The following is a 72,089-nucleotide window of genomic DNA, read 5'->3' on the forward strand; positions in this document are numbered from 1 at the left end:
AAACGATTAAACTCTCAGTCCATTCGGAACTGTCCATCATCATCATAATGGGTATGAGGCATGATACCATGGGCACGAATATATTTTTGTACTCGGCATGGCATGGAAGCAAACAGCCTCCGAATGTCATCTTGTTCTAAAACACATGTTGTTTCAGTTCGTGAAGATTGCTGGCTGGAGACTGATATGACCGTATATGCCTTGCCATCACATGTCAGACATGCTCTAAGGGTGACAAATCAGGGGACCGGGCAGGCCAGTCAAGGATCCGTACATTTATCAAGTCGTTTCTGGTGTGGATTGCGGAGTGGACTCTTTTATTATCTGCAGGAATATGCCAGTTTGTATCCTCGTCGTGAAGGGTATGGCAAGAAGGTTTACCATTCTTGTCACATACCGGCGAGCATTTTGTCTCCCTTCAATAGGTACCAAATCCGTCCTGCTGTCATATCCAATAGCTCCCCGCATCATGAATCCAGGAGTTGGAGAGGTATGCTCCTCGATAATCGCTGCTTCCTGTGTCCTTTCGCCAGGTCATCCACGGACTTGTTGACGTAGATCTGACCGCCACGAACAGAAGGGAGGATCATCGCTGAACACCACAGAATGCCACTCTGCCCCGGTTGACCGGACTCTACACCATGCAAGTCTCTGTTGTCTGTGGTTTAGTGTCAGCGGTAAACAACGCATGGAAACTCGAGATCTCAACCCAGCTTCCAATAATCTGTTCCCGATGGTTCGTGATGACACTCTGCCTGTAACCTCTGCACAGATTTCACCTGTTGTCATCTTTCTATTTCGTCAGAGCCAGCCGACGAATCCGACGATCTTCTCGTGCTGTAGTCCTTCTGGAAGGACCCATGCCTACTCTTGCTGCTGCACTGTTGTCCTGAGTCCGTCTCGTAACTACTCGTTCAGCAGTCATCGCACTACAGCCAACCGTCTGCGCAATCTGCCGGAATGATCCTCCCATATGCCTTATGTCAATTATTCGACCTTTTACGAAGTCCGAAAGATGGCGATAAGCTGCCCATACATGTCGTCTAGGCATGCTGTATTGCGATCTCTGTCTGAAAAGAGACAGTAACGTTAGACACATTCAGCAGCCATTACGTACAACCTCAAAGCCGCCATCTTTTGAAATGGCGGTTTCCTGTACAAATACAGATCGCTTGAGGATGAAATTTTAATCAACATATCTCAAAGGCATGGAAATACTGGGGTATCAGTTTGGTGGCATTCGGTTAAGGTGTGCATGGTGTAACACTTTCCATTTCCGCTAGTGTAGCTTTTATGAGTGCTCATGTTCTTATTTTTAGCCCGCCTGGTGGCCATGATCGTTAAGGCGCTGAAGTCTAAAAACGGTCTAACACCGAGGTTAGCCGGTTCGAGTCCCGTTGGTCGAAAAAATTTTCACCATCAGAATGTTGGCCGGCAGGGTAGGGGAGGTGGTGGTATACAATTTCTAATCACTAGATTGCGTGCCAAAAGCCTGGATTAAATTCCAAACCTCTCCGCAGTGCTCATATGGAGTGAGGGCATATGACGCTGTTGATGGTGATTCGTCCGTCGGATGGGGACGTTAAGCCTTGAGCAGACCCCTTGGTGCTATTCGACAGGAGTAGGCTATGTGCCGGCACCGGGTTTCACCCTCTCCCTACTATCATATATCACGTCATTCATTTCATCTCTCATTTACTCCTCTGATGAGGTTGACGTCAGGAAGGGCATCCGGTCGTAAAAAAACGCCACGACAAATTCATCTCACCTCATACCCGACCCCGTAGGGAAACGGGACAAGGGTTGGACAAACATGTTCTTATTCTTATCTTCTTTTGCTTCACTCACGAGGTCACAGGTGCACACTAAGACGAATATGTGAATCTGGCCCAGTTTTGTGACCGAGTACTTTTCCTGACGCCTACTCCTTGTCGAGGAATATATTCACTATTGCGTGAGACTGTGGTGTTCCGTGTTTCGTAGTGAGGAGTGTTGTGTGTATTCGAAAAGGAGTGTATTGAGACAAATAGCCAACCTACAGTTTACAGAAATTAACCAGACGCGGCTGAAATACACGACCCGGCCTGCAGTCGAACCAGGATCCTTTTATGTGACTGTTGATATCATGATCAAAGGCATGGGACCTCCAATGGTACGCGGAATCCGAGCCGTGTTGACAGGACTTTTGACCAATAATACCTGCTGTTAAAATATTACTCCTATATAAATGCCCAGTGTCACTGGTTGAATGTGGGCGAAATTATTTTCTCGGTAAATGAGTAAAACTTGGCATATTAAACGTGACAGGCTGAAGAAAAGAATCTGATAAAAGTCCGGTCACGACCTTTATGGTCGCCCTTCCAGACTTCGAGATAATGTTTCACTGACCAGTCTCAAGGTTGATGAATTGCCGACAGTTTAACGGCGTCACGCTAAGCGACCGCGAGGCTTGTGGCCCAGCTAAAGACTTCCCACCTGACTAGACCGACTGAATAACATGCTAATCTCCTGGCTAATATTCAAATCATCCAGTTCACATGTTCATTTCCTCGGGCTGTCAGTTCCATTCGTGTTTCTTCAAATGATATTCGATCCTTTCCTTTTTTTCTCGGGCATTAGATTTCAAGCGCTCACCTTACAGGCCATTTGACTTTTTTTGTGTGTCGTGGTTTGCGGAGTAGCATAGGTCTCACTATCAGTGTTGCCAACTTAGCGGATTACCCGCTAAATATGGCGGATTCTAAACCCTTCTAGTAATCCATTTAGCGGTAGCGCTATTTTTGTTGGAATTTTGATTTGTTACAGGATTTTCTAGTGGCTTTGTAAAATGTAAATGTATTGTCACACATTTGTCATAAATATCACCAAATCGAATTAGGGGGACAAATTAGAATGTACCCTGTACCTGGTGGAAGTACTACTACTCTTCTTTCTCAGTTGCGTTTGGTCGAGTTTGTAAATCCCCTCATGTAATTAGGAAGTATATCTGTTTTCCTTTGTGAGTGTGTACAGTATATTAGTTCAGTTATTCACTGGTGCCTGCGGGACTGTCTTTCTACTGCAGCGTCACAGGGGTCATTATTTAAATATTTAGTATTTTAGTGACATTCATTAGTGTGTTGTGTATGCATTCTGTGTTTTTAAGTTTTAAAAATGCACGGTATTTATTTATAATTATATTAAAACAAATGCGAAAATTATAGCTAATTTCTAGCGGAAATGGCACAGGATTAGCGGATTTCACACTTACAGTGTTGGCAACATTGCTCACTGTAGACCTTAGAGACTTTTTATTTTTCTTCTTCTTCTTCTTCTCCTCCTCCTTCTTCTTCTTCTTCTTCTGGGTGCCATGCCCTATATCCTGGACGTGGCGCTCATTACAGCTTCTCGGTCCTCTAAAACACGGTACTGTTGTTCAGCGGTCTCTGTACTATCGCCACACTCAAAACGTTATCATGCTGCAAGCTTTCGATATTCCATCATTTTGTTGGCGACGAGCCGTTTCGTTCATCAGCACCAGTTACGCGTCATAAAGCTTGAGGCGGCGCGTGCCGGAGACGTTACAGTGGCGATTACGTCCAGGGATGCGCCCGTTATGGAGACAGATGTTGTCAGCGGGTCGAGTGAGGCCGTGGGGATACACAGATAAACCTAATTTTCATACTTATTTGAAATATCCCTGAATTTAATAAAGTATTGATGTTTTGAGAGAGCCTCCGTGGCTCAGACGGCAGCGCGTCGGCCTCTCACCGCTGGATACCGTGGTTCAAATCCCGGTCACTCCATGTGAGATTTGTGCTGGACAAAGCGGAGGCGGGACAGGTTTTTCTCCGGGTACTCCGGTTTTCCCTGTCATCTTTCATTCCAGCAACACTCTCCATTCTCATTTCATAGCACCTATCATTCATTAATAAAATCACTTCGGGAGTGGCGACCCCATCGTAATAATAGCCTATATCTGCTTCATTCATTACATCTCTGACCCGGTCAACGACTGGAAAACAGGTTGTAGGTTTTCATTTTCATTTTCATTGATGTTTTGAAATGGAAACAAAATACATTTCATTTCTTTCACGTAACTAACACTGCGTCTTTTCAACGGGAACGCTCTGCGGCAGTGCTGCAAGATGGCTGTCCCCGTTTTGTTGTTGAAAATTTTAACCCCCAAGAGGAGTAGAAACTTGTAAAGTGGGCAGTGTTACGGAATGATAGCTCACTCTCTGGTATAACAGTTAATTCTTTTGCATTTTGGTAGCATTCATATCTCTTGGCGTGGATTTCTCTGTTTTGTGGCAGTCAGACAGTATTTTTTAGATGGAGCAGTTTGAAGGATTCGTCGTCTTAAGACCTATCTGTGTCGGCGCGACGTAAAGCCCCTAGCAAAAAAAAAAAGTTTAAAGGATAATGTTTTTCATGTGATGGCTGTAAATGGATACAATAATTGTCTTACCTGCTAGCTTTCTTATTTACTCCATGGCACAGTAGTTGCGAGGTTAGAATGAGTGTAGCAGACCACCTTCCTTCGACAGGTGTATTCAATAACAGTGACTAGTGATTTGTTCACCCGTAGCGGAGACTCATTTTCAGCAGTCCACTAGGCCCCTCCGATGGTACCCCAAAAGAAATTGTGTTAAACATTGTAGACCCTCTGAAGCAACTGAGAAGGAAAAAAGTGGCATGTCAAGTTTAGCGACGTCAATCGTAAGAAAAACCTAAAGCTGATGCTGATCGATAAGCGAAAAGAAATCCTGAAGTCAGTTTGGCTGCCTGTCTCATTTGATCCGGCCAGTATCCAGTATTCGGGAGATAGTAGGTTCGAACCCCACTGTCGGCAGCCCTGAAAATGGTTTTCCGTGGTTTCCCATTTTCACACCAGGCAAATGCTGGGGCTGTACCTTAATTAATGCCACGGCCGCTTCCTACCCATTCCTAGCCCTTCCCTGTCCCATCGTCGCCATAAGACCTATCTGTGTCGGTGCGACGTAAAGCAAAAAAAAAGTCTCATTTGATCGAAGTTGAGGGAGGGAAAACTAACAAATTCGATAGTATTTGAAGGCTACTTCAGGAGAAAGGTAGCGGATTTATTGTTGCTCCTATGTATGTATGTATGTATGTTTGTTTGTTTCCACTGTCCCATCAGGGAAACGATGTCCTGTGTTATAAAGACAATTATTATTGTGCTGACGTAAAGATTGCAACATTCGTCTCGAAAGCACTGCTGGGATCCGTTTTGTTGATTGTGGAACAAACTAACCAGACATACCTGAATGATGGTACCCTTACCAACAGTCCATGAATGCTATTTGGTTGGTTGTCACCCAGATTTAGCACTCAATCATTTGCCGAGTTGATTATCGATATGCTCCTGCTTTTCAAACCAAACAAGACGTTATTACTGCACATACTGGCGTACAGCAGCTCTTTGAAATTTACTCGCGGCGGTATGACACTTACTGTTCCAACAATATTACTTTGTCTGCGTTTGTTTCATCTCTATAAAGGGGGAAGAAATTGTTTGGAACAAACACTTGCAAAGAGTTTTGAGCAGTCAGCAGTTCGGAAAAAATAAATAAGGGAGAAGGGGAGTGTATTTAAAAACAAAACTCGCCGGTATTCTTTATCCACAAACTGTTTGAGAGAGTTAATTGTGAATCGCCTCGAGGTTTAATCAACGCTACTCTTAATTAACAGCGAAGGAGAGGATAGACGTTGCCCCCGGCACTTTGCAACCCACTTCATGTATGACAATTACTAAGCTACCGTGCCTTTTGCATGCTGCGATGCTAGAATTTCAAAATTAGAGTTCTTACATACTGTATACATATAATCACATATAGCTTGTGTTTGGAAGATCAGATACACTCCGTGTAGAAATTATTAAACTCGTCTACTAAGTCCTCGACTCCATTTAACTCTTCTGCCGCTGTAACACAATCAGCATTTCTGGAGGGTTTGTAAACATTCTTTGGTTTCACTTTGCTATGCTTCCGAGTATAGTAATGCCTACTTTTCGGGTTACATTTATATCCCTTAATCTCTTTCTTGCCGGGCTCAGTAACTTTGACGGTAGAGCGCTGGCCTTCTGATCCAAACATGACAGGTTTCATCCTTGCTCAGTCCGACGGTATTTAAAGGTGCTCAGATACGTCAGCCTCGTGTCAGTAGATTTACTGGCACGTAAAAGAACTCCTGCGGGACAAAATTCCAGCACTTCGACGTCTCCGAAAACCATGAAAATAGTTAGTGGGACGTCTTAACAAATTATTATTATTATTATTATTATTATTATTATTAGTAGTAGTAGTAGTAGTAGTAGTAGTAGTATATAATATAATAGGAGCCTCCGTGGCTCAGACGGCAGCGCGTCGGCCTCTCACCGTTGGACACCGTGGTTCAAATCCCGGTCACTCCAAGTGAGATTTGTGCTGGACAAAGCGGAGGCGGGACAGGTTTTTCTCCGGGTACTCCGGTTTTCCCTGTCATCTTTCATTCCAGCAACACTCTCCATTATCATTTCATACCATTTATCACTCTTTAATAAATCACCTTGGGAGCGGCGACCCCATTGTAATAACAGCCTATATATGTTTCATTCATTACATCCCTGACCCGGTCAATGACTGGAAAAACAGGTTGTAGGTTTCCATTTCTAATATAATATAATATAATATAATATAATATAATATAATATAATATAATATAATATAATATAATATAATATAATATAATATAATATAATATAATAATGAGCAGTTAGCAGTTCGGAAAAAAAGGCTTCCACTATTCGAAACGTCGTCGCGAATGAAGAGACCTTGATCCATTCTCATATATGTAGTGAACCTTGTGAGAACTTAGTCCGGTTCCAGTTGCAGGACACAACTGCCAACCAGTTAGGAAGAAAGGAAATTTGAATATTTCGAGAGTGCTTCACACATTTCCCCAAACGCACAGCGCAATAAGCAAGCTCTCCGCTTCACAAGCTCGTGATCCACGGATCGAATCTCGCTTCTGTAGTGTTTTATGGGTTTCTTTTAACATGCAGTTTCTATGTTATTTGCATTACAAACACATTAACGATACTATCAGTAATACGTATTTAACAATATTGGTTTACTAATGCATGAATGGTTTACTAATGCGTGAATTGACATCCTCTCTGTGACAAATTGGATGAGCGAGCAATTGCCCTTCGCGGTTTGGTTCACGTAGCTATCAGCTTGAACTCGGGAGATAGTGGGTTCGAACCCCCACTGTCGGTAGCCCGGTAGATAGTTTTCTGTGGTTCCCATTTTCCCACCAGCCAAGTGCTGGGACTGTAACTTAAGGCCAAAGTCGCTTCCTTTCCAATTCTAGCCTTTCCTATCTCGACACAGATAAATCTAATGGCGACTGTGGGTTAGGAAAGGGCTAGGAGTGTGACGTCAGCGATCGTGGCCTTAATTAAGGTACAGCCCCAGCATTTGGCTGGTGTGTAAATGGGAAACCACGGAAAACCATCTTCAAGGCTGCCGACAGTGGCGTTCGACCCCACTATCTCCCAAATACATGCTGATAGTTATGTGACTGAAACCGTGCGGCCACTTTCTCTGTTAGGTACCGATCGAAGACTGCTTGATTACGTTGACTACAGTCTTCAGTTGCTGGCCTGAATAATGTAAACCCAGAATTGAAACAGAATCACTCTTTTACGATAATCTTCTGCGAAATTACCTGTATCTCATTAAACGACTCCAACACAACAACAAGAACGAAGAAAGATGCAAGTGTAAAAGTACGAAACTAAGCAAGACATGCTTTAAGAAATAGCAAGCAAGCTTACAGGTTTGTTACGTCATGGGACCTACATTTCGGCTTCGTATGCAAATCATAGGCAAGTGCCTCTTCATTGAAAAAATCCTATCTTAAGAAGTTCTCAACAATATTATTGAAATTTTGTCACATATATACAAAATTTGCAAATATACTAAATACGATTATCCTCAGTTATTGTTGTTATAGGTACAAAAGGTAGCACTGAATATAAGAATTAAGAAAATGTTAGATATCCATAGGAAATTATTTTTACCGCATCCCCCTACGTTTGAAAACAATCTATCTCTATGCTGCATTCAAAACAAGGTGGTGTTCAGTTATGGAAATGCGTGAACGGTTGAGAAGATAGAAGTGTGTCAAAATCAGGTTTTGAAGACGAGAATTATAATAAGTCATGTATGAGAGCTATTGGCACCACCAGCAATATTTTCATTCAGGAACACTGTGAACCTGCCCAATGTTGATCATGAAGTAGCAGATAACGGCTAAATTAGGTGCGACCAGTGTCAGTGCTATACAAGGTGCCGCAGTTTTGTAAAGTTCATGGTCTGCATTACAAGTTTCCACGGCTACCACATATGGCAGTAGGAACTCGATGTTGGTCGTGGACTCTGGAATAGATTTCTCCGTACTAAAAGGGCGGTGAGAATCCGCAAGCATCTGCACGCTTGAAGGTGAAACAATACTGGGTAAAATAATAATTGTTTTCTTCTATACCAGTGTTTACCAGCCAGAGTCCTGCATGACACAGTATGAAGACCATAGATAAATGACTATATCGGCAGACCGGCAAATGTTTGTGTGAAGCAATATCCTATACTGCAGTCATGTATGAAAGATCCAGCCGAGTCTGTTTAAGTTCGGTCAGTCTTTCGGTGTCAGGTCTGTCCCTTCTGGAAATTACTTTGTTTGCCGTAGAATCGCACCACGACAACCAACAGCAACAACGTAGTCTTACGGTAAGGTAAGGGTGTATTCTGCCCTAAGGCAAGTCCGAACCTCCGCAGAGGTGTGCCTGAGCCGGAGTTTACGTACGGTAGGGTGGCCAGTTCCTTTTCGCTCCTCCATTCCCTTACCCTCCACTAACAGCGCGTGGCAACCCATCCAAATCTTGACCACGGCCAATGTTGCTTAACTTCGGATATCTCACGGGATCCAGTGTTTCAACACGGCTACGGCCGTTGGCAGTCTTACGGTAAGATGGTTTTTCTATTTTAATTCCTATTGTGGGTGATGATGTAATTTGGTTTCAATTAGCGGATTAGTTCAGCAGCGAGATATCGAATTAATTTTTTCAAATTATTTACCAGTATGACCACACATCTAATACCCGGTTCATGTTGTTTCCGACCGCCTTTTTAAGTAAGGTGAACGTCCCTTTAGTACATCCAGTATCAAGAGAGTATTCGTCCTTGATGAAACTTTGAAAATGCAGTTTTTCTAAAATGCAAGCTTTGTTCATTCTCTTGAAAACAAGAATGTGGTGGTCTTTATCGCTGTTGTTGAGACACCCTCAAGTCAAGTATGCCAATGTAATATTCATGGCCAACATACCCATGACTTGGTAAGCAGCCAACCATCAACAATAAATTACGTTGTGCCTGAGGTCACCTCTCCTGAGGGTCATGGGTTCTGACCTGGAACAGGGTCATGTTACTCCGTTCATCACTATAAAGTAACGAAATACGCTACACTAGAGAATTATGTATTTCACTTGATATTTACGTTTTCGGCTGTCTTTCATCGAAGAATATTTAGTACCTAAGTTGCAGTCTGTTCATCCTTCAAAGCATTATTTTACATTTTTGATTGCCTTAAACGTTTATGGAAAAGGAGAACAATTTGAAAGTATCCCCGTTAGTCAGTTATAACACATACTACGGGTACATAGTGGAAAACCACACTCAAAAATATTTCTGAATATCTGATAAGTATCTTCTACAATACCATTTGCCGGGCGGAATGACTCAGACGGTTGAGGCGCTGGCCTTCTGGCCTAACTTGGCAGGTTCGATCCTGGCTCAGTCCGGTGGTATTTGAAGGTGCTCAAATACGTCAGCCTGTTGGTAGATTTAATGACACGTAAAAAACTCTTGCGGGACTAAATTCCGGTACTTCGGCGTCTCTAAAAACCGTAAAAGTAGTTAAGTAAAACAAATAAAAGTTTAACAATACTTTTTATTATTATTATTATTATTATTATTATTATTATTATTATTATTATTATTATTATTACTTCGTTATGCCCATTCCGAGTGTGTATTTGAAATTGTTCATTGCCTGATGCTTTTCGCCTTCTTATCCTCCGAAAATCTCTTTATGAATGCATTGTGGTGCATGTTGCGTTCTGTGTACCACTTCCTACCAGTTTTCTTTTTTTAGGTTTCTCGACGAATTCCTACTATTGTACCAAAGGTTCCATGATCTTCTATGAAGTCGTGCACAGTTTGAAGTAATATATCCCACAGATTCGGAAGATTGTTTTCAGTTGTCTTCGGAAACTGAAATTGTCTATACTTGGATTAAAGAAACTGAACAGAATATGGAAGTAATCCAAGTTTCTCCGGAAGAATGTTCACCTCTCGGGAATAAATTATAGAACTCTATAGAGCTTTGTAGGAAGGAAAGTTGTACCGTTTGAACCAAGAAAGGAGAAAAATGGAGAGCATTGAAGAAGTATTTTTTTTTTGCTAGGGGCTTTACGTCGCACCGACACAGATAGGTCTTATGGCGACGATGGGATAGGAAAGGCCTAGGAGTTGGAAGGAAGCGGCCGTGGCCTTAATTATGGTACAGCCCCAGCATTTGCCTGGTGTGAAAATGGGAAACCACGGAAAACCATTTTCAGGGCTGCCGATAGCGGGATTCGAACCTACTATCTCCCGGATGCACGCTCACAGCCGCGCGCCTCTTCGCGCACGGCCAACTCGCCCGGTCATTGAAGAAGTAAGGAAGTGAAAAAACTGTTAAAATGAACTAAATCTACAGTGACTCGTACGAATAAAAAATTCAATTTACTTTCTTCTAATTCTCATTTCTCCGTGCGTCGCTACTTCAAGCGGTATCTCGTAGCCTCGATGGTGGAGGAAGAAGAAGAAGAAGAAAAAGAAGAATAAGAAGAGGGGCCCGTGCACTTCGCGGCACGTACAAATCAAATTGATTTTAAGAAATTAGTACAAAGATAAAAGCATATTTTTAGTGTCATGGGGTGTGTCACATAAAGATAGGTAACAATAAACAGGTAAAATGAAATGGCGTATGGCTTTTAGTGCTGGGAGTGTCCGAGGACAAGTTCGGCTCGCCAGATGCAGGTCTTTTGAATTGACACCGGCAGGCGACCTGCGCGTCGTGATGAGGATGAAATGATGATGATGACGGCACATACACCTAGCCCCCGTGCCAGCGAAATTAACCAATTAAGGTTAAAATTCTCGACCCTGCCGGGAATCGAACCCGGGACCCCTGTGAAGAAAGGCCAACACGATAACCATTTAGCCATGGAGCCGGGGAATAAACAGGTGAACCAGGTCCAGTGCGTTATGCAGACTCAAGGGCCAAATACATTCAGTAGGGCCGATGACCTTCGATGTTCGGTCCCTTAAAACAACAAGCATCATCATCATCATCATCATCATACATTAAGATATGTTTATACATTTCTTTCTTTACCATTTGTCAGTACATAGGGTTTTGTTTCTAAGCTCGTGCTTTTAATCTCCTTAAACGTTTGTCTTTGCTGGCAGGACCTAGTGTTTACTGTGCACTACGTCTTCTGGTATGGGCTAGAGCAATTTTGTTACTTTCATTGATCTGTCTCTGTCTTATCCTTGGCTTTGACAATATGAAAGTGACTGAGTATGAGCGATGCTAGTAATGCTATTCGTTCTGCAGCCAGTCCCTGCTACGAATGGTGTGAAAATGTTGCTCATAGGGTCGGTTGGTGCATGCATTTCAGTGGGCTTGGCAGATCGATATGCAATAGCAACTTCTGGCTCGGTGAGGAAAGCAACGGGAAACTACTTCACTCCTCATTTCCCTAGTACGCCTCTTCAGTGATGCCTAGGCCATCTATGACAGCTGATGGCAGAGCTGTTGAGGATCCAACCAGCCTTAGGGCTGAAGACTGAACATACATACATACATACACAAACGTTTGTAAAGGAAAATTCCCGGTGATTGAGTAGAAACTGTTTGCGATCCCGCCTCAGTCAGGTAAAATTCAAAAATACGCCATCTTCGTTTTGGTATATTTACTGGCACATACAAGAACTCCTTCGGGAAAATTCTGACACCTAGGCATCTCCGAAAACCTTAAAGGAGTTAGTGAGATTTTAAAAAACAGTTACATTATTGGTTCTTAGCCCCAATTTCGAACCCCTAGCACGGCCACTTCCGAAAATCAAGGGAATTCGACATTTTTCTTGCGATCTCAAGGGTATCAGTTTATCTGGTACGAAGTTTTACGTTTCTAGGGTGCCTCTTTAATTCCCTTTTCATTTTCGCTACCCTTCGTCTTCCATTTATTAGCATTCATAAAATTATTGAATACTTTCATCCTATAGTTCAAGTGTTTTAACGAGCTGTAACGCAAGATTGTATTAGGGAATTCACTTTTGATGGTCACATTCTCGGACTTTACCTTGCCTGGCTCGGAGAAGATACGATAATCCTCGTCTGTTTGTTGTTGAAACCCCACGTCCTTTGTTTCTGTGCCTCACCTTTGTGTAGTCTGTTTGTACACAGGAGATGGAAGGAAATTGACATCAGCCTTGCAACTGGAGAAATCCTGCACTTCTCTCCTTTCTCTGTACTATGCCCTTTATATGTGCTTGTCTTTGCCTCTAGGAAACTCTACTGCTGACAACTCTAGAGAAGAAAAAGGTGAGAGAGGCTTTAAATATATTTGTAGCACCGCTGTGTTGTAGGCAGGGATACTAATAGTTCACATCTATCACGGAATTATTTTACGTGAAGTGCCATATTGATACAAGTATTCCTCCACCTCACGTTCTTACAGTCCTTGAACTTTCGATTTCATCATAGGAATCTCCTGCTTTTTCACAAGTTCCGGAAACTCACTCGTGCGGAAAATGTCCAGTTTCAGGAATAATTGATCCACAAAACGACTAATTCAAGAAATATCAAACTCGTCGACAGGAATGACCTGTTCTTGGAATTTCTCAGTTAAATATATTTTGCATATATTTCAACGCGATTCATCTTCTTCTCTAAAGATCTCCGTCTCTCATTGCTCAGTATAACCATCCCTTCTTGATTTCCAGGCGGTAAAGAGAATAATCTGCCAGCCCCGTTATGTAGGGGTAGCGTGCCTGCCTCTCACCCGGAGGCCCCGGGTTTCATTCCCGGCCAGGTCAAGGATTTTTACCTGGACCTGGGGGCTGGTTCGAGGTCCACTCAGCCTACGTGATTAGAATTGAGGAGCTATCTGACGGTGAGATAGAGGCCCCGGTCTCGAAAGCCAAGAATAATGGCCGAGAGGATTCGTCGTGCTGACCACACCACACCTCGTAATCTGCAGGTCTTCGGGCTGAGCAGCAGTCGCTGCCAAGGCCCTTCAAGGGCTGTAGTGCCATGGTGTTTGGTAACATGAATAATCTAAGGAAACGGTGAAATACGCTTGTAAATGTTGAATATGGAAGTTTTGGAAATCAGGTAGAAGGAATTTTTTGTATTTGGTTGGGGTAATAATAATAATAATAATAATAATAATAATAATAATAATAATAATAATAATAATAATAATAATACAGAAAGATTCACGAAAGTAAAAAACAATGTAAGCTTAAAACAAGGATCGTGGACCTCCAAAAGGAGTATAGGAAACGATTTAACACTCCTCTTGAGACCAAGTCAAAGAGTTGTGCGAAAAGTTGGAGAAGACAGAAAGATTACTTGTACTACCGCATGCCAGCCAATTCTAATTACTGACAGAACCGAGGATCGAACCCGAGCGTCCGAGGATGACAGCTAATAGCGCTGCACGTTACACTGCAATTGTGGACACCACCTTTTACCAGAGAGAACTACCTCCAGTCTCTTCTTCAGGAGATTAGGTGTCAACGTAACTGCCTTGGCACCATGCTGCATGTTCCAGCCATTATTTCCTGTAATGCTCTTCCAGGACAATTCATGCACTCAAACATGTCCGCATTTATATTTGGTCCATATAGAAACAACCAAATCCCAATGTTCCTCTACCAAGCAACGCAGTTCAGCCAAAAACCTGCAGGTTGCGGGGTGTCGTGTGGTCAGTATGACAAATTTTCTCGGCAGTTATTCTTGGCTTTCTAGACCGGGTTCGCTATCTCACCGTCAGATAGCTCCTGGGTTCTGATTACGTAGGCTAAATGGACCTGGAACCACCCCACAGATACAGGTAAAAATCACTAACCTGGCTGGGAATCGAATCCGGGGCCTGCGAGTAAGAGGCGGGCACACTACCCTTACACCGCGGGGCCGGCTCCATCTAAAATGGTCCACGATATTTCATCCATAGTAATTTGTGTCGTAAAGAATGTTCCATGCCGATTCCCGGCCAGGTCGGGTATTTTAATCTCGTGTGATTAATTCTTCTGGCTCGGGGACTGGATGTTTCGTCTCAACACTTTCCTTTTCATATTCAGACAACACACCACATTACCAACCACCACAGAAATACGCAATAGTGATTACATACTCCACATAGTGTTGGGTCAGGAAGGCCATCCTGCCGTAAAACAGGGCCAAATCCACATATGCGATACAGGTCGCAACCGCGACCCCACAGGTGTGGGTAAATCAGTAGAGAAATAAGAATGTTCCATGCGATATGGTCCATAGTTTGTAACTGTCCTTGTACATTCGGCCCGTGAATAGAAATAATCATTTTTAAAAAAAGTATTTGGTGCATAATTTACTGTATTTTAAAATTAAGTTTAATAAGGACATGAGTATGTGATGCTTAAAAGAAACCTACAACCTGTTTTCCAGTCATTGACCGTGTCAGGGATGGAATGAATGAAGCCCCCATCTTGCGGCCGTGCCGTCTCAAAACTCACGAGTCTCAAAACTCACGAGTCCCAAAACTCACGAATTCCAGGCAGAGGATTAGTAAGAACAGGTTTCTCTACCTGGGCCAGTCTCAAAACTCACGAGCAGGTCCAGTTCTTTGAATGAATGAATGTCCACCCTATTACTGTTGGGATAATGGAATACTTTTAATAATCGAATAACTTCCATCCGATTATATAAATAATCGAATGAGTTTCAAATATCATTCAGTTATATCGCACAGAATAATCGGATGCATCATGAGTATTTTTTTTTCGGTTTAAGTATGTCGGATAGACAATCAATTGAAATAAGCAAATAGATGAACTTTTGCGAGAAATAGAAATACGCCTTTTTTTCAAATGAATCTCCAAGTGTAGAAACTAAATGAGTGAATTAACTGCCATGATCTTTAATATCTCTAAATACAATTCCTTATTCAAGTAAATGCCGCCTTCTGGCTACATAATGGAACTAAGCCCCAGTACTACCAATTGCCAGTTTCTTTTAACTAGCAGCGGGCGATATACCTACTTTAATTTTATGCCGTCCGGCTGCATTCATAAATTCTTGGCATGCTGACCATTGGTCCGAGGGATCTAGGGGGTCCCGGGTTCGATTTCCGGTCAGATCGGAGATTTCAACGTTCATTAGTCAATTCCTATGGCTCGGGGACTGGGTGTTCATGCCGTCTTCAGCATTATACTTCATCTTAGGTAGGGCTTCATCCTCACAGACGTGCAGGTCACCTATACGGCGTCAATTCCAATGACCTGCACCAGACTTCCCAGCAGGCCACGCGTCATTATTATAAATTTATGTGAAAGGTAAAAAATGCATATTAGCTATAAGACAGCAGCAAAATATTTTAATAATAATAATAATAATAATAATAATAATAATAATAATAATAATAATAATAATAATATAATACACCTCGGTCACTTTCATTCACCAGCCATTATTTTTACGCTGTGGGTTGAAGTGGCTGAATAACCTCCACAGTATCCCCTGCCTGTCGTAATAAGGGAAGCGTGAGTCATCGGGCACCTCATCCCTCCTGAGGTCATCGCAAGCACCTGCTGTCCGGAGTCGTGAATTTTGAGACTCATTAGAATGTTTACTTTAGCTACCAGTTTGTAGTCGTGAGTTTTGATACTATTTGTAACTAATTTTAGCCCGTGAGTTTTGAAACTCGTGAGTTTTGAGACGTAACCCTTGCGGCGAGGACAGGAATTGTGCCGGCTGCCGAGGCCTGTCGCACTCCTCTGGGGCAATGATTAATGACTGACAGATGAGATGATAATGGAGAGTGTTGATGGAATGAAAGATGACAGGGAAAACCGGAGTACCCGGAGAAAAACCTGTCCCGCTTCCGCTTTGTCCAACACAAATCTCACATGGAGTGACCGGGATATGAGCCACGGACCCAGCGGTGAGAGGCCGACGCGCTGCCACCTGAGCCACAGAGGCTTCGGTATGTGATCCATAATTTACTTTTAAAAATGTTAACGTCGACGTTATTAAAAGGACTAAATAGCATGGACATTATTAAAATGTATTAATAATAATAATAATAATAATAATAATAATAATAATAATAATAATAATAATAATATGGCGCTAATAATAATAATAATAATAATAATATGGCGCTAATAATAATAATAATATGGCGCCAGCTACCGTTTGCAGGAATTTTAATCCTATGCCATTTAGGCTGCCTGCGTGATAATTTTGTCGTTCCATTGAAATTCACAGGGAATTGGAACTTTTGGTTGGTCTTTTACAGTGTTCTTCGATTAATTTTGTCTCCTGAACACCAAATACAAAGTCGGATCAAAGAGTTTTCGAACTATCTCCCTTGTCGGAAAAAATAAATTACCTAAGTTACAATATCATCTCCTGGTCTCACTGTTTCTGCCACTGCTGGAATGCAGCCTAGAATAATTTTGCGTCAGCAAGTGCAGAACCTTTGAGTACTGGCGCTGGATCTCGACAATGATGTGTAAATGGCGACCTTTCAGCTGCATCATCATCTTCGGGAAAAGGAAGAAGTCAACAGTAGCCATGTTGATTTTGACAGGGGTGGCAACTGTTGAAACCAAAATTAAGTTGAAATGTTTTTTCCCATTAACAGGGGAAGTCATGGAATACCTATATATGGATACAAGGGGAGAATTCAAGTAGCAGTAAGGGTGTTATATGTTTTTAAAAACTGTCCAGCCGACTGGACACCGCGACTGAGGAGGTTAAGTCAAGTACACCATAGTGTATAATATACTCTTAGTGTATTTGTCTGATTTGCTGCTGTTATCTGGTAACTGAAGTGTAAACTGTTATGACATATTCAACTGCTCAACGGTCATTGACTTAGACATCGCGCAGGGCTACCTACATTATAATATTATTATACGTTTCACCCGTATGATTTTTCTTGTAGTCTACCATAAATAAATTAATATGCTAACTTTCCATATTGATATTACAGATAACATAACATTACTTCATTTTACTTAATCGATCCTCTTGTAGCGGTTTGTGTTCAGGTTTGGCAGACAGATCATCATGTTTTCTTGTTTCTATCCTTGATTGGGGCATTGTCAAACTCACTCCTCTAGATTTCAGAAAAGACCCTATGTTGTCTTCTCATTTCGTCCGTTGTCTGCCTGTCGTTAACTTTATAACAAACCGGAATGCGTGTTTTGCTGCACCAACTTTCAACACGAGACGTTGACGGGGTGGAGGTCGATACTACACGCTCAGCGAATCACAATTGTTTCTTTGACGGAGGCGTGGACATACCTTGTTTACATCAGGATTGAACTCTCGTGAAAACCATATAGTGATGCGTGCGCGCATGTGCGATAGAATGAATGGAACTTTGCAACACAGCTGTGAGGAGGCAGGCTTGAAGCCGTGACCAATAAAAGGTGAATAGCGTTTAACTGTTACTTTTCACAGTTACATTATTGTAGCAGTGACAGATGTAGCAGTTACTCAAAAGTAACCGTTTGTCACACCTCTAATTCTCAGGACAGCCGACTGTGGGGACCAGCCCCTCTCCGTCTCTTGAATACAGAGGCGTAGAGCCATGGTAGAGCCGTGCCAACCTTCCTCTGGTTGGTCGGAGTGCAGAGCTGTCGGACCACGGACCAGCCGTCGCCACTTGTGGGCCGAAACCTACTCTGCATTCGGAAGCATGTTCAATATCTTTGGCCAATTTATCCAGTTAAAAGCAAAATTTCATGTTCGTTGTTCCAGATTGGTGTTCATGATGTAATCGCAGGCAATCCCCCAACCCCGCCACACACACACACACACACACACACACACATACACAGTGTTCATAAAAACACCACTATAATAACTCCCGCCGTGTATTATCAAGGTTGATGATTACTGTAGCTGCTGGTGCAAACCTCTGCTGCCATCTGTGGGTGCATTGCAGAGCTAGTCCGGTACCTTTTTGACTCGACCTTGTATGTTTTCAGGTACCTTTCTATATACCGTCTGCGTCATCGTACGACATGGAGAGGCGGAATCAAGTTCCTTCCACTTTTGAAATATCTCATTCCGATCCTCTTGTCATTCATTAACGAGGGTCGGGAGGGACGGGGACTGATAATGATGATGGCTTGGGTGAGCATATTTTTTAAATGTTCGGCGAGTCCTCCCTAAGCTAGAACAGGGAAAGCAATCGATTTGGCTCCAATCAGTCTATTTACCATAGAAACAGCGAAGACTGCAGTTGAATGGGCGTAACCCTATCGTTGTCAACATTCACTTTATGAACCGTGAATAATGGCCAGGAACAAGAGCCTAGCCTCCGGTCATTACCGTGGGAAGCGGAACACTACTGATCTAGCTATTTAGGTCGCTGTAGTCCTCATGCATTCTTTAATAAGATGAATGACTCATGTTATCCGCACTTGCGGTAATATTTCAGGAATTACATTCGGTATGAGTGCTGCATTACCCACCCGTCTGGATTCTTTTTCTTCTCATCATTATTATCATCTGATAATAGAACCTCCGTCGCTCAAGCAGCAGCGCGCCGCCCTCTCACCGCTGGGTTCCGTGGTTCAAATCCCGGTCACACCATGTGAGATTTGTCCTGGACAGGTTTTTCTCCGGGTACTCAGATTTCCCCTGCTATATTTCATTGCAGCAACACTCCCCGATATCATTTCATTTCATCTGTCAGTCATTAATCATTTGCCCCAGAGGAATGCGACAGGCTTAGGCAGCCGGCACAATTCCCATCCCCGCCGCTAGATGGGCATTCATTCCATCCCTGACCAGGTCGAATAACTGGAAACAGGCTGAGGATTTTCATTTTCATTAGCTGATACTCTTACTATTTTTCTTCTCAGCAAACACCTTTACTACCCACTCTCTCTACAAGCAATACTAAAATTAAACTTTAGCTCATGGTGGTGTTGAAGTTGTTATTAAGGAGCAACACAAGTTACCCCTCTAATTCTGTAGTGACGTGAGCATTTTTAAATTTTGAATGTTTTTTGCATTTCTTTCCTACTTCCATACATAAAAATCCGAACTGAGCAATTCGAATCCAGATGGTGCTATCCATGGACAGCCAAACCTGAATACGAATGTTGTCTCAAAAACATTCTTCAAATATTAGGATAGGATACCGGGCGAGTTGGCCGTGCGGTTAGGGTCGCGCAGCTGTGAGCTCGCATCCGAGAGATAATGGGTTCGAACCCCACTATCGGCAGCCCTGAGGATGGTTTTCCGTGGTTTCCCATTTTCACACCAGTCAAGTGCTGGGGCTGTACCTTAATTAAGGCCACGGCCGCTTCCTTCCCACTCCTTGGCCTTTCCTATCCCATCGTCGCCATAAAATCTATCTGTGTCGGTGCGATGTAAAGCGAGTAGCAAAATATTAGGATAACGCTTGCAAGAAGATGCCTTCTTTTTGAAAGGATCTATAAATCACCGAGCTCGATAGCTGCAGTCGCTTAAGTGCGGCCATTATCCAGTAATCGGGTTATAGTGGGTTCGAGCCCCACTGTCAGCAGCCCTGAAGATGGTTTTCCGTGGTTTTCCATTTTCACGCCAGGCAAATGCCGGGGCTGAACCTTAAGGCCACGGCCGCTTCCTTCCAATTCCTAGGCCTTTCCTGTCCCATTGTCACCATAAGACCTATCTGTGTCGGTGTGACGTAAAGCAAATAGAAAAAAATCTATAAATCAGCAGCTAGTATTCTATCTGCTGGTTTACCTGTCTGTGTGAACCCTGTTCCTGTAATATTTATTCCCTCGGTAAGGAGAGCTCTCCTCCCCAATCCCCAGTTAGGGACCGCTCTCTTTGTTTCCTGCCATATTACCCTATATTCTGCTCCCTCTAGCATTACGAACTTAAAAGAAAAAAAAAAGTTAACAACACGGGGCTCCCTTTGTCCCGCACAAATTGGTAACGCCGAGATAAGCCCGAGCACGGTAATTATCATTTTAACTTAAAGTAACTCTGCCCGACACACGTGTAATTCTTTCTGTTCCTTTAATTTGTGATTAATAGTGGTTTAGCACATGGCAATTGGCCTATACGAATACTACGTCCTCCCAGGTCCTTTCTAATGCTGTACTTTTTCAATGTTGCACCATTCGGTGGCATTGGGGTAGCCGAGAACGAAGACTAGAAAAATGTTGGCTTTCGCCTTACTTAAGGTATCGCCCTGGCATTTGCCTGGAGTGAAAATAGGAAACCATGGAAAATGTCCTCATTGCTGCCGACAGTGGAGAATATACTGAATGCAAGCTTAAAGCCATACGACTCATACCGCGCAAACAACATGCTCGGTAATGTGGTTCCTAAAATCAATTTCGTGTCCAGTGTCAATGGAATTCTCTTGTTTAGACGCTGTCCTCAATATTGCCACACAGAATTATGACGTAGTAGCTGGCATTAAAATGTGCTTAAATGCGAGAGATCTATATTTACAATAGAGATGATCTTAGCTGAAATATTAATTCATAAAATTGCTGGACTGAGTGGCTCAGACGGTTAAGGCGCTGGCTTTCTGACTCCAACTTGGCAGGTTCGATCCTGGCTCATTCCGGTGGTATTTTAAGGTGTTCAAATACGTCGGCCTCATGTCAGTAGATTAAAGAACACCAAGCTCGACAGCTGCAGTCGCTTAAGTGTGACCAGTATCCAGTATTCGACAGATAGTAGGTTCGAACCCCACTGTCGGCAGCCCTGAAGATGGTTTTCCGTGGTTTCCCACTTTCACACCAGGCAAATTCTGGGGCTGTGCCTTAATTAAGGCCACAGCCGCTTTTCTTCCAACTCCCACCCCTTTCCTGTCCCATCGTCGCCATAAGACCTATCTGTGTCGGTGCGACGTAAAGCAACTTTCAAAAATGAAAGATTAAAGAACTCCTGCGGGACTAAATTCGGCGTTTCCAAAAACCGTAAAAGTACTTCGTGGAACGTAAAGCCATTAACACTATTATTAATTCATAAAATTATTTATCAGAAGTTTGGTTTGCTAAAATACGATTAAACATAACTAAAGTAATTACGTATGCGACCGGGAACATAATTTAGACTAGCTGAATTCATCTGCTGTGGTGCATTATTTTATAGAGTTATGTGGTCGAATGAAGTACTCATAAAAGTTTGGATATTTCTTAACCAAGACCACTTGGCGACAGAATGTAAAAAAACAAGTCACCGATCTGGTTCGCTCTGTAGCTTGATATCGAAAGGTTCCGTATTTTGCCATCAGGTATTATTGGACATTTCAGAAAAGTGTTTAACTGATTCATATTCTAAGGCCAATGCCGCTTCATTTCATCTCCTGAATAAGTTACAGATCGGCAGAATAGAAACCACCGTAGAGATACTAAAGTTAATTAGCCAAGAAAATTCACATGTTGAGTTAATACACGGAAATGTCATTAAATAGGTGCTACACCGCTAAAGTAAGACGAACAACAACTGTTAGAAAGTTGGTAAATTCTAGTGATTCGCGGAGAATAACGTATTGGCAACGTTGTCTGAGACATCCATGACGTATTTAGGAGCACATAATGCTTAGGAAAGTGCGAGATAAGAGGCAACACGTGAACCGGTAAAGAACATGATAAGATCGCTGACAATGAGATGTTAACCTCAAGGTTAAACACATTCAAACAAATTATTATTATTATTATTATTATTATTATTATTATTATTATTATTATTATTATTATTATTATTATTATTATTAGAAAGTGATCTACGTTTAACGAAAAATGAGAGGTCAATCCAACTCGTGCACATACACAAACAAGTCATGAATCACCCCTGTGCGTCATTTAACTGTCTTGACCACCGTTGAGGAGTAGGACAGTTCGAACCAACATGTCGTTGATGAACTATTGGACAGAATTTAAAGATAAAAACTTCATTGTTCCGTATTGAAAATATTGATGTTAAAAATTAAATAATTGAAAAGGAGGTTCAACCTCAATTCAACCTCCTTTTCAATTATTTAATTTTTAACATTGGACAGAATGTCAAGAAGAATTCAGGCATGAACCAATGCAAGGAAGCGTGTTGCCCGATATTAAATGTATTGTGTTATATTCATTAATTAACTTCTGGACGTTGTTGCTGATATTTTCTTTCTTGTAAACCACGAACCTACTACGCTGGCGTAGCAGGGGGAGAGGTGATACTCCCACGTGGCGCATCCCAGGTGGCGGATAGGGGGATCCTACCCGGGTTGCCTCTTGCGGACCAAACACACTACCCCCTTCGGATCGGGGACGCACATGTAGAATACATCCGTTGTATCCCCTGCCTGTCTTAAGAGGCGACTAAAAGGGGCGACCAAGGGATGATTGGATTAGAACCATGAAACTACTTGTGATTAGTACCACCACGCAGGGAACACCATGGGTCGCTATTACTTGCGCGTAGTACCACTATGTTAGGTTTGTGATTAGTAGCAATCAGGAGTACCGTGCGGTCAGGCTTTTACGGTACCTGTGATTAGTAGCACTATATGAGCGACACCAGGGTTCTAGCTTGCCTGTGATTAGTACCCACTATATAAGGAACACCACGGGATAGTACGACTCCCTGTGGTTAGTACACTTACGTGATGAAAACCATAGGTTTGCGTTGCCTGTAAATGGCGCCGCTATGTGTGAAACACCATAGGTCTGTATTACTTGTGCGAATTTCGTTACCTGTGAGTAGTACCATAATGTGTGGAATACCGCAAGTCTACGATACTTTTGATTAGTACCGCAACATGCCAAATCATGGTTCTACTTTCGAAACGATAAGTACCATAATGAGAGTCCGATGACCTATATCTTGGACCCCTTTAGCTTGCAAGCATCGTCGATTCAGTATTGAGCTCTAGAAGCAGTCCCTTGGTCAGTATTACTATTGTTTTCCGTCAGTTTATGAGACTGAGGCATTGCGGGTCGGCTCCACTGATTGTTGTAACTTCATATCCATCCGTTCATTTTTCGTCCTCACGCTTTGAATTCTGGTCAGTGGAGGATTTTTTATTTTTATTTTGTCATTGCATTTCTTCTGATTTCGTACCATCAGGGGCCGATGACCTAGATGTTAGGCCCCTTAACACAACAAGCATCATCGTCATCTTTCTTGTAAGCAGTCCGGATCTCTTTGGTCCGAGGTGATGCAAAACGTTTTTGACGGGTGTATTTTAAACTTCGACTAGTGATAAGTAACTGACCATTCTTCATATTGTCTCCAAATATGTACTGTGATCTATAAACAAGTTTACCAGTTTGGACAATTGTAACATATGTTTGAAAGTTAGGGCTGACTTAAAATTCGAATTTATTATCTCTGGTTGTGGAAGAATCGATACAGGTGGTCATGAAACAAATTAATAAAGGAAATCAGTACGTTGTTGTTCATGGCTGAGAATAAACATGCAGTAATATATCTGTTAGAATGTCTTCTTGTTGAAACTTACTGTATAACAAATTCCTTTTGTGATACGCTAAGGCTTGGCGAAATGTTCCAAGAGAGACTATATTTTTTATTTAGTGAGATTGCTGGAAGCTGCTCGCTTTCCCTCCGGCGAGAGTGGCAAACATAACCAGCAAACCCTGGAAATCGTGTAGGTGATTCTCGACGACGTTTACTCTTCTCAACAAAGAAATCAGTGCGTCGATTTAAGCCAGAAGAGAGGTTACACATACGGCACGTGCCAGAGGGCGACAAAGAAGGGGAGGATAAATACGTATCGGGTATGTGCAGCGAAAGTGTTGAAGGTACCAGATAAGGTCGAACGAGTAGGATATTGTTGATGGTTCCCCAGACTCGTCTCACATCCAATCCAGAGATTCCGTTGATAAATGGTTTACAGTTCAGGACTGATTTCATCTCTCAGGCTATATCAACTTTGAGATCAAAATCGCCGTGTTATTCGTTTTAAAGATGTTGAAATGATGAATTTTATGACTTCAAGTTGACGGAAGGCTACTTCCAGAAAGGCGATGCTACAAGGCACACATCCGATGAATTCGTGGATCTCGCAACCAGTTTCTTCGAAGATCGCATAACTTCGAAGAACTTATTGTCTCCCTGATCACGGCGCTTGACCTTTCCATATTTATTCCTTTGAAGTTACATAAAGAATATAGTTTACATGAATCTTCCAAGAACACTTGCTCAGCTCCTAGAAACATCAGGAATGAAGTAAAGAACATGCACATGTAACAATTTGGCGAGCAACACGTAGTAAGATGCGACAAGTACAGTTATGTTTGGATGCAGATAAATACTTTCTAGATCTTCTGTAACATGATGCCTAAAGCTCTCATAATTTCTCTATAATTCAGAAGTTACAGCACAAGTTTACTGTTTTCGATTCGGAAGTTATTCTTGTTAAAAATGGAAAGATTCATATGGATCACCACTTTTCATAAGACGTGAAGGGGATTTAGAACCTCTATTGATACGAAATGGAGCCCATCAGAGAAAAAGCATCCTCAGGATAACATTAGCACTGTTCTATTTCAGCTAGAAACATTATAGAAGTTAGGGAAGAAGATTAAGTTACGAATATTAAGACCGTGTGTCATTCGTAGGCTTAAGCGGCGAGTGTCGTTATCTAATGCTTCTTGTGGTTTACCGGGCTGAGTGGCTAACAGTTGAGGTGCTGCCTCAGTGTGGTGGTATTTGAAGGGGCTCAGATACTTCAGCCTGTTGTCGGCATATTTACTAGCACGTAAAAGAATTCCTGTAGGACTAAACTCCGGCATCTCGGCGTCTCTAGAAACCGTAAAAAATAGAGGGACGTAAAACCATTATTATTATTATTATTATTATTATTAGTATTATTATTAGTATTATTATTATTTGCTGTTTGTGGTGTAGACCGCATGAGTATATTTGCACTGTCAGACATGTAACCATGTCATAAATGTCAACCATGCAAAAATGTTATTTTGGACATTATCTTAATCAACGAAATATGTAAGGAAATAGTTTTGATTTTAAGAGGACATTTTAGTTACACTGCAAGTAATTGGTTCTAAATTTCAGTTCTTCTTTAGTAATCTTTCTTCAGGGATCAGAAGGAGTGCCTTTGTTAAAAACTTCTCTACTCCCAGGCAACTGCCCTGTGTTTGTTGTAGAGACAATAACTTACAGTGATTCCGAATTTCAATACGCGTCGTGGACAGTCATTTTTTTCTGCTGTGCATACGTCTCTGGGGGAATCTGTTCTTGTCGTTCCGTTCCAAACTCTGTACCAACAAAGGAAATAAAACAATATTTATGTTAGCACACGCAGAAAGAGCAGCCGGCTATGGGAGAAGAGATAGGCTTTGGTTCTCTCAAGTGAGGGGCCCTGGAGCAAGTCGCATTATCTGTACGTACTGTGTATTTCAGCTGAGGGAACTGGTTTCTGTGGCATGATCGAATTCTAGTCATTATTTTCTTTTTTCTTTGCTAGGGGCTTTACGTCGCACCGACACAGATAGGTCTTATGGCGACGATGGGATAGGAAAGGCCTAGGAGTTGGAAGGAAGCGGCCGTGGCCTTAATTAAGGTACAGCCCCAGCATTTGCCTGGTGTGAAAATGGGAAACCACGGAAAACCATTTTCAGGGCTGCCGATAGTGGGATTCGAACCTACTATCTCCGGGATGCAAGCTCACAGCCGCACGCCTCTACGCCCACGGCCAACTCGCCCGGTGTAGTCATTATTGGTACGTCAGTAGACGTAATGGCAGGGGCGGAGCGTCAGAGGAAACAGGGTATACAGCGTGTACCCTTAACATTTTGAGAACGAAACATTGACTAGTTAATTCGTTTATTTTTAAAACAATAATTATGGACATGATATAGGCTCGACAGTCGAGATTTCCTTCTGATGACGCAAAGCACAGTTCTTTGCGAAACGTAAAGAAATTAACTTTATTTTCTTGACACGGCATAAACCATAAGCATCAATGGCAACATTAATTATTTCCACATTCATGACGTTATTGTAGTCCTTGCTTTACTTATGTTCGTCTCAATTCGGCAATGCCAGGGCTCCCGTCAGTTACACGAAGCACGTAGACGCTGTCCATTCTGTGTATGTTCCCTTTGATTTTCAAAGTTTTCAGATAGAACCATACTAACGCTATCTGTAGGTGCTGACTATGGAACTATGACTTTCCTATAACGAGATTTCTCCGCCCAGTAGACAGACTTCGTCTCTTCTTGCTCTCATTGGCTAGTACACTTAAGAAAATGGAAATTGCAACACCATGAAGGCATTGGTCGTTTGTGTTGATTTTCAAGATATGGAACGATGCCATGTAGCTATGTAAACGATCAAAGTTTCAGAACCATTAGCTTGTTGCTACAGGTCTCCCCACGTGATTGGTCGCGGAGGAATCAACTCCAGTATACGGACTCTGGTGGAGCGTAGTTGACTTGCAGTCTGTGCAGTGAAGTGTTGCCCGACAAACATACCTCGACGACAGAGAAGAGCACGCTATCAACAACTGTCGCCGTTTGAGAGGGCTCGGATAATTGGGCTGTGTGAGGCTGGATTATCGCTAAGGACTGTCGCTGCACGTGTTGGCCGACAGGCATCTACGGTACAACTTGTATGGCAGCAGTGGTCAAATGATGGTACCCACACTCGTAGACCTGGCACAGGCCCAGCGCGACAGACAACTGTGAGAGAGGATCGCCGTATCATTCGGATGGCCCGGATGGAACCCCATGCAACAGCAGCGCAAATTCGAGCAGCTGTGGCACCCCACGTTACACGCAAACAGTTGGTAATCGCCAGCGTGCAGCTGGCTTACGAGCCCGTGTCCCTGCAGAAGGTGTTCCATTGACCCCACAACAGCGACGTGTAAGGCTGGCTTTGTGTCGAGAAAGATCGACGTTGGTCGACGAATGGCATAGGGTCGTCTTTAGTGATGAATCGCGCTTCTGTCTTGCCCGCAGTGATCGCCGGAATCGTGTGCGCCGATGTACCGGGGAGAGGGGCCAACCAGATCTTATTGTCGAGAGGCACACTGGGCCAACACCAAGCATTATGGTCTGGGGAGCTATTGGCTTTAATGTGACATCACAATTAGTGCTTTTTGAGGGCACTATGATTGCTCGACAGTACGTTGATAGGGTACTCAATCCAGTGGTTGTCCCTATGATGGCGAACATTGCTAATGGGATGTTTCAGCTGGACAATACCGGGGTTCACACTGCACGCATCTCCAGTGAAGCTCTCCACGACATCACAACCTTAGAATGGCCCGCCAGATCCCCGGACCTCAGTCCTATTGAGCATGTGTGGCACATGATGGGTCGACAACTGGCCAACCGTCCTCAGCCGCCCACAACTCTGGAACAACTGACCCGTGCAGTGTAACAAGCATGGGCCACAATTCCTCTGGGAGCGATCCAGGGCCTAATTGACTCCATGCCTCGACGAATTCATCAATGTATTGCAGCTCGTGGTGGGCACATCCTGTATTGATTGTTGTCCAAACTTGCGGTCAGAGGGACCTGAAAGTGTAATAATCGAATCACAACCAAACACTCGTCCTGCATGTTCAATTGCAACAATGTAGCACCACTCCTTCTGGGTGTTGCAATTTCCAATTACTTCGGTGTATTTGGATTTATGAAGGTGCTCTTATTGGCTACCATCTCAGACATGCTTTTAATGTAATTAATTTGAATTTACTTTATTATAAGACACGTCTAAAAATAAAATAATATTCAAATAAGAAGTATAGCAAACTTACACTTAATAACTGAATGACATCATCAAAACCCATCAAGTACATTCATTTTCTTGCCCGCCAATATTAGTTACGGTATTATAACCCCAACAACTATTGGCTTACGTTCTTAATAATGAACTGCAGAGTGGGCATACGGAAACAACAAAATTGCTTAACTAGATGCTGAATATTCCGTTAACGTCAGTTTCTAGTGAACGCACTATGAGTGCTTTCAAACGAATTAAAACCTATTTAAGGAATTCGATGACCATCCAGAGACTGTCTAACTTGGGAGCTCTAGCTACAGAAAAGGAACTGCTGCGGCATCTTAGCAAGACGCCTGACTTCAATACGAGAGTAATAGATATTTGCTGAAATGAATGACAACCGGAGTTTATTCATTTACAAGAATTTTGTTTAATTTGACTTGTAAGAAAATCTTTTTCTTATTTCTCTTATTAAATCTACATAACAATGAAAAATATTGCTATTTTTTATTCTGAAAGTATGTTGTTATTTCACAACTCTCGCTGTCTAGTTAGTCTATATTCAAAGTTAGAACGAGTGCACGTAGCACGTAGGGTTATAGGTTGTTACCAGGGTTTGCCTTAGTTTCAGAATCATTAATACAATTTTGAATACAGATCTGTATGCGTCGAAAACAAAATTCCATATATAATACGATTAAAATAGTTTCAGTAAAAAATATCTGTCTACCCCTATATTTACTTCATGCTTCGCCACTGCGTACTGGCAAGCAAAACGGTCACCTCAGAGCAATATTTTTGTAATCTATCATTTCTCACGACTCTTAGCAGCACTAATAGAAGAGAGATACATTTATTACCAAACGGGCCGTGCGCGTAGAGGCGTGCGGCTGTGAGCTTGCATCCGGGAGATAGTAGGTTCGAATCCCACTATCGGCAGCCCTGAAAATGGTTTTCCGTGGTTTCCCATTTTCACACCAGGGAAATGCTGGGGCTGTACCTTAATTAAGGCCACGGCCGCATCCTTCCCACTCCTAGCCCTTTCCCATCCCATCGTCGCCATATATTTGTCGGTGCCACGTAAAGCAGGGTGTAAAAAAATCCTTTATACTCACGGTTTACGAGAATAACTATTGAATAATGTTATTTCTTTGGGTTTGAGAACAGAAAACGTAATTATCGAGCGAGTTGGCCGTGCTGTTAGGGTCGCGTAGCTATGAGCTTGCATCCGGGAGATAGTGGATTCGAACCCCACTGTCGGCAGCCCTGAAGATGGTTGTGCGTGGTTTCCTATTTTCACACCAGGCCCTTCACACTGTAGGCCTACCATAATTAAGGCCACGGCCGCGTCCTTCCCAATTCTGTCTTTTTCCAATCCTTGCTTCGCCGAAAAACCGTCAGTGTTATTAGTGCGATGTTACACAACTAGCAACAATGTTTTTGAAGAAAAAACGAAACTTAATTACGCCGTCAGCTAACTGGAGCTTGGTGGATTTTGCTTTAATATTTTATTAACTATAGAGTTTTGGTTCACAGCCCTAACTTGCATACTCGCTCGTCACGAAGTTCACGCGTAGGCTTATAATTCCTTATTCAGTAAGTTCGTTTCCTGTTTATCAATTGGTGGTTGGGCGGGTCGCGTACACGGTAGTCCAGATTGAATTGTGCCGTGCGGCTCTGTGGGCAGTGGTACACCTCCCGCATAGCAAGTAGCTCCAGGTGTTCAGTATGCAAAGTGCTGGACGACACCCACGTGGATCATCACCAACGTGCAAGAGCAGAATGAAATGATTACTTCCTACCTTCTCATACTCCTACACTGGGATGAGTTTGACTGTATATAATATTGAAGAAATTCTCAGTTTCGAAGCAGGAAATATAATCTGAAAATTCTGATTCAGTGTGAATTCCATATTGGCGGAAAAATACTTATCAATCAATCAATCAATCAATACTGATCTGCATTTAGGGCAGTCGCCCAGGTGGCAGATTCCCTATCTGTTGCTTTCCTAGCCTTTCCCTAAATGATTTCAAAGAAATTGGAAATTTATTGAACGTCTCCCTTGGTAAGTTATTCCAATCCCTAACTCCCCTTCCTATAAATGAATATTTGAATTCCAACTTCATCTTCATATTGCGATCTTTCTTACTTTTATAAACGCCATTCAAACTTATTCGTCTACTAATGTCATTCCACGCCATCTCTCCACTGACAGCTCGGAACATACCACTTAGTCGAGCAGCTCTTCTTCTTTCTCTCAATTCTTCCCAACCCAAACTTTGCAACATTTTTGTAACGCTACTCTTTTGTCGGAAATCACCCAGAACAAATCGAGCTGCTTTTCTTTGGATTTTTTCCAGTTCTTGAATCAGGTAATCCTGGTGAGGGTCCCATACACTGGAACCATACTCTAGTTGGGGTCTTACCAGAGACTTATATGCCCTCTCCTTTACATCCTTACTACAACCCCTAAACACCCTCATAACCATGTGCAGAGATCTGTACCCTTTATTTACAATTCCATTTATGTGATTACACCAATTAAGGTCTTTCCTTATATTAACACCTAGATACTTAAAATGATCCCCAAAAGGAACTTTCACCCCATCAACGCAGTAATTAAAACTGAGGGGACTTTTCCTATTTGTGAAACTCACAACCTGACTTTTAGCACCGTTTATCAACATACCATTGCCTGCTGCCATCTCACAACATTATCGAGGTCACGTTGCAGTTGCTCACAATCTTGTAACTTAAAATAGATAAGAACATTTAATAGGGAGACCGTACTGAAATCTACCTTCTTGGACATGTTTTACGCCTGGATGCCCTTTCTGACGCAAGCCGTATTTGAAAGGATATATTCACTATTGCGTATTTTTGTGGTGGTTGGTAGTGTGGTGTATCAGTCGGAACCGACATGAACATCATCAAGTCCCCAAATCAGACGCGGTTAAAATCCTTTACCTGATGGGGGTGCACGGCGCTGGCCATTTAACCAAGGATTTGGACCCTACAGAAATCTATATTTTGTCTAAATGGAGTAAATCTTTTCGGAATTATAATTTCGTTAGAACAATTGATGCATTTTCAAAATTTCTCAGATGCATCAGTTTTTAAAACATTTATATTAGCCATAGAGTTCACGGAATAAGTTTAATATTTTTCTAGCTTTAGTGCAATACTTCTATTGTTCACAACAGTTTATTAATATATGGTATAGCATCATAAGAATTTCTGGAAGACCGAGCTCGATAACTGCAGTCGCTTAAGTGCGGCCAGTATCCAGTATTCGGGAGATATTAGGTTCGAATCCCACTATCGGTAGCCCTGAAGATGGTTTTCCTGGTTTACCATTTTCACACAAGGCAAATGCTGGGGCTGTACCTTAATTAAGGCCACGGCCGCTTCCTTCCCACTCCCAGCCCTTCCCTGTCCCATCGTCGCCATAAGACCTATCTGTGTTGGTGCGACCTAAAGCAACTAGCAAAAAAAATCTGGAAGTTCCCCACCACTATTAAAATGGTTATGATAAATTACGAATTATGTGTGGTGTGTAGAAGTGTACAGAATTGGAAGGCAATCAAGTTCAAACTGTTGCAATGGGAGCATTTGGAATTCTAGAATTATTTTCATTAATATTAACATTTATTGCTTATTTTGCCGTATATTTATTAGTTCCTTGACCAAAGTGTCAAAGTGTAATGCAAGCTTGTGCTAAGTTACCTCGAAATATTTTCCTGAAGTGTCAAAGTAGAAATATCAACAGAAGCACGAGGAATCCAACATCTGCGGCAGCATGTATTCACTTTTTCATGGTTGATACTGTTTGGATCCCCGGCTCTTTGGACGATTTTAATCTTGGTCTAAGGCATCCCCATTGCTCCAGGCCTTTTTGATATGTGATCAACTGTGTGTTTGCGGTCATCTCTATCTGAACCAAAGCACAAAATTAATCATCAATCAAGTAGAAGAAAGGGACAGGATTAGAAAAAGACATAGGCAAGGTTGTCTCCTATCACCGTATTTATTTAATATATTCATTGAGGAAGCTATTCAGATCATGAAGGAGAAGACATAGGGAATAAAAGTCAATGGTGAAAGAATACATTGTATCAGATTTGCAGATGACATCGTATTAATTGCAGACTCAGAAAAAGAAATCAATTGAATGCTGCAAGTCCTCTCAGACACTCTTAAACTATGGAAATTAAAAGTAATCAAACGGAAAACGAAAGTAATGGTAGTACGGAAAAATATGGAAAAATTAAAACCGATATAAAAATTGATGACGTCAGAATTGATCAGGTGAAACAATTCTGTTATCTTGGTAGTATAAGAGAATAGATGCTTTCTATAAGTAGAGAGAATAGTATTGGCAAAACAGGCAGTTATGACTAAGAAGAACATTTTAACCAGCACACACATGAATATAGATGTTAGAAAATCCTTTGCAAAATCATTTGTATGGAGTACATTGCAGTATGGAAGTGAGAGTTGGACTCTGGGTAAATTAGATAGGAGTCGACTTGAAGCTGCTGAAATGTGGATATGGCGGAAAATGACGAGAACGAGCTGGACGGAAAGAAAAACCAACCTGGAAGTCTTACGGGAAGTTAAACAAGAGAAAATATATTTTTTTTGCTAGTGGCCTTACGTCGCACCGACACAAATACGTCTTATGGCGACGATGGGATAGGAAAGGCTTAGGAGTTGGAAGGAAGCGGCCGTGGCCTTAAGGTACAGCCCTAGCATTTGCCTGGTGTGAAAATGGGAAACCGTGGAAAACCATCTTGAGGGCTGCGACAGTGGGATTCGAACCCACTATCTCCCGGATACAAGCTCACAGCCTCGCGCCTCTAACCGCACGGCCAACTCGCCCGGTGAAAAAAGAAGATTATTAAAGGAAATGGAAAACAGTACACTCAAATTTATTGGACATGCCGTCAGACACAACACTTTCATCACTAACACTGTTGAAGGGAAAGTGCTGGGAAAGAAAGGAAGAGGAAGATCTAGGATGAAGTATTTGGACAGCAAGAAGAGGTTAGTTTGTGACAATTGCATGGAACTGAAACGAATAGCCAATGAAAGAAGAGGGTAAGTTGTATCGACAAGGCATTAGCCTTTATTTGATTGATTGATTGATTGATTGATTGATTGATTGATTGATTGATTGATTGATTGATTGATTGATTGATTGATTGATTGATTGATTGATTGATTGATTGATTGATTGATTGATTTTCATGAACCTGCCCTTTATTTTGATCTCTTCAGGATAGACGTATTCGACCAATGCTTTAAAGGAGAGCTCGAACTAGGTGGATTGACCAAATGAAAGATTCCATTGGGGGATCTCCACAGCAAGCGACGCAATTAGTGCAGGCTATCAGCCACATGTGACATGCCACCACAACCTGTCAAGGGTAGCCTATATGAAGAGAATAGCACTGGACTCTGTCATTATTAAGTTGGGAAATTTGCGCGTAAAAGATTCTGTTCTAAACAGGCTTAATAGGCACTAAAATGTGAAAATAGGTATTACAATACAGGCACTATCAGAACGTGTGTATACTTGTGTTAAAGGCTTAACTACAGGGTGGGCGAAACAGAACTGGCCAGGAAATATTTATAAGACCGACGCGGAATTGACACTTGTTAATGAACTGCCCATCACAGGAAATGCTGGAAACCGTGATTTCGATGCACCAATCGGTTGCTGTCTGTGCGTGCTCATCTCCCGCATACGTCGCTGTGTCATTACGCGTGAGCAGCAGACGTATACAGTGACCAGTTGAATGCAACACAAAATGCTGCTCACGATAACACAGCGCGTGTTCATTGTCGAGTGTTATGCTAACCACGATTCGTGGAAAACCTGTGCCGAACTGTTTGCGCAACATTTTAAGACTGGAAGTTATTTTTGCCAAATCTTCCAGCAAAGTCTGCAATGCAAAACTTTGTGGGGAAACGGGCTCGGTAGCGAATAAAAACTATAACTATCCGAAAAGAGTTCGAATACGAGAAAACATTGCTCCAGTGAAGGAAAACCTGGAAAACGAAGTCCGACGAAATCTCAACGCAGTTTATCTGCGCGAGTGGTAATTAAGAGATCGTCGTGTCGAAACATTATAAAAAAGGACCTGCATCTGTATCCTTACAAATTTACTGATGTTCATACGTTAAAGCAGGGCCTCTCAGGGTGCATGCGCGTGGTGCATGCACTGTGCACGGTGCAAGAGACGACTTGGCTTGGTTGACCAGAGTGCAGACCCCCCACTCCTCGATTTGGAGCAATAGCGCTTACTCTCTCTTTCCTCACGCCTGTCTCGCTCGCTCCGCCTGTCTCCCTCTGCCCCACTTGCGCCGTAGCCCTCCAAATCCAGGCTGACTTGAACCGAGCATAGGCGAGTTGAGCCGAGCTTAGCCGAGTAGCCCAGAGACGAAGCGTTGATCCGAGCTGTTGTAAACAAGGTTGGGTTTACAAAAACACAACTTCTTTATTTGCTTCACATGTAAAATTACAATATTTACACTAACAAAACTGAAAGTTATCTCGAAGCAAAATGAACTATGAATTTGGAGAAAGAGTCTGTCTTTGTACACTATATACACGTTGGAGTATTCACGTTCACTACTATCTCGGAAAGATAGTCCTTGTGACATGAAAAGTTCATGATAGTCGAAAACTATCAGAAGCACTGACGTAAATATCTCAGAGAGTCCTTCCTTGTTGAAGTGTCTGAGTTCTTTTTTTTTTTTTTTTGCTAGGGGCTTTACGTCGCACCGACACAGATAGGTCTTATGGCGACGATGGGATAGGAAAGGCCTAGGAGTTGGAAGGAAGCGGCCGTGGCCTTAATTAATGTACAGCCCCAGCATTTGCCTGGTGTGAAAATGGGAAACCACGGAAAACCATCTTCAGGGCTGCCGATAGTGGGATTCGAACCTACTATCTCCCGGATGCGAGCTCACAGCCGCGCGCCTCTACGCGCACGGCCAACCCGCCCGGTGTGTCTGAGTTCATTAACGTAAGTTCAATGACTGAAGAGTTCCTACTTAGCGAAACTAAGTCGATAATGGAAGCTTGCATTAGCTAGGGAATGATAGTGGCATATAATGGTAAGACTGGGCATGGACAGCGGAATAGGCAAGAGGAGCGGTGACCCGAGGTGAGACCTCTTACTGCCAGAAATTCAGTACACCTGGCCGAAGCACATTTTCAAGAGGAGTAGCCTCCGTGTTCGACGTAGGGTGTATTCTGGAGCTGGACACCGGGGTCAGTGGGCTTCTGGACAGGCTAGGAGCTACTTTTTATAGCACACACGACGTTCCAGGCACGCGCACTGAGGGCTGCGCGTCGAGGCTCGAAGAATGACACACTGGCACGCGTGTAGCTGGCTGGCGGATCGAGAAGGGAGCGACGGACATACAACACGAGCCATGCCGAGCGGCAGCGATGCACAGTGCACGGAGCTCTTGCGCCTCTATCTGCACGCGTGAGATTTTGGGCGTTTGAGAGGCCCTGCGTTAAAGCGTCCAGAAGAATCTCCGCTTATTGAGTTCTGCCGGTGGAGTAAGAACTTGAGGATCCCTGGTTTTTCTTTTCTTCGGATGAGGCAATTTCCAGCATCTGTGATGTTCATTAACAAGGGTTAATACCGCGTCAGTCCTATTGTAAACATTTTCAGCGCCAGTTTTATTTTGCTCACCCGGTATTTAAAATTTATCTCCTCAACAATTTTAAATAGGGGCTGTAGTGTATTTGTAAGTTTCAGTTTGTTACTGAAGAGAGTTCTGAACTGTACTCAAACTACAAGAACGACTTCCTGTATTCTCCATCTACATAACAGTTGACTACTGTGCATTTCTTGAGGTTTTCTGATGTAAATGCATGCCTCGTTTCCGTCAAGAGAATGAGAGAATGTCATCCGAGCCTCACAGCATGGGAACGGGCAGTATTTAAATGAGACCATTTCCACTGGTGACAGCTCTAATGTCGTAACTGAAGACGCTTCGCAGAAGACATCCATTATTTATTTTTCATTTCCTCAACGAAAATTTCTTTACAGAATCTTCCTGAATCTGGAGGAGTTATCTGACGGCGAGATGGCGGCCCCGGTCTAGAAAGCCAAGAATAATGGCCGAGAGGATTCGTCGTGCTGACCACACGACACCTCGTAATCTGCAGGCCTTTGGGATGAGCAGCGGTCGCCTGGTAGGCCAAGGCCCTTCAAGGGCTGTAGTGCCATGGGGTTTGGGGGAGGTCATTGTGTATACTAGACACCATCTCTATACTAGGAGCAGCTCTCAGGCTTGCTGCGAAGAAGAAAAGAACACTGAGCGCAGGGTCACGCCTTCTCTATTCATCGCAGAAATCTCCCATATGCTTGGCTATATGACCGTGGGTCCGCACAATAATTGGCTGTAGGAAAACACAGGGAGTATCGCATAGTCTGCTGTCTGTTCCGGTGATCATAAGCGGCCTGTTATTCCCTACTGACCAGAGAGGTACATCGAAACAAAAAGTCAAATATAAAATATATAAAAGTAAAAAAATGAAATGAAATGGCGTATGGCTTTTAGTGCCGGGAGTGTCCCAGGAAAAGTTCGGCTCGCTAGGTGCAGGTCGTTTGATTTGACTTCCGTAGGCGACCTGCGCATCGTGATGAGAATGAAATGATGATGAAGACGACACATACACCCAGCCCCTGTGTCAGCGAAATTAACCAATGATTGTTAAAATTCCCGACCTTGCCGGGAATCGAACCCGGGACCCCTGTGACCAAAGGCCAGCACGCTAACCATTTAGCCATGGAGCCGGATATTAAAAAAAAAAGTTTCAGGTGCTCAGATAGACATCATCGTAAAATAGGTGCTAACGGTAAAAATAGGCATTGATAAGTTCTAACAAATGCCATTTCTTCTTCTTTCACTTTTTACATACTGATGGGGTCACAGAAACGAACTACGAAGAACGTACCGACTGGAACCAGTTTTACGGCCGAACGCCCTTCCTGACATTTACCCTAGGTGAACGGATATATTCACTACCGGTATTGCGTATTTGTGTGGTGGTTGATAATGCGGTGTGTTGTGTGAATATGGGGAGCAATTTGTTGGGATAAACACGAGTGCCTAGATCTCGAGCCGTACGAATTAGCCATACAGAGTTAAAATCTCCCACCCACCCAATCATGAATCGAACCAGAGACCCTCTGAATTATAGGCCAATGCAATTCAGCCAAAGAACAGAAATAACAAATGCTCTGTATTCGTCATAATTTGACCCGAAACGCAGGTTTTAAACGTCACTCTGCATGATGTTTTTATTGCTAGTAGTTTCACTAACACATCAAAAGTTTTCGGCGATGGAAGGGTGAAAAGGGTCTAGAAGTGGGAATGTAGCAGCGATGGACTTGCTTAGCGTGAAAATGGGGAACTACGGAAAACCATCTTCGGGTCTTCCGGTGATGGGATTCGAACCCACCGTCCCCCGAATGCAAGCTCACAGTTACACGACCCTAACCGCACAACCAACTCGCTCGGCCTGTGCATGTTAAACAGTTTCGGGAATAAATTAACATTTTATGAAATACCGTCTGCTTAATCGTGATCGTTAAGTATAATTGCTGAGATGTCACCACGATGACCAAAATCTGCATGCCATCCAGTTAGGCAACACTTGTCTCTCGAAGGGCTACATGTGTCAAAGTGTTGTTGTACCTTAACTCTTCTGCTGTCCTTTATATCAAATACCAGTGTTGCCAACTCAGCGGATTTTCCGCCAAAATTTGGCGGATTTTTAAATGGAACAGCGGATAAATTTTCTATTTAGCGGACAGCGGATTTTTGACGGATTTTCAAACTTTTTTAAGCGATTTTCAGCGGTAACAATATCACATTTCATCACCAGGAGAGGAAAAAATGTAGAACTTAGTACGGCATAATAGTCTACTTATTCCTGTTGTATTGAAGTTAAGCTGCATACTACGACTCGTTTTCTAGACCAGCTCCGTCCAACAGCCTGAGTCAGTATTTGTTACAATCGTTACTGTACTCTTGATGAACCGGGTAGTGTCGTGCTTGATAACGTGTTACTTTTGACATCAGGTTCTTTTTGGTACGTCGAAAGAAAAGGTTAAAAGCTAGTCAGATATTTCGTAAAGGGTAGTTAAATAATTAAACTTTAAAAGGCTAGTTGGTTGAGCTTCCCAGTGATTTATTTTATCTAGCGTTTGGCTGTACATATCAATATTAGTCAGAGAAAAAAATACGTATTTACATTATTTACAGTTTGACTTTCAAGTTGTTAATAAAGTCTATTACAGCTGGACCTGCTTCCACAAAGTCACTGAAGTTGCCACTATAGGAATACGTCGGGCAGTCATTCACTATGTGCCGTATGGTCTGTCTGGGAGCACCACAACTGCATTCTGGCGAAGGTATATTTCCCCACTTGTAGAGAAGATCTGCACATCTGCCATGGTTTGTTCTTCTCCTGTTCAGTGTTGACCATGTTTTCCGTGGTAGGTGAAAGCCACTTGGTGGTGTTGTGATGTCTTGCAGCTGACATGAAATGTTTTTTACTAATTCATCCTTCCAGGTTTGCAAGAGGTTGAAATTATTGTTCACCAGATGTCTCGCTGTCCGGATGGAGGGGTTCCACGAACGTAAACGCCTGGCTTCATCAGCAATAATGTCCTGGTGTATTGGTAGCTGGTCATTTGCATTTATCTTCTAATACTCCCGGAGTAAGGCGTGTTTTCGTTTAAGTTCCGCTGGTGGAATGTGACTCAGTGCTGGTAACCAGAATGTAGGTGTTGATTTTACTGTGCCAGATACAATTCTCATTGCCTGATTCAATTGGGCATCGACAAGTTTGGTATAGCTGCTATTGAGCCGCACTGGAGAACAGTATTCAGGTGTTGAGTAGACCAGACTGAGGGCGGTGGTGAGTGAAGTGTCAGGTGACGAACCCCATGTAGTGCCACACAGTTTCTGAAGTATGTTGTTTCTAGACTTCAGTTTTTCAGCCGTTTTCTTCAGGTGTTTCTTGAAGGAGAGGGTTCTATCTAATGTGATTCCCAGATAGTTTGCTTCATTAGTGTGGGTCAAGCGATTTTTACACAGGTACACTTCTAGTTCACGATTAGCTAGCTTATTGCATAAGTGGAAACATGTCACTGTAGTTTTGTTTGGATTTGGCTTCAGCCTCCATTTTCGGAAGTATTCTTCATGAGTGCATAAGTCAGTAGTTAGGGTATTTTCTGTGTTTTCGATCTGTCTATCCTGAATAGCAATTGCCCAGTCATCTGCATAACCAAACTTTCTTGATATGGTCGCAGGCATGTCAGAGATGTAGAGGCTGAAGAGAAGTGGGGCCAAGACAGAGCCTTGAGGCAGCCCATTTTCAAGTTTCTTCTTATTACTGATGGTGTTTCCCAAGATTACTTGGAATCTGTGATTAGTTAACATGTTATCCACAAGTCTGGCTATTCTTCTACAAGGTATTGTGCGTAGGAGTTTATAGATCATGCCATGCCTCCAGACAGTGTCGTAAGCAGATGTCAGGTCAATTAATGCAACTGATGTCTTAAGTCTTTTCTGGAATCCGGCTTCAATGTGGGTGGTCAGTGATAGTACTTGATCGACGCAGCTGCGATTTGGTCGAAATCCAGCTTGTTCCATAGGTACTTGTTCAAGAATTATAGAGCTTATCCTGTTGTACAGAAGTCTTTCCAGAAGCTTATACTCTGTGCTGAGTAGTGCAATAGGTCTGTAACTTTGAGGTAAGTCATTTAGTTTGCCTGGTTTCAACATGGCGATAACCTTTGTTCTTTTAAGTGCAGGAGGTATGTTCCCTGTTTGCAGGATATCAGAGAGAAAGCGTGCAAGCCATACTTTTGCATACTTTCCACAATGAAGCAGGAATTCTGGGTGGATACCATCAAAGCCTGGAGCTTTACCCTTCGTAACATCTTTTAGTGCTTTTGAGATGTCCTCTGATGTGAATGGACAAGATACTTCATTATCCTCCGGACACTTTGCTTTTAAGACTTTAAGCTCTCGTTTAATCTTGATGGTGTAATCTCTTTGCTTGGTTGCTTTTGATGTTGACACCATGTGTGAGGCTATAGTATCTGGACTGGTGGTGCTGTTATCACGTAATATTTTGTTTCCACCTCCCAGTTTTCGAAGAAGGGACCATGCTTTCCTGCCTGAGTGTTTGAAGTTGATATTCTCGACGGTTTCTATCCATTTCTGTCTTCTTTAGGCATCAAGGCTGTGCAGTAGTTCATTTGATATTTCATGTTCACCAGTTGTGAGGAACTCTTCATATAATTTTTCGCTGACTTCACTCCATCCAGGAATATACTCTTTCCTAAAACCTCTAGGAATAAACGTTTTTGCTATACTGGTCACTGCGCCCACAAATCTCTCATAATTTTTACTAACAGGTGGAATCCAACCCAGACATTTGTCAAGGTTCTCAGAAAATTCAGGCCAGTTTGCCTTTTGGAAATTCCGTCGCGCGGTCGTGGAGTAGAAGTGATAATGGGCACTTTCACACTTGTTTCAATAATGACTGGTCTGTGTTGACTGTGAGGAAAGGCACGTAGGACTTTGCGTGATGTTGGTAGGGGCAGACAGTTATCATCCGTTGATACAAAGCATAAATCAGGGTTGTAGTCCCGTTTCCATAAAGGTGATCTAAAAGCAGACAAGTCTTTCGCATCAAAAATAAGGTGCATGTGATGTGCGTCGGCCCAGGTGACCAGAGCTTCGCCATTGTCGTCATTAACACTATATTTCCAGTCGGTGTGATGACTATTGAAATCACCAAGATAAACAGATGGATGTGGGTAAATTGGGACTACAGGAGGAGGCCACTGAACGGCAGGTGGTTTGTAAACATTTATGACTTTTGTCCCACTTACATCTATGACAACGGTGTGGATGTCGTCGTTGGTGTTAGTAGAAATCAGATAGGCATTCTTTATAGTATTGTGAACATATGTAGCTATACCATACACCTTGTGATATGTTGCCCCTATGAGATTATATCGTGGAATATTTGCTCTTGAGTTTAGTTGGCCTATATCTTCTGTATGCGTTTTTTGAATGGCAATTACGTCAATGTTGTTTTCTAGACCAATTTTAGATAAGTATTCTCCCTTTACTGTGCTTATGCCTTCCACATTGATCTGTAACATATGGATACCAGGTCCAATTCTTCTGAAGTGTGAGTCCTTAGAAGGACGGTTTGTGTTAGATTACCTCATGGTATTGATATGTAAATTGGCCAGGTGATCGCTAAGATTGTTTGGCCGCCAAAAGGCGGTTGCTCGCTTAGCATCACCCAGGGGACACGGGTAGGGTATCTTCGGGTTAAACCTACGGACGTGAGCAACACTGCTCCCCCTTCCCAGTGATGTGAAACGCGGACGGTGCGTCCATTGGCAGTGCAATATAAATGCGAAATTGTTTGACATTAATTCTTTCCGCACTAATCAAAAACAATGAAAACAGTGATCAAAGTGAAAATACTTTCGAAATAGATTTGAAAATTTCCGTATGGTCTTTGCTGCTGTGAACTGCCAGCATATTATTTGAAAAGGAATAGTACCATGTGGCTTCGTGTGAAACCACAGGACCTCAACTCAGCACATCTGCTTCATAGCATATAGTGCGCGGAGGAGAGGATGATTAACTCCTGTTCTGAAACTGGTGAGTGTTGAGTTAAATCTATTTTATTAAAACAGCTGGTATATGCTATTTTGCTTCAGTTCGACATTTAGCGGAATTTAGCGGATTTTCAACTAAAATTTAGCGGAGAAAAGCTTTATGGGTTGGCAACACTGTCAGATACTCTGGACGAATTGTTGCTTGATCCAGACTGTCTGCCATCAGTTTTGTTGCGTAGCCTTGTTGCCACTGCGAAGCAGTCCCATCTTCCATCTGGCCGACGACTGGTAGATGTTGACCTTCATTTGTGTCTGGATCCATTCATTTTATGCATGTGCTGAACCTTGGGTGCCTTGGATGTTCTATGAATGAGTGCACATTCCATTCCCAGGCTGAATGCAAGAAAACCTGTTTCTTCGCAGTGACCACTTTTGGAAAGAACACCCTGCCTTCTTGTATTAATTTAAACACTCGTGCTCTATGCTGTAAACTTCTTTCCAGAAAGGAAATGCTTAACTACATAGCTGTGCACCTCACTTAAGACAATAATCACTCCCAACACCGCCACTATCATTCCATTTACTGGAAAACTAGGGAAACTCACCTTTATTATTATTATTATTATTATTATTATTATTATTATTATTTCCGACTCGTTAGCTGAATGGTCTGCGGACTGGCTTTCGGTTCAGAGGGTCCCGGGTTCGATTCCCGGCCAGGTCGGGGATTTTAATCTTAATTGGTTAATTTCAGTGACTCGGGGGCTGGGACTTTGTGCTGTCCCCAACATCCCTGCAACTCACACACCACACATAACACTATCCTCCACCACAATAACATGCAGCTACCTCAACATAGCAGATGCCGCCCACCCTCATTGGAGGGTCTGCCATACAAGGGCTGCACTCGGCTAGAAATAGCCACACGAAATTAAAAAAATATTATTATTATTATTATTATTATTATTATTATTATTATTATTATTATTATTATTACTGTCGGCTGGGAAACTGTATAAATTCACCTTTTTAATGTAAAGTTAACTTTAAAGTTGTAGGGGCTGTACCTTACTTAAGGCCACGGATGCTTCAGTTTTTCTCACGTAGGCAGAGTAGATCTCGAACCAGCCCTCAAAACCAGATGTAGATCTCTGACCTGTCCGAGAATCGAACCCGGAACCTCCCAGTAAAAGGTAGGCTCACTACCCCTAGACGGCGGGGCCGGCATGAACTTAAATTGAAAGCCAGCAAAATGAAAATAGACCTTTCTTTTCTATTCGAGTCTGGGATACCAGAACAAGAGGAAATCGTCATTGACTTCCCACCAAGGCGGCCACGATTCGAATCGCGACCAATATATGTGGGATTTCCGAAATAAAATGTATTGTCCCTGTGGTTCGGATTACTCGTAAAATCAAGGTCAAGATACCTGACCCACCGTTGCCATCCTCCGAAAATTTAAAACTTTAGAGAGACTCAAAATAAACCGTATTCTTTATCGTAAAACCGTACAGTACTAATATTCGCCCAAATACACTAAAACTCAATTGAATGCGTGCAATAATAGTAAGTAGGAAGAATATCAAATAGGAATACTTAACTAAAACGTATTACTAGAAGTAAGAAAATGCCATTTCTTCACATGTTGCATCAGGACGCAGCCACTTCCTATACTGTGTATACTCCACCACGACTGCCTGTAGTTTCGTTTCCTTCTGGGTGTTTTGAAAGAAAGTTTTAATTTTTTTGTGTGTCGAAAGACCTGCCTTATGTTTATTTATTTAATATTCAAAACAAACTGTTAAAAAAATAAAAGAATATACCGGTACTTAATCCAACCAACAAAAACTTGAAGCACTGCACTGTCACGCAAATGAATTTGTAAGTACATCACAATATTTTACATAAGTTTGTCGAAATCACGTTATCGATAAATTTACAACTGGACGCTGCACAGTTACGTCTTTGATGATACTCCACACTTCACACTGGTGAAGAAACGATTGACTGAGTTCAGTGTGGGTTCATTCAACAGTGTGACTGGGAACAAATCTACGAGTACGAGATCTACAGCTGATAAAGTTTGAAGTAAGGTAATCCCGGCCGTAGAGTGAGACAGAAAAATCCCATGACCGGGCGACTTAGCCGTGCGGTTAGGGGCGCGCAGCTGTGAGCTTACATCCGGGAGATAATGCGTTCGACCAACACTATCGGCAGCTCAAAGATGGTTTTTCCGTGGTTCCCCATTTTCACACCAGGAAAATGCGCCGATTCCTTCTGACTCCCTAGCCCTTCCCTGTCCCATCGTCGCCGTAAGAGCTACGTGTGTCGGTACGACGTGAATAAAGTTGTAAAAAAATCCCACGTGTCAGACTATTTTGGCGTTTCATTGGTTGATCTGAAACCAGCTCAAAGGTGAATCACAACATTCAAAAGTTGGGAGTCCCCTGGAAAAGTGCAGCCCACATCATATATGTCCAGGAAATGAGATATATTCAGGTAAGGTAAGGGTTGTTCTGCCCGAAGGCAGGTCCGAACCTCCGCAGAGGTGTTCCCGAGCCGGAGTTTACGTGCGGTGGGGTGACCAGTTCCTTTCCGCTCCTCCATTCCCTTGCCCCCCCCCAACAGCGCGTGGCAACCCATCCAACTCCTGACCACGCCCAAAGTTGCTTAACTTCGGAGATCTCACAGGATCCGGTGTTTCAACACGGCTACGGCCGTTGGCAGATATATTCAAACGGGAGAAAAAATAATTTTGCATACAAAATCGGAACATTTCCAGTACTAAAAAAAATGTTCATTAAAAAATTTCGCAGAACCGTATATACCGCGTACGTTTTGACATTTGAACCATACACCGTACATAGAGAGTAGAAAACCGTAATTGTTCGGTTCAAACCGTACGGTTGGCCACGCTGCTCTGACCTGTCTGCAAGTCGAACCCGAGCCTTCCGGTAATAGGCATACTCGCAGGTATAAACTTGCATTCTAATGTAAGGCTTTAGGCTATGATGATGGTATCATTGCAAGCTTTCCCCTCTCCCCCTTCTAAATAATGTCCCGAATATTTAGCATTATGACTGAGATGAGATTTCCAGCGAATAGATTCTGAGTTATGCCTTTTGTTACAATGGTATGGTTTGAGCGATGTCCTCTCAAAAAAGAGGAAATTCTTTCTGTGAAAATATTCCATTTCCTCGTGTTCTCTGTCAGGAACGTTCCTTTGCCCTCCGCGGTGATCGTGGCAGTGCAGACTTTATGAGGTGACGTGAAACGAGATGAGAATGTGAGGAACAAAGTGGAGGAAGGGGAACAATGTGTTCTGATGAGGAGGGATAGTGTGTGTGTGGCGTGACTTTCAGCGAGGAAGGAAGGAAAATAAGAGTTGAAGCATAAAGGAAATGACGAGGGAGAAAGTAATGAACGGTATAGTATGGCTTTCGGCAACATCGTGTTACAGATCCCCAGCACTGCGTTTCACGTCTGACGTTCTGTGTTCGATTACATTCAACCAGTTTGTATCAATGCCAAGTGATATCATTTTCTACTCATTCTTTTAGACAAATTCATTTTTCGTAATAATAATAATAATAATAATAATAATAATAATAATCTGTCGTCGCCAGAAATGCCTGTTTCTACCCCACCTACAAAAGAGATGAATATGGCCATGTGGAAGCAAAAACCTCTTCACGGGAAATACCCCCATGAACTGCCGCCGCTGTTCCAGAACTACAGAGAGCATACAGCACGTCATCTCTGGTTGCCCACACTTGGTCAACACCGATTATAAGCACCGACATGATCAGGTAGCAAAAATCATTCACCTGAAACTTTCTGTAAAATGTGGATTTCTTCAGTCATCAACTGCATATTGGAAATATACGCCTCCACCCATTCTCGAAAACTCTTCATATAAACTACTATGGGACCGAGAAGTCATAACCGATGTCACGCTCAGCAACAATAGGCCAGATATTATTCTAATCGATAAATCAAAAAGATCCGCATCCCTTATAGAAATTCCTTGTCCAAACACCTCCAATCTGCAAACAACAATAGCCACAAAGATATCAAAATGCACAGAACTGGCAATAGAAATACAACGCCTGTGGAAACTAGAATCAGTCACCCCAGTTCCAATAGTAATATCATGTACCGGTGTTATTCCAAAATGCTTGCACAGCTCTCTGGCCGCATTAAACCTGCATCATCACACATACGTAGAATTACAGAAAGCCACCCTCCTGAGCACTTGCATGGTGAGAAAGTTCCTAGGAACGACTTTTCCTCTGACTCACGCCAAACAGCATGAAGTTCCAGGCCGCAGTTCCAGTAATACTGAAGAACAGATTCCCAAAATGGGGACATAAGAAGTCTGAAGTTGTTTGTATTTATTGTATAAATGTATATGTTGTAATTATTTCTGTTGTAAATATTTGTACATATATGTACCTGTAGTTTCATAATCAAGAGGGTGACTCCTTGCTTAGACCGAGTCAGCCCATTATGTTACCGGCACAAGCCGAGCCTTCCTAAATTGATACAAATAATAATAGTCTAATAATACCGGGCGAGTTGGCCGTGCGCGTAGAGGCGCGCGGCTGTGAGCTTGCATCCGGGAGATAGTGGGTTCGAATCCCACTATCGGCAGCCCTGAAGATGGCTTTCCGTGGTTTCCCATTTTCACACCAGGCAAATGCTGGGGCTGTACCTTAATTAAGGCCACGGCCGCTTCCTTCCAATTCCTAGGCCTTTCCTATCCCATCGCCGCCATAAGACCTATCTGTGTCGGTGCGACGTAAAGCTCCTAGCAAAAAGAAATAATAATTTGTTACGGAAATTTCGTGGAACAGAGAGGTGTAAGAAGGTGTCATGGTGAATGGGCGGACGAGGAAATGACCAGAACATAAGTTAAAGCACTAAATTATGAAATTTTATTTCTTTCCTTTTTATTTTAAAATTTGAAAACTGGAAGATTTGGTACAAATAACAGTTAAATAGAATAACAAATTAGCTCGTGAGCTCTGATAACAGTGGACTAAAAGTCCTAAAATCAGGTACAGTAACAAGATGATATATAAGGTATGAGCATTATAGCTCTGAACAGGTAACTTGTTTGCTCCACTAATTTACATTCTAGGAGACTGAGCTCCTAAATTTACTACAGACCATCCTCTCAGAGGCACAAGCTTCTTACAAAATTATGCCTGATGAACTTCAAATACTGAGTTTACTCTCACTTCTGCTCAACAGTCTTTTACACACTCGTCTGTCAATAATTACAATTTAAACGGGGGCACGAGTGCCCATACTAAATGGCCTTAATATAAATATATAAGTTTTAACACGATCGGCCTGAACAAAGGCTAGGAGGCGAATCACTTGCACTCCCTTTAGAAAAACCCTTAAAATCCTAAATGGTCTTAAGTCCCGAAGTTGCTGAGGCTAAGCCTATACTACAGAGGGGTGACTAAACGAGAAACATTTAATGCCGAAAGAGTGTGAAGAATTTAGAGGTTTAGAAAATTTTAGTCACCCCATACCAAGTTGAATGGGAATCAACAGAGGGTGAACACTCTTTGTTCCCTTAATTTACATGTTTGCCAGCAGGGATTTGAACAGAGACCTCAGACTTGCTGAAAATCTATATTTATAGCATAAAATTAGGACTTCACAAAAAAATTAAAGGAACTTGAAACCTTCCCCTCAAGCTATCTGGCTGGATCTATCACTTGTTAAGAAATTTCTGTCATTAACTTCAGAAGTTAGGCCTTCTGAACGCCGCCCTGCAGCCGCTGCCTCGACCGGAGCGATGAAGTGACCATACAGCCCTAAAGCGTCCAGCTTTTATAGCATTTCCGAGGGTAAGTTTCCAGAACTCCTTTCAGAAAGGCAGGATGCCTGTATGCCAATTTCAATTAGCTAGAGAAATATACACAAAATTCTTGATTGGTTAATAACTAATGAAGAAGGAAGTCATGGGAGTGTTGACAACTTCGAAACATGAACAAAACAGTCTTCACAAACTTAAGGTTTTTCTCCTTCAAAAAATTGAAATTCCCTGAAGAATTAATTGTCCTTAACCCCGCCATAGGGGGCTCATATGCCGATTCTAGAGACATCTAATGGTTTAAGGTCCAAGTACCTTGTATTACATTAGTTCAAGATTCATAGCACAGATGGCCTTCAAGAAGGTGCGCTGTTCAAGGGGACGGAGAAGGTGTACCTCAGTACAATAATAATAAGAAGAATAATGTCGGGATTACTAGCTCAAGTTCACGGGTTTGATCCCGACTAAGGTGCTATTACGTCAGTCTCGTGTCGGTAAATTTACTGGCACTTTTACAGAGCAAAATTCCGCGTTTCCGAAGACCGTAAAAGTAGTTACTGAGGCGTAATATCATTAACATTATTATTTAAGAAGGGAAAATGCTGTATATTTTAAGACGAGTCGGGATTCTGAATTTTGTCATGCCGGAATCTCCTAACACTGCGGAAGCGAATTACACGTTGTTGCTGCTTTAAACAGCCCGAAATCCGAGAAACTACAGCCAGAATGGAACGCTGTACCTAGAGATCACAGTATAATGTCTAATCGATTGATCGTCTGAGATAAGCTGTTATCATTTCTAGAAATTGACCTCCCCATGGGCCATTCGGAATCTAGTATATTAACCTGCTTGCTAGTCTCCATTGTTTTCGAATGTGAGGTAACTTCTCATGTGCTCTGTAATTCGAATGCAGGCTGAAGTGCAGTAGGCCAAACTCAGCGGTACAATGACTTACTAGTGGCTTTATATTATGAATATATCATCACTTACATATTCTTACAATTTAAATATTTCCAATGCCTAATTCACTATTTTGGTCACGCTCGCTACCGCACTCAGCCAGTACACTTCCTCTCTTCCTCTCTCATGAGTAAGCTGAGGTTATTTCTTAAAACACCTATTTTTTGTATCTTCCAAACACACAGAGTTAAGTTGAAGAAATTCGTTTTGGATCAAATTGTGACGTATAATGGGCGTTTGTTGGGGGATTATAAATAGCTATTGACCGTCAGCGCCTGTTTTGCGATAAGTGCCTGTTACAGCTCCTAAAAGTTATTCTATCTTCTCAGTGTTATCTTATTTCATTCTTTTGATTCAGTATAACTCGTTGTTCGGCAGAGAGTAAGAGCCCGTTGTCGGAACACACACAAAACTGATGTGGATGAAATTCCTGGAGATATAGGCAAAGTCCAGGACGAAATTCAGGAAGATTATGCAAATAAATCCCGGTTGGGAAAATGTAAAACAAATGTTTCTGTGGAACTTCTCCAGCCACGACATTAGAGCTGTCACCAGTAGAAATGGCCTCGTTTATTGTCTGATCACATCCTGTCAGTTTTCACAATTTAGAAATCTCTGAAGACTCATAAATGTACACCAGAGAACCTTCAAGGATACGCAGTAGTCAGCTGTAATGTAGCTGGAGAATAAGTTGTTTCAGTTGTTTCAGTACAGTTTCAGATCATTTACATTTTATGCATTTAGTTGAAGTCCATACACATTTTATAGTGTCTGTTTAAGTTGCCTAAAACTGGATTTTTAATGCTCGTATGTCTTCAGCTTACTCGTGAGCCAAACAACCGGGATGGGTGGTTTAGATGCTAGAGTGCTGACTTCCTGAGCCCAAATAAAACGGCTTCCATCCAATCCAGACTGTGCCCGGTGATATTTGAAGGGATTCAAAAACGCCAGCCCACCATTGATAGATTTACCATCACGTGTAAAAAGATACCCGCGGGACAAAATTCCGCCACCTCGGATTCTTTGAAAACCGTGAAAATACTTACTGACGTAAAACCAATATCTTCATTATTTTTGTTACGAGACGAAGGCGGATTTTCCGACCTCTCGGTCCTACGAATTAGGCGGATCATCTATGTCTATGAGATACGTAAGTAGTTGAAGACTCTTGTCACAGGTTCGTGGGAGTGTACGCACCCAAAAAGTGATCAGCTGGAAATGTTGTAAGTCACTGAAAAGAGTACAACCGAAAGGAAGGAGCACATTAAGGATGAAGACACGCACAAGATACCATTTCGTTCGAGTGATACAAATAGTGCATTTCGCAAGAAGGTCTGTTAGGTCATCAGCCCAGAGGCTGCTTGGATCCTCAAATAGCACCATCAAAGGTTATGCGGTTATAAGGAAACCCCAAAAACCAATGGCAGCACCAAAATGAGGCGTACTAGGCAATATGAGGAGTGAGGTAGTTTGCCATTGCTTTCCTCACTGGGTCAGAAGGTACTATTGCAGCACGACTGACCCTATGAGCAGCACCTTTCATAACACTCAGATGCACTAGTCATGCTCTGAATGGCATTACTCAGCACTGCCCATACCGCAGCAACTTCCATATTGTCACAGCCATGAATGTTGACTGGGACGTCGGTGCAAGCTACACTTTACTCTGGCCCGTGCCAAGAGATGGTTGCAAAAGTACTGTATCAATCAGGAAATGACAGCAGGCAGCGCAAGAAGGTATTGTGCTGAATTTAGAAAATTATCAAAAAATGTTTGTTTAATCTAAGAACAGCTTATGAAACAAGTACAGATACAATCGTCGTCCTCACAGAGATGAACTCCTTCCACAGTAAAAGCAAAAGGAACATGATTATCAAACCAATATGGCAGGTCAGTGGAGTAGTCTTGACTTATAAAGTGCATATTTAACCAGGTCTTCGTATGGAGAATTCATGTCCGTGCAATTTCATTATTGTAAGTCTATTATGAAATGTATGTTTAGTGTGTGCGTACATTTTCATCGTACAGAGAAAGATCTAATACAGTTCTGAAATAATATTTGTGTGGGCAAAAGAAAAGTACATCCAGAATTTCTGTGTTTTGAAATGTTTCCATCGGAGCAATACAAGGTCACAACATCGTAGCTAGCCAAGCCCCTCACTTGCAGATAGCCGCACAACAACTACGTCAGAGAAGTGGCCGATGGATTTCGGGGTTCTGAGTGGGGTCGATTGGAAAAGGTTTCTTGTAAAATACCGAAAATTTCCCTCCTTGATCCTCGTTTAAACCATCAACAGTTACAACTCTTGTAGAAACTCTTCAAAAGTTCACATCTACTACTACTACCCCCCCCCACCACCACACACACACAGAGTGAGTCACATAGCCTATCCTGTAAACTTCTTACCCCCAGCGACAGTAATCAAGGAATATTCGAAGGGGGATGATACAGTAAGTGATAATGCACATTTTGTGGATGGGGAGTCCACTTTCTTGATTGGCTGCATTCATGGTCTGCAATTAGGGGCTAATTCTGCAGTGTCTTGTGGTGCGATTAGCCCTCGCGGCGGTCTTCGGGGAGAAGCAAGTCGAGCCAAGTTTTTCTTATCAGCGGCTGCTGTGCAAACACGCGTCGTTACTACACCCCCCAGACCGTGCTTGTAATCCTCTTCCTCTTCTTTTACGAATCTCTTGAAAGAAGAAGCCAAGAGAGGAAGGTACGCTTGTGCTTTCCAGAGCGATAGGATACGAGATTAGTCCAGAGAAGGCAAGCTTAAAAATCTTGTGTAATTTATGAAGTTTCTGGGATCAATATGTATATTATCTAGACAATACTCAAGTCAGTTTCACACAGTGGCTGAGTACAATGTAACTACCCTCAATCAGCCTTACTTGCAGCTTACACTTAAGTCCACCATCTTGGATCTAGTATTATAATGTTGTCGGCCTGAACAGCTTGGACAGTAGAAGCGCTGGTCTTCTGAGCCTAAGTTGACTGATTCGATCCTCGATCAGTCCACTGGTATCTGAAGGTGCTTAAATACCCCGGACTTGTTTACCGTCACGTAATAGAACTCTCGCGAGACAAAATGCTGGCACCCCAGTGCCTATAGAAACCCTAAGAGTATAATAATAATAATAATAATAATAATAATAATAATAATAATAATAATAATAATAATAATAATAATAATAATATTTTCATGAACCTTATTGTAGGAGCTTCGGGTATGTGCTGAATCAATAATAAGAAGTGTTCGCAATTATTTGTTCACCTAGTCATACATCTGCCAAATTTTTAATTAAAAATTCTCTTGTTTCGTGTGTGGAGTAAATTACATTTATTAAGGCCGTGTTAACTGAGCCTTTGAGAGAAAACTCCCGTAGTTAATTCCGTACGTAAGTACTCCGTTGGAGACAAAATTACCTATCTCATCTACTTGAATACACAGCATGCAAAACAGAATGCTCGTTTGTAATATACTTTCTATATTCACAGGATCAAATTGGATAGAATGAACTTGCCAAAGGAAGCTCATTGGTTATTCTAATTTGAGAACACGCCCTGGCCATCCGTCTGTGCACCTATTTCCAAAGAGATATGTGGTATGTGTGATACAGATGCGGTGCGCCATTGGCGCTTTGAGAGCACACCAATGGTGTATTATTTATATTTTGTATGGGGTGTCGAAATTTGCTGACATAGGAAATCAGAACACGGACCTAGCTTGTATAATAATAATAATAATAATAATAATACTAATAATAATAATAATAATAATATATGTTTAAACTGCCGCCATATCTCCGACCCTGCTGTTATCTGTTCTGCACTGACTGAACTATCTTATATTGTAAAAATTTTACCTTTTTAGACCAGATGTCCCCAGCATCAAATTTCTAGAGCTACCTTGTGTTGAAAATTATAACTATAATCGAGCATGTTTATGTTTGGAAGTTGAACAATCTAGTCAACATTCCGTTGTTTATTTATCATTTTGGAGTTATCATTACTGTAATTAAATTGATCTGCCTATAATATCCTTTGATGAAAATGAAAACCTACAACCTGTTTTCCAGTCATTGACCGGGTCAGGGATGTAATGAATGACGCATACATATATAGGCTGTTAGTACGATGGGGTCGTCACTCCCAAAGTGATATATTAATGACTGATGGATGCAATGAAATGAGAATGGAGAGTGTTGTTGGACTGAACTATGACAGGGAAAACCGGAATTCCCGGAGAAAAACCTGTCCCGCCTCCGCTTTGTCCAGCACAAATCTCACATGGAGTGACCGGGATTTGAACCACGGTATCCAGCGGTGAGAGGCCAACGCGCTGCCGTCTGAGCCACGGAGGCTCTAATATCCTTTGATATCAAAATATTTTCATCCAGTCAAAGACGATATTAAAGAACTGATCTAGAACTATCTTCCAGCTCTTGTAAAAGCTGTGAATTTTGGGGCAAGTTCGTCTCGCTGATGTGTATATTCTCGTGTGCCGCGTGATTAGGGACCGAGGACATCTCCTTCGGGAGACTGTTTGGGCGGGGGCTGGCATGAAAAGGCGGCAATAAACGAAGGTTTTCTTTATTTATTATGTAGAGCTTTGTATTTCAACTTTAATGTAGATTTATTTACGCAGACCCCAAACTTTAAAATTACTTCCTTGATGGGAATTTCGTAAAATGTAAGGACGCACGAGTGTATACCCTCGTTTACCTTCTGATTTCATTTTTGAGTGAACAAGTTTTTCAGTCTTTCTAAAATCTACCTATTTTTTGACTTTACCCTTAGTCACCCTGTAGTATGGCTTAGCCTATGTGTCATCGGACCGTACCCAGTTAGGTGTTTCTTTTTTTGAATTTAAATTTTGGAGTGCTTTAGGTTTTAGCCTCCATTCTCATTTCGTTCTCGGCATTTGTAGTGTAACCTTTATCTTTTTTTTTTTCCTATTGATGTCGTGTAATGTGCGCTTCAGCCTCTGCTTATTTCGGGATCTTTCGATCCTTTTTAGAGTGTAGCTCCTCATAAGATAAGGGTAGCGAAGGTAATTACTTCATTCAATTTTGAAAGCAAAATGCTTTTCCTGCTTCAAGTGTCTGCGTTGTGAGACGCTTAACATTAATGTAATCAATTGGCCCGAAGAAGGGCGTTTTTTTAAAACTAAATGACTCTGCTTTTCCAAATCATGTTCAGGCTAGCCTATTTTATTGTTATCATTATTATTATTATGCTAAGTGTAAAATAAGACCTACTGGTCGGAATCCATGACTATTTCGAGACAGGAGTTCTCCTTTCCAATATTGTAAATTTTCTGAGCTTACGAGCTCCCTTGTAAATTTAAAGCCTCTAAGATATTTTGGTGAAACGTTACTTCGTTAAACTCTTCTTGTTTTTGAAAAATCCAGTCGTAGGAAAAGAAAGAAAACACAATTTGTCATAGATTTTGTTAGCAATACTTTAACTTCGGTTTACACTTTGTCCAGGCAGTCACCTCTAACGCTTCTTTTCCCTCTTTGCTCCGTTTAAATCCGAAAATAATAATAATAATAATAATAATAATAATAATAATAATAATAATAATAATACGCATGTGATAATTTTACTTGACGCTATGTAGGCTGCTTTATCAATTTTGACGTCCTCTTTTTTTAAAAGCTAGAACTGGAGCTCTACTGGACGACCTGTTGCTGAGTTTTAATTAATTTTGTCGTGTAAACTAGAAAATTCTTACTTGCCCCATATTGTGTGACATGGAATGACAAATGGACTCTTCCGTGCCATTCGAAATTCAACTGCGTCGTCCGAGTTTGATGCCGCGATCTTCGTACAACACTTATTTTCTCAAAACCGTTAGGTTCTAAGTTCCTCCCCGGAAAGGGCACAATTCTTTATTTTCCAAATCTATCGTTATTCATATTTAGTGTGGTCTGATTCACTCCATAGCACATATTCCGTAAACAGGCACACAGTTTTCCGTCACACTTCACAAAGATTTCGGACTGTCAAGGGTATAACCTATAACCGAATCCTATTATAGAAAATACCTTTGGCGACTTTACAAATTATGTATTTGTGGACTAGTATTGTGTTTTCCCTGCCAGTCATGTCAATTAATTAAAATCTCTGTATGAACATTCTGGTTTCTTCTACATAAAATGATTGGGCATGCAGCTTTCAGACATTTATTTATTTATTTATTTATTTATTTATTTATTTATTTATTTATTTATTTATTTATTTATTTATTTATTTATTTATTTATTTTCACTGAATAACTCATAATTTGTTTGTAAGTCTTGGTAGTTGGAGCTGGATTTATAACTGTGGAATTTATTTTTATTTTGCTGTCTTTTTATTTAAAACATTTAAAATTTTAAAAAATTCGATTGTGAAGGGTAAAAGCAACTGGCAAGTTTGGTGTAAAAGCCTTCATATACATTCGTGATTGAACAGCAATGGTATTTTTTTCACCCCTTAGTACTGTTTTTTTCACCCCTTAGTACTGGTGGAAAAAGACATCGTCATCTGTCTAAATGTCCACCAGATAGTATCAGAATGCACTTAACTTTTTACGATTAGGCATCTGTAAAATGAAATGAAATGAAATGTTGAACGAAACTATCTCCGATGGCAGTGGGTTCCAAATATTTTTTTCCCAACATACGTCTTAGATATATAACAATACCCGAGTCACTGTCTTTGTATATGTGTCCCAGTCCTAAACTCTGTATTTTTTCTACCATGCTTGGCCGAGGTGGAAACGACAACACTTGTAGTGTCATTTGGGAAAGTCGACTTGACTGCAGTTTGAATAACTACCTCAAAATCTGCAACTAACCTACGAGCGAGTTTTGTGCACTCTTCTCCTAATGAGGACAGTGCTGTAAAATATGCCTCGGATAATTTATTATTTAATAACATGAAAACCAGTGGAATGCGATGCTTGTTTTCCGTTATGTGCAAAGTGAACGCTTGCTTAAACAATTTGGCGCATTATAAAAACGTCTCGTGTACAGGTAGGCCTACACACTCGGCGGATCATAATCTGCTTAAGTTAGATACACATGTAAATATGACCAAATTTTCCTCTGCACTATTAACTAGAAAAGCTTTTCACCTGTCAGTGGTTTGATTAAGATTATATTTAGCACATGCGAATACTGTATAGTGTTGGGAAGTGGAGGCCTCGCAGTTTTGTAAATTACTTATGCACAGGACATCTGTCGTAGTAAGAACATTTAGTTGTTTTTTAACCCTGTAAGTAATAGCTTCCATGGACATTAACTTATATCTTCAACTGCTTTTTTTTTCTATTGCTATTTATAATAATTCGTCTCGTTTATTTTCCATCAGTTTCACAATTATGATTTTATGTTGTACCCTTTGTTCTGTTATCGCTTCACGTCCACCTCCTAACACCATCCTTCAATTTTTTTGAAAGCCAAATTTGTTGTTTCCCAACACAACCAATTCCTTGCTCTTTTCACTTATATTTTGTTCCACACCCGTCATTGTCTGCCCATTGTACAGTTCACATTCTAGTGCACTGTGCTATGACGAATGAACATGCCACACCCCCTTTAAAACACCAGTTTATGTCAGTGCTACCAACACAACATAAAAAATACAATCAAATCGATTCGTGTCTTTATTATGGATATAATACTAATCAGCGGTATATTATACAATTAAGAAGGAAGGACGTTTTATGGAGGGAATCGGTTTGTTTAACAGTAGTAGCTCATTTTTGGCGAAGAGAGATATTTAAAATTGTTGCTGTGGATATCAGGAACAAAAAATGAGCGCAGGGGGGAACTGAGAGAAACCCGCCATCTCAGGATGGTGAGGTTAATTCCCCATTATTAATCTTCCGAAGGAGCTGAGAGACTTATCTATACGGCATAGTCATTATACACTGAACTGACTTACCAGCATCAAGGTGAACGTGATTAATTCGAAAAGACGCATTATGTCAACATTTTAGGTCTAATAAAGTAGTTCATGCGTAAAGTTTCATCCAAAAGTTCATTCCTAACTTAGCCTTAAACTCCTCGTTCCGAATCCTACCCTCATGCCATTGTTCCCATCTCTTTGTGCCAGTGATGATTCTCGCTATTTTTATGTGTGTTACTTCTAACTTATGACTAAGATATCCTGAGTCCACCCAGCTTTCACTCCCGTAAATCACAGTCGGTCTGAAAACATAACGGTGTAAAGATAGTTTCGTCCGGAAGATGATTTACTTCATACATAATACAGCACCGAGCTCGATAGCTGCAGTCGCTTAAGTGCGACCAGTATCCGGTATTCGGAGATAGTGGGTTCGAGCCCCACTGTCGGCAGCCCTGAAGATGGTTTTTCTTGGTTTCCAGTTTTCACACCAGGCAAATGCTGGGGCTGTATCTTAAATAAGGCCACGTCAGCTTCCTTCCCACTTCTAGCCCCGACGTAAAGCAACTTGATGAAAAAGAAGAATCTTCAAGTAGGCGTGCTACACTCATTTCTTTATTCCATCAAATTCATGTATCTTCCTTATTTTACTTTGTTAGCTATTTCTTGATGAATGCAGTAATTTTGCATCTGTCTGTTGGCATAGGCCAGAGCAAATGCTGAGGCATTCCGAGCACGACTGGATGTTGTGATGTTGCAAAATAGCACTTTTCTCTCCTTGTGAGGAAAGCAGTATCAAACTACCTCACTTCTCATCATGTCTTGTACGGCTTATTATGGCGTCTCCGTCGGGTTGTGCGGTTTCCGTAAAACTGAGTAAATTTCGGTGGTGTTATTTGAGGATCCAAGAGCCTCCGTGGCTCAGACGGCAGCGCGTCGGCCTCTCACCGCTGGATACTGTGGTTCAAATCCCGGTCACTCCATGTGAGATTTGTGCTGGACAAAGCGGAGGCGGGACAGGTTTTTCTCCGGGTACTCCGGTTTTCCCTGTCATCATTCATTCCAGCAACACTCTCCATTCTCATTTCATATCATCTATCAGTCATTAATATATCACTTTGGGAGTGGCGACCCCATCGTACTAACAGCCTATAATATGCTTCATTCATTACATTCCTGACCCTGTCAATGACTGGAAAACAGGTTGTAGGTTTCCATTTTTTCATTTGAGGATCCAACCAGGCTCTGGACCGAAGACTAAATTAATAGAAAAGACACATCTTGTTTCTTATCTTCCCTAATTGACCACTAAATAATTATCCTTATTTCTCTTTGAACGAATACTTCTTACCCGCATTGGTTTTACTTCGTCTGCTCTTGTTCTCTTGCTATTTTCTCCTGATTGCCACTATTTTCTTCACTTTCTGAACGATTTTACACAACCTTCTCTCTTCTGTGTATAAACTTTGCGGGTTGTAGATCCTAAAACAAATTTTACCTTTAATGTTGACTTACCGAGCTCGATAGCTGCAGTCGCTTAATTGCGGCCAGTATCCAGAAATAGCGGGTTCGAGCCCCACTGTCGGCAGCCCTGAAGATGGTTTTCCGTGGTTTCCCATTTTCATTCCAGGCAAATGCCAGGGCTGGACCTTAATTAAGGCCACGGCCGATTCCTTCCAATTCCTAGGCCTTCCCTATCCCATCGTCGCCATAAGACATCTGTGTCGGTGCGACGTAAAGCAAATAGCAATAATAATAATAATAATTATTATTATTATGTTGACTTGTTTTAACAGGCGTTCGATTGCTTATAAACAAGTCAACGAATTTCAGCTTTGTCATCAAAAGCGCTGCTCTTTAAATAACTAAGCTATTTCTCGAACCTGTCCTGTTAGTAAGAGGAATGTTCATCATATTACAAGTCGACTCATACATTTCCTGAACACAGCAGGCGACGTTCTTAGACATAATAAAGCTATTACTAGTTACTCCGACTAGTCATGTACTGTAATGGGCACGTCAGTTTCCCACCTGAAGTCGTCTGCCTCTTTGCTGTCTGTAACTTATCTTGTCATCAGCTCACACGTCATTGAACAAGCGGTTGGCCACTAGAGAAATTCTTGTATCACCACAAAAAATGAGATTAAACAAGACATGAAAAACAAGTGATTATGTATTAAATCTGGAAAGCACTTGCGTAGTCGAGCAGGAAGAATGTTCGTTCCTACGGGCCAAGTTTTGAATCCTGTTGGTGTACAGGCTAAGTTCGACACTCCTCTGTTGACTGCGTGTGTAGCTCATATGCCCATTTTTAATGCCCAAGGTTGCGTAATTAAATCCCGTCAAAATTTTGAATGTCCAAAGCAAAGGCGGGCACAATTCGGCTCAATGAGCAGCGCTTCAAGTCAGACAGGTAAAAGAGCAGGGTATTATCTCTGATGACAGCTACAGCCTAGCAGCTGCTTGCACGGCTCTCAGGGGCGCGTATCTGAACAGGTTTTGTGCCTAATGTCTCGTTCTATTCAGTGTATGATGAGGAAAGGAAATAAGTTATTTTGTATACAAACACTTTGTTCTAAGTAAATACATTAGTTTCATTAGGTTTTGCGGAGGAAACAAAATTATTTTAACATTTCATAACTAAATACTCCTTTGACTACTATCTGTACTATTGCAGGCCAACATTAAAAGCTTGTTTAGTAATACAGAATAAACAGAAACAGCATAAACTGTACGATTGTATTGTGTACTCAGCCTGGTGCTTTGCTGTGGCTTTGCTTGCGTCCTTAATCGCATATCGCCATCTAGTCTTTATAGCACAAACTATTTAGTCGGCTGCTCTCTGTCCTTCCCGCGCTCAAGAAGTTAGCTTAAGGGGAGAAATGACTGAATTTTGTAACTTACACAATTTACCAATTATCACAATCAAATTTAAAGCACAAGCATACAATATATTAATAAGGTAGAATATCACACAAAATTTGAAGTTGAGTAATTAATTTGTTGCAAAGTGATTAGCAAATCTTGTTTATAATTTATAGGTATGTAGCATGGAAAAATGCTTTTTGCGGCAGAGTTTTAATTCTTTTTGGGTTATAATTTGGCAAACTTGTCAACAATATTCATATACTTAATAATACATCTGGGTTTTCCAGTGAGGTACAAACTCTTCGAGATATAAGTTTTTCATTATTCATACAATGGGCAAAACTCTAGTTTGGTGGTATTTTAGGAACAAAAATATGAAGATAATATTCAGCCGATAACAAAATGTAGAGGTACTTTTAATTCCTGTACATATTGACACTTAATCAGAAAATTTCAGATGAATCTGGTAAGAACTCTTTGGCGAGGAGCATTTTATACTCGGCAATGAACCGATGATAATATTTTAAGCTAGTAAAATGCAATTGGAAGTTTTAATTTAATTTAATTTAATTTAATTTCGCACAATGTGCATAATTAGAGGATATACTCTTAAGCATTTTCACAGAATTTTGTCAGAGATATTTCTCTGCGCTTACATGTCATTACGTGATATCTGTCACATGGGTTATCACAAAGTTTGCACACGCATAGTTCATCCGGTTGGTGGTAGATGTCTCTCGTGCAGATACCGTGGTGAAAACCATGAACAGCAAAACGCGTCATGAAGTGTCTCAATGCGCAATTGGCTTTAATCCATTCTGTGTTGACCATAGCATCTGTTTATTAATACCGTACCCTTTAATAAACTTTTAAGAAACTTACTTGCGTTAATACTGCTGTGGACTGTAAGTTTCCTCTTGTGCACAGCCTAGGACTACTACAGGTAAATATATTTCAGTGGGATTTTGAAATGGTTGTGAGAGAAAGGGGCGTAGCAGCTGCCCTTTAAATACGGCATGTTGAGCTTTAAAGATGTCATTAGGCCAAAAGTAATAACTGGATTAAAAGGACGAACTGAGGGATTTTAAGGTTAAAACTGAAAATTCGAATTTTTTGGTCAAAAATTGTAACATTTTTCATGACTCCTCTTAAGGAGCGGGTCTCTCTCATCGCTCACCTAAGGTAAAATGTACGATAGACGACTGTCAGTAGGTTTATTAATACCGTACCCTTTAAGAACCCATTTTCTGGACGAAATTCTGACAATTCGACGTCCCTTATAGCAGGGCATTCGAACATGGCGTAGAGCTGATCCCCTACTAATACCTGCTGTCACTTTTGGCAATATTAAAAAATCGCACGCCTGGGTTGTTGACTTTGCCTTTCTAGCCGATATTACAAACCGTTTGAGTGATTTAAATGTTCATTTTCAAAGGAAAATTGTGTCGACTGGTATTAAGTGGGACAGAATTCGTGCTTTTAAGACTGGACTGTCATTCTTCGAAAACAATTACAGAAGAAAGATTTTGAGGACTTCTCGTCTTTTAAACCTCGTGACTTGTCCGATTGTAACACCACCGATAGTTATCGTTGAGCCCTTTAATAATTAGACAGTGGTTTAGAAAAATCTAAAAGATGTCGCCTGAATTAAATATTTTTATGAGGCCTTTTCTAAATTTTGAGCAGGCTTCAGTCAAAATCTCAGAGGGAAATGTTTAGAGTTCAATTGAACACAATTCTGAAACATTGGTGTTCCAATTCTCCAGGCGGCCTCATTGTATTTTATAAGAACTTTGGAACAAAAAATGTTTTGACATATCTACTTATGGGCATGCGAATTAGTTACTATGTTTTGCTCTACATACCATTGTGAATACATACTCTGTCATGAACATGAATGAAAGTAAAAGTAAGTCATGTTAGCCCAATGTTGCGTTGGGAGCAGGGTTTCGCATTCATTCTGCTCAGAAAAAATTACCTGACATCATTAAGTTAGTGAAATCAAAGAAATGTCAGATGTCGTACTAAATACAGAAAAAAGGAAAGCTCATTGTTGTTGTATTACGAGTTATGTGAATAAAGTAGTTACAATATTGATAGAGCGCAATACTTATTGAACTAACGATTACAATTTCGTTACATTGCTTCAATATAGTCAGTCGCAGAGTCAGTTACCTTTTGCCAAAAGTCGGGAAGCCGTTGGGGACGGTTGGCAAGGTATTCTCTATTGATGACAGCGTCAGAGCGCCCTACCGCGCGGAGTACGAATGCCACAATCAGCATAAGCTTCACCCGACTGTGTTTCTGTCGAAATTTATGTGGACGTGGCGAACCTGGGTGACGCCATTAATTTGTTTGGCGCTTTAATTCAGGCTCGTAGACTCGTGCTCACGACTCATCAATCGCGGCAATACTTTGCAGAAATGCGTCTCCTTAGTGGCGGTATCTGTCAAGGTGGATGGCAGACAGTGCATACCGGTGCCATTTCTGTACGTCGGCGAGTTGATGAGGAACCCAACGGGACTCAATTTTCCTCGTGTTAAGACATTTCGTCACTATGTGCCACACCGTCCAATCTCTACGGCTATTTCTTGGACAGTCCATCGATGGTCTACGGAAACGAGACCATTCACGATGTCAATCAGATCTTGAGGAATGGACGGCCGACCTGTGCGGTGCAAATCCGCAGTCGCATTCGGACCCGTACGAAACGTCTTGACCCATCGTGCAACCGTTCTACACTGACTTAGCAAATGTCATGGGATAGTCACCTAGTAGCGTGTGGGGCCTCCTCTGGCCCTGCGAACTGCAGTGAGACGCCGTGGAAGCGAGTCGACAAGTCCCTGGTAGTCCTCTGGACGCAGCTGACACCAAATCGTTTGCAGAGCGGCCGCCAATGCTGGTCTGTTCGTGGGTGCAGGATCCATGGTACGGAGCCTGCGTTCCATGACATCCCAGATATGCTCGATAGGGTTCATATCGGAGCTCCTGGGTGGCCATGGCAGTCGTTGGACCTCTGCTGTATGTTCCTGGAACCATTCCCGGGCGACGTGGGAGCAATTTGGCGGCGCGTTATCTTGAAACACCGCGGAGCCGTCTGGGCGCTGGAAGGTCAAAAATGGGTGGAGATCATCTCCGAGCAGCTCAACACACCGCGTACCATTCAAAGTCTCTTCCAGAACAACTAGGGAGCCCATTCCATACCAGAAAAAAGCACCCCAGACCATAACAGAGACACCAGCACCAGAGACCACACCTTCGAGAATGGCGGGATCAATCGCTTCATGTGGTCTGCGCCATACACGGTGCGTCCCATCGGCATGGTGCAGTTGAAATAGTGATTCGTTCGACCATATCACGTTACGCCATTGTTCCAGTGTCCATCCCTGGTGAATGGCGACAAATGCGCGTCGTTGTGCCCGATGACGTTGGGTTAACAGTGGCACCCGTGTGCGGTGCCGGCTCCCATACCCCATAGAACCCATGTTCCTACGGATTGTCCACAGGGAGACGTGTCTAGCACGGCCTGTGTTGAACTGAACCGTGATTTGTTGCACGGTTGCCCGTCTGTCGCTATTGAGAATCCGTCTCAGATGTCGCTGGTCACGGTCATCGAGGGTGGCTGGACGGCCGGTCGTTCGTCTGTTGTGGACGGTGACACCCGCATTCAACCATTCACGATACACCCTAGACACAGTTGTGTGAAGCCGAATTCCCGCACTACTTCCGAAATCGCACTTCCCATCCGTCGGGCACCGACCACCATTCCCAGTTTGAACGGTGTCAGCTCACGACGACGTTCCATGTTACGCCTGTCACATGCTCTGCCACTGCTCACAAGGTCTCCTATACAACTGCCGTGGCACAGGGAGCGTGGGGTGCGCAGACAACACGCCTGCGCATCAGTGCTCCGCTATGCCATGACGTTTGCTCAGTCAGTGTATACGGTAAAGCATTTTCGCCACAGGCCTCACGTAATCCTAGATAGCATTCTGGCAACCTCGATTTTAATCCACGAACGCTGATCACGTTTTGGAAACATGCTTTAGAACAGTGAAATCGACGCTCTTCACTTCAACGCCACTCGTCAAATGCACACTACATATCGACAACAGCGCCATTTGACCGCACCTATATCCTATTTGCACATGCCCAATCTTCTGCCAGTGTCTGGACTACGTTTGTACTATTTTATTTACAACCCTCGTATTTATTTCCAGGCTGATTTTTGTAATTCTTGAATTATTTCAATCTCTGTCTCATCAGATGTGCCTTCCATACACCCCATTCCCCTCTGTCTCTTCCCCACTTAAATCTCTGGCCTGATACCCCGGGGCCTTGCAGTACTAATTAAATGGGTCGCCATACATTCGGCAGATGATTGTAGCGAAATTTACTATAAACAAACCTGAGAATGGTTTTACGTGATATCCCCATCACATCAGGAAAATGTCGGGTTCATATATTACTAACGCCTCGGCGTTTACTTTCTCACTCCTCCCCATTCTCTGTCTGAGACTAATCGAATACATGTTAGTGTGACGTTGAATAGATAAACAACAAATATAATTGTAGGTTATGTTTGATGGTGCATAACGGCAATATGTACGGAGATGCAGTTAGTCATTGTGACGCCCATTAATTTCCAAGTACTACCGATGATATTTGTTTGTTTAATCAAAAAGTACTGCAGTATAATACGTAAATATCAATCGTACTAATCTAATTTCCAGTGTTCAGTAACCAAACTCTTCTACAATATGATACTATCTTAGTATACTTATTACTTAGTTTAACCCTCTACTGCATGAATTATTTTTCGTTTCCGTCTGGTGAAGAAAATTTCAAGCTTTAATGTTCAACATACGCTCAGTGTTTTAGATGTATCAGCAATTCTTAACTGGGCCTAATAGCTTAACACTCGTATGTGATGTGGATTGCCATATTCGAATATATATACGTTTTTTCACGATTTTACGCTAAGCTTTTAACATTCAAAGCCCGAACGTTACTGCCTACTGGCCATGGGTACGTACTACAAGGCGCAAGTACAACTTGCATAACCGTATCTTCCCATTTATTATTATTATTATTATTATTATTATTATTATTATTATTATTATTATTATGCCTGCAGTAAACCGTGTTGATCTTTGGATTCCACGGTCCCGGGTTCAAACCCCACAAAGGTAGTCTGATTTTAAAATGGTGGCCCAAATTACTATTAAGGGTGTTCACATGATAACATGCTGATATATTCGAGTTTAAAAACGAATAAACCCAATTATATTATGATCAGCGAAAATATAGGTAGGTTCATTTTCTGAAACCCGTGCTTACTTACTTACCAGTGAAAACTACTTTCACCGGACGAGTTGACAGTGCGGTTAGAGTCGCACAGCTGTGAGGTTGAATTCGGGAGATAGTGGGTTCGAACCCCACTGTCGTCAGCTCTGAAGTTGAAGTTGTGACGTAAAACTACCTCTGCCTACAATATTTATCCATGTATACAAGTGAAAAGTTATTTGTTGCCTAATGGCAACAGTATGCAGTAGAGGGTTAAGAACTACTATTCTCGGTGAAATGAGGAGGAAGGTAATAAAATCCCTTCCCGTCGCAGTGCCTCTAACCGCCAACTTGAGCACCCTGCATAAAATCTCAGAAAAAAATGTGTGGTTCAGGTGTGAATAGCGGAATGTACCTATAACATTAATGGTTACGTGTGAAATATGTTGAGTAGATCGACACTCCGTAAAAATAGAACATGGTTTATGGCCTGCCATATACCTGTGGTAACGTCTTAACTCCATCAGTTTCGAGGGGCTACGAATTTCTTCCATCTCCTGGAAGAAGAAATGTTCTCTATACATTTCTTTTTACGAGAATCCCGGTAATTGTACAGGGAGGATTTTAGTGACTGACTCTGTTGTAGGGAGGTATGTTCTTTACTTATCTGGATGGAATACGATAGTTTTACTGCCAGGCAGTAGCATCCAATGAGATTTTGCAGATCACGTGAATCAGGCGACAAAACTTTCTTCAGAACAATAGTTACAAAAAATTGAACTGTGTATTATTCCAATTCAGGATTTATGATATCTTACTCTTGAACAGTTTTCTAGTTGTAGGGATGTTGGTGGCTGTCGTCTGTGCCGTTGATGTACAGTATGCAATATTCGATAGTCTTGTTATGGTGCGTCGTGAACTGGGGAGGTAAGCCTCGGACTTTGCGAACTCCTTCGGTTTTCGTCTTTACATTTCTTCTCTGTTCATGTAACGTTAAGTTCTGTATAATATGCATTAACTGGCCATTGGGACGATTTACGAGATGTGTATGGCGAATAAGAAACGTCCAGATCGTCCTGATATCGCTTCCAATTGTTAATGCTATGCTTTTGTTCGATGTCTCTCGTAGTTACTACCATTCCTTCCTGACTGTGACGTTATTAGAATCACGAACTACAGGGAGATTTTCCTCCTTCTGTCCTTCTTATTCTTCTTTTTCTTCTTTACCATTTCGTTTCGGCCTCATAGGACCACTGTCAATCAATACTTGCCAGTCTTTCTGGATATCTAGTAATCTTCTTCGCTCTTCGGAACACTTTGCGTCAGGTCGTCTTTTCACTCGTTATTGGAAGATCCTTTACCCGGTGTACCTACGACCCGAACTAAATTGTTTCTTGATCCAGTGTCTCAGAGACACCAGCCAGATCCTCTTCACTGCAGTTTCCCATGGTTTGGTACCTCCTTTATTATTACTGTACCGGGCGAGTTGGCCGTGCGCGTAGAGGCGCGCGGCTGTGAGCTTGCATCCGGGAGATAGTAGGTTCGAATCCCACTATCGGCAGCCCTGAGGATGGTTTTCCGTGGTTTCCCATTTTCACACCAGGCAAATGCTGGGGCTGTACCTTAATTAAGGCCACGGCCGTTTCCTTCCAACTCCTAGTCCTTTCCTATCCCATCGTCGCCATAAGACCTATCTGTGTCGGTGCGACATAAAGCCCCTAGCAAAATATTATTACTGTTATTTCCGTGGTTTCCCACATTCACACCAGGAAAATGCTGGGATTGTATCTTACTTACGGCCAGGGTCCCTTCTTTTCCGCTCGTATCCCTTTCCTATCCCATCGTCGCCATAAGACCTATCTGTGTCGCTGCGACGTAAATCAGATTGTTAAAAAATCTTCCTATTATTATTATTATTATTATTATTATTATTATTATTATTATTATTATTATTATTATGCCTGCAGTAGACCGTGTCGATCTTTGGATTCCACGGTCCAGGGTTCAAACCCCACAAAGGTAGTCTGATTTTAGAAAGGTGGCCCAAATCACTATTAAGGGTGTTCACATGATAACATGCTGATATATTCGAGTTTAAAAACGAATAAACCCAATTATGTTATGATCAGCGAAAATATAGGTAGGTTCATTTTCTGAAACCCGTGCTTACTTACTTGCCAGTGAAAACTACTTTCACCGGACGAGTTGACAGTGCGGTTAGAGTCGCACAGCTGTGAGCTTGAATTCGGGAGATAGTGGGTTCGAACCCCACTGTCGTCAGCCCTGATGATGGTTTTCCGTGGTTCCCCATTTTCACACCAGGCAAATGCTGGAGCTGTACCTTAATTGAGGCCACGGTCGCTTCCTTCCCACTCCTAATCCTATCCCATCGGCGCGATAAGACCTACCTGTGTCGGTGCGATTTAAAGCAGATTGTAAAAAAAAAAAGTAAAAGAGAAAACCCACCTACTTTCCTTTCGTCACTCTTCGATAATTTGAGCTGGAATGGGTTAAATGACATGAAAGTTATTTTCTCCATATTGTACGATATACTTTTCTTCTCTGTAGATATCTTCGTGCTAGGCGTAAATATTGTAGCATTGATATGATATCAGATAGCAAATGTAGTTACTGGAAATTGTGTTCCATTCCATCACACTGCGTATTGTTAAGCGAAACAGGCTCGGCCGTGAAACGAAGATGGAAGGAGTCGCTGTCTACAGCCAGGAGAACGTCATCGAGTTCGTTACACATCTCTGTAGAAGACAACTCTATTTCACATCAAAAGAGAAAAAGTAAACAGACAAATATCTCACGATGGAAATGTAATGTAGTCTGTCTCTGAATCCCGTCAGTGTGTAAGTAGGTTTCAGTCAGAGCCTCACTCTCGCATGTGTAATGGTCTCAACGAAGTTAAAGTGAATACATTACACAAGTGTCATGTTCGACAAGTTGTGACTCCTGACCCTGTTATCTTCCTGTCCTTCTTCCCAATTACCTGGGATCTGCATTACTTCTGGATTAAGCTAAGTTTTACGACTGGATGCTTTTCATTCCGCCAACCCTATATGGACGTATCGGCTATTCACTATTGCGTGTTTCTGTATTGGTTGGTATTGTGATGCATTGTAATTGGATTAAGATGTGTATAGCCGTACGGTTAGGAGCGCGCAGCTGTGAGCTAGCACTCGGGAGAAAGAGGGTTCGAACCCCACTGTCGGCAGCCCTCAAGGAGGTTTTCCGTGGTTTCCCATTTTCACACCAGGCGAATGTTGGGACTGTTCCTTAATTACGGCTACGGCCACTTCCTTCCCACTCCTAACCCTCCTAACCGAGCAACTGGTCGCGCGGTTTGGGTTACGTAGCTATCAACTTGCATTCGGCAGATAGTGGATTCGAACCCCACTGTCGGCAGCCCTGAATATGGTTTTCTGTGGTTTCCCATTCTCACACCAAGCAAATTATGGGGCTGTACCTTAATTAAAGCCACGGTCACGTCCTTCCCTTTCCTATCACATCGTCGGCATAAGACCTATCTGTGTCAGGCGACGTAAAAGAAAAGAAAAAAATCGTTGTAGAAAATGCGTTCTAACAAGGAAATACTGTAGAGGGTTTTTGGACTCGTGTCCATGTAACATATTTTCTTCTACGTGCGAGGAAAGTGCCCTGAAAGTTTGACCTGCCTTATTGTGACATTGGGTATGATATAGTTCAGAGTTAATCTGCACACAAATTGAGTTAGCTGTGCGGTTAGGGCGCGTAGCCGTGAGAGATTCGAGAGATGATGGGTTCGAATCCAACCGTCGGCAGCCCGGAAGATGGTTTTCCGTGGTTTTCCATTTTCACATCAGGCAGATGCTGGAGCTGTGCCTTAATTAAGGCCATGGCCACTACCTTCCCAATTCTAGTCCTTTCCTATCCTTGAATCGCCGAAAATCTTTGATGTGTTAGTGCGACGTCAAACCACTAGGAAAAAAGTAAATAAAATAATCTGCACACTTCCTAGTCCGCACGGACAACGGAGAAAAGCAGATAAAAGACAGAAGAAAATAAAACAAAAATGAGGCGCTGGCATATTTTGAACCCGAGACGACCGAGTGGAAGTGGGAGACGTTGACCACTAGTCCAACGGGGCTACAGATACTTACAGTAAAATTGACAACTTGTATGCACGCTGTTAAATTTAAAGGCTAATTTTCTCGTTAAATAAGGGCTAGTGACACAAGTCCTAGGGAACGTATCTGTTTATATTTGACGTAGACAGACTTTCCAAATTTAAACTAAATCGTGACCACATAGTACACATAGTAGTGGTCTCCCCCCCCCCCTAACAAGACTCTATACCGAATTGGGGGACTAAATCTGGAATTCGAACCCGACCTTCAGCCATCCCCCAATCAACAAGCATTTTATTGGCAAAGAGGTCAGCTAAAGCTATAACCCCAGTTGGCTCCTATGTGACGAATTTTAAGAGCCTAAATATAGGAATGACAAAAATACATCGACATACTATATTAAAGAGACTCTTGAAAGCAGTGTTTTAATACTAGGATTAAAGCAAGCACTCCTCTCGTACTAATACACGTGAAGTGATCTTGACTTGTGCTATGCAAGAACAAGATTCATTTCAGTGAGGTGTATTATTTTAAACAAAGACTTCTTAGTTAGAACATGCCATTATTTCAAAGCATTACGTTGATTAGTGTTAAAATGACATCAGTTAACAGAAATGTAGCCTAATGTTTATTTATCAGAACTTCATTTTCCATAACGAGACAGTGTATAACATTCCCTTTAATTATTGTTTTGCCAATATGTAACATTGTTTCTCTTCTTTCTTTTCAGGTAAGTTTACTCAAAATTTCTACTGTGATCCAGCACAACTCCTGTGTTGAAATACTATTCCACCCAGAAAAGTATGCAGGTAACACGTTAACTTTGATCAATTAATTGGTTTCTTTGAACCAAGATTTGGAACTTAGGATTGTATTACAAGTAATATCTGTGATCAGTGGTAGTGTGTACGCCTCAGGATTCCAAGATCGCGGGTTCATTTGCAGAAGAATAGGTCTGTTTTTTGAAGGATAGATCCACTCCAAGTCGACGTGTAAAATGCAGTAATTCTAGACGAAATGGTACACCTATATTTCCACAATTATTGATGCAAAAATTGAAGTTTTCAGTACAAACAGTAATTGTATTTGTACAGAGTATGATACTACAAAATTTTCATAAAGAAATACACCTCAAGATATATTAAATAAACGTACAATGAAGTAAGACACAGACTGACATCACATTAAACATCCCAATGAAATTCGTACAGTCTGTAAGTCTTCTATCTTCGAGGCACACGTGCGTACAATTACACTGAAGAAAATGGAAATTGCAACACTCAGAAGGAGTGGTGCTACATTGCTGTAATTGAACATGCAGGACGAGTGTTCGGTTGTGATTCGAGGATTACACTTTCACGTTCCACTGACCGCAAGTTTGAACAACAATCAATACAGGATGTGCCCACCACGAGCTTCAATACATTGATGAATTCCTCGAGGCATGGAGTCAATAAGGCCCTTGATCGCTTCCTGAGGAAATGTGGCCCATGCTTGGTGCACTGCACGGGTCAGTTGTTCCAGAGTTGTGGGTGGCTGAGGACGGTTGGCCAGTTGTCGACCCATCATGTCCCACACATGCTCAATAGGACTGAGGTCCGGGGATCTGGCGGGCCATTCTAAGGTTGTGATGTCGTGGAGAGCTTCACTGGAGATGCGTGCAGTGTGAACCCGGACATTGTCCTGCTGAAACATCCCATTAGCAATGTTCACCTTCATAGGGACAACCACTGGATTGAGTACCCTATCAACGTACTGTCGAGCAGTCATAGTGCCCTCAACAAGCACTAATTATGATTTCACATTAAAGCCAATAGCTCCCCAGACCATAATGCTTGGTGTTGGCCTAGTGTGCCTCTCGACAATAAGATCTGGGCGGCCCCTCTCCCCGGTACATCGGCGCACACGATTCCGGCGATCACTGCGGGCAAGACAGAAGCGCGATTCATCACTAAAGACGACCCTATGCCGTTCGTCGACCCACGTCGATCTTTCTCGACACCAAGCCAGCCTTACACGCTGCTCTTGTGGGGTCAATGGAACACCTTCTGCAGGGACACGGGCTCGTAAGCCAGCTGCATGCAGGCGATTACCAACTGTTTGTTGTGTAACGTGGGGTGCCACAGCTGCTCGAATTTGCGCTGCTGTTGCATGGGGTTCCATCCGAGCAATCCGAATGATGCGCCGATCTTCTCTCACAGGTGTCCGTCGCGCTGGGCCTGTGCCAGGTCTACGAGTGTGGGTACCTTCATTTGACCACTGCTGCCATACACGTTGTACCGTAGATGCCAGTCGGCCAACACGTGCAGCGACAGTCCTTAGCGATAATCCAGCCTCACACAGCCCAACTATCCGAGCCCTCTCAAATGGCAACAGTTGTCGATAGCGTGCTCTTCTCTGTCGTCGAGGCATGTTTGACGGGGAATACTTCACTGCACAGACTGCAAGTCAACTACGCTACATCAGAATCCGTATACTGGAGTTGATTCCTCCGCGACCAATCACGTGGGGAGACCTGTAGCAACAATCCAATGGGTCTGAAACTTTGATCGTTTGCATACCTACATGACATCGTTGCATATCTTGAAAATCAACACAAACGACCAATGTCTTCATGGTGTTGCAATTTCCATTTTCTTAAGTGTAGTAACATGTTAATGCGATTACCGTTCTCTCTTACCACCTCAAGCCTGTCTGTCCTCGAACGAACTGAACTTTTCACAATAGAAGTGTTCAATTTTATTCCATTCATTCATATACTTTACTTCGATATGGGATGCTGGCGGATAATTTTCTTTGACAAAGCCCATGCACTTTCATTCACATTGATGTCTAGAGACTGTTGAAAGGTATCGAGTACACGAGGACAATTGTAATGTAGCCTTATGCGTACTTTGAGAGTTTTCCATTTTGAATCATTAACTTAGAAAAATTAGGAACAATCCTTCACACCTAACTTTTCTGCGTTTCGTTTCGGGTCCATTCTCAGAGAAAGCCTTTCTCGTGGACAGTCGAGAGTTTCTTCTGATGACACAGAGCACAGTTCTCTGCGAAACGTAAAGAAGTTTCACCTTATTTTCTTTACACGGCATAAGCTCAAAAGCCTATAGAGTATCATTTACTATGTTTGTTACCCATAACTACCTGGATCATTATTTCTGATAGCATGTTTGAGTTGTTATATTACTCTGCATCCAACAAGTTTAAAATTCTTATACACAACTCCCTCTTTCCAAACCGTATCATAAGCGGCTGTAAGGTCTATGAACACTGCACCACTCCTCAGTCGTTTTTCAAAAACTGCTTCAATGTGGGTTATTAACGCAAGAACTTGGTCTTCACAAC

Source organism: Anabrus simplex, chromosome 4, assembly GCF_040414725.1.
Source record: "Anabrus simplex isolate iqAnaSimp1 chromosome 4, ASM4041472v1, whole genome shotgun sequence".
NCBI lineage: Eukaryota > Metazoa > Arthropoda > Insecta > Orthoptera > Tettigoniidae > Anabrus > Anabrus simplex.